We start from the raw sequence: 60948 nt of genomic DNA on the forward strand, positions 1-60948 counted from the left end.
CAACATCACCCTAATACCAAAACCAGACAAAGATACTACAAAAAAAGAAAATTACAGACCAATTTCTTTAATGAATATAGCCACAAAATCCTCAACAAAATACTCGCAAACTGAATCCAGCAGCACATTAAAAGAATTATACACCATGACCAGGTGGGATTTATTCCAGGTATGCAAGGCTGGTTCAACACAAGAAAATCAATTAATGTAATACACCACATCAATAAATCAAAGCAGAAGAACCACATAATCATCTCAATTGATGCAGAAAAGGCATTTGACAAAATTCAACATCCTTTCCTGATGAAAACACTTCAAAGGATAGGAATAGAAGGGAACTTTCTCAATATGATAAAGGCAATATATGAAAAACCCACAGCTAACATCACACTCAATGGGGAGAGACTGAAAGCTTTTCCTCTAAGATCAGGAACAAGACAGGGATGCCCACTATCACCATTGTTATTCAACACTGTGCTGGAAGTTCTAGCCAGAGCAATTAGGCAAGAAAAAGAAATAAAAGGCATCCAAATTGGAGAGGAAGAAGTAAAACTTTCACTATTTGCAGATGACATGATTCTGTATGTAGGAAATCCAGAAAAATCTACAGCAAAGCTACTAGAACTAGTCAGTGAATACAGCAAAGTGGCAGGCTAAAAGATCAACATGCAAAAATCTGTAGTGTTCCTATATACAAGTAATGTGCAACAAGAGGAGGAAATCAAGAAAAAAATCCCATTTACAATAGCAACCAAAAGAATCAAGTATTTAGGAATAAACTTAACCAAGGACACAAAAGACCTTTACATAGAAAACTATAAGAAAGTGCTAAAAGAAACTGAACAAGACTTAAAAAAAATGGAAGAACATACCATGTCCATGGATTGGAAGACTAAATATCGTTAAGATGGCAATTTTACCTAAACTGATTTACAGATTCAATGCAATACCAATTCAAATCCCAAGAACTTACTTTACAGAAATAGAAAAACCAATAACTAAATTTATTTGGAAGGGGAAGGTACCCCAAATAGCCAAAAATATCTTGAGAAAGAGGAATGAAGTGCGAGGTCTCACACTACCTGACTTTGAAGCATATTACAAAGCTACAGTGTTCAAAACAGCATGGTACTGGCATAAGGACAGATATACTGACCAATGGAATCGAATTGAGTGTTCAGAAGTAGACCCTCGCATCTATGGACAACTGATCTTTGATAAGACAGTGAAGCCGAAGCAACTGGGAAAGAGCAGCCTGTTCAATAAATGGTGTTTGGAGAACTGGATATACATTTCCAAAAGAATGAAAGAGGATATCCATCTCACACCTTATAAAAATTAACTCAAAGTGGATCAAAGACCTAAACATTAGCACCAAGACCATAAAACGCTTAGAAGAAAATGTAGGGCAATATCTTAAAGATCTTGTGATAGGAGGTGGTTTCTTAGACCTCACACCCAAGGCGCGAGCAACCAAAGAGCAAATAGACAAATGGGATCTCCTCAAAATTAAGCACTTTTGTACATCAAAGGACTTTGTCAGAAAAGTAAAAAGGCAACCTACACAATGGGAGATGATATTTCGAAACCACATATCAGATAGGAGTTTAATATCCCGAATATATAAAGGAATCCTGCATCTCAATAACAGAAAGACAAACAATCCAATTAAAAAATGGGCAAAAGACATGAACAGACATTTTTCTGAAGAGGAAATACAAATGGCTCAAAAACATATGAAAAAATGCTCAACTTCACTGGCTATTAAGGAAATGCAAATCAAAACCACAATGAGATACCTCACACCTACCAGAATGGCCATTATCCAAAAAACAGAAAATGACAAGTGCTAGAGAGGATGTGGAGAAAGAGGCACACTTATTCATTGTTGGTGGGAATGTTGAATGGTGCAACCACTCTGGAAGACAGTGTGGAGGTTACTCAGGAAGCTAAATATAGATTTTCCATATGACCCAGCTATTCCACTGCTAGGTATATACTCAGAGGAACTGAAACTTAAGACACAAACAGACACTTGTAAACCGATGTTTATTGAACCATTATTCACAATTGCCAAGAGATGGAAACAGCCCAAATGTCCATCAAAGGACGAGTGGATAAACAAACTGTGGTATATACACATGATGGAATATTATGCAGCTGTAAAACAGAACAAAGACATGGATCATGTAATAATGTGGATGAACCTTGAGGACATTATGTTGAGTGAAGTTAGCCAGAAACAAAAGGACAGATTCTGTATGGTCTCACTAATATGAACAGACATTAATGAACAAACTTTGGGAGTTAAAAGCTGACAACACAGGCGACCAGGAGATAGAGAGGGCAGAGACCAGGCATTTGATGCTGAAGGACTACAGAATGTTTAGGATTGATTTCATAGATCCAGAAATAGATAGCATAATGCTGTGTGATGGTAGCACAGTATTGTAAGTACACTGAACAAAGATGTCTGTGAGTAAAGCTGAAAGAGGTGGGATAGGAGAATGTATGACACCAGAGGTAAACATAGATGGTAAAGACTGGGACTGTATAACTTGGCAAAAACTGGAGTGGCCAATGACTGTTACTAAATATACAAATATAAAAATGTTTTTGCATGTGGGAAAGCAAATGAATGTCAACCATGTAGAGAGTTGAAAAGGGGATGGTATTCAGGAAAAAACATAATCAAAGCAAACTGGAGTCTATGGTCAACAGTAACATTGTAAAATACCTCCATTAAATGTAACAAAGGCAATATGCCAATGCTAAATGCATATGAGAGAGGGATACAGGGGAGGAATACGGGATTCTTGGTAGTGGTGTTATTTGCTGTCCTTACTAGTATATCGTATTGTATGACATGTTATTTTTCTTTTTATCATTTTTTTATTGCTAAAAAAAAAACAAAACAATTTTTCTTGTAGTAATCAATATGTTCAAGTGCTGATTGTGGTGATAAATGTACAACTTTATGATGATACCATGAACAACTGATTGTACACTGTGGATAAATGTATGGTATGTGAATATAATGCTATAAAATTGTAGGAAAAAATATATATAGGAGTAAAAGCGTTGGAGAAAACTTGGTGAGAGGGATGATGCCTCACCAATATAGACTAACTACAATGTGTAAACTCAGAATTGAATCTTAGAACATAGCCTAACGTGGGCATAATAATTGTAATAGTCCCTAGATTGTAAGCTCTTACAGCAGTTAACTCTATCCCTGAATTGTAATGCCTATCTCTAAACTTTGAGATGCTGATCCCCTAGCGTATAACCTGATTGGTCTCTGGAACAATGCATATCTCTGAGACACCTGAAACTCAGAGCTAGAGCTCGGCAGATATGAATGTCAGTATTAGTGCATACGGCCACTGTCAAAAAAAAAAAAAAAAGCTGAAGAAGAGCCCAGACTTCAATTAGTGATATGAATGAAGCAGGTCTGGTTAAGATCAGGGCAAGCCAGGCCAAAGGGTAAAGATTGAAACTGATTGTGTTTTAAAACTTCAACTTCCATATCAGACCAAAGGAAGAGATATCTATTTGGTACAGGATCTAAATTTTCTAAATGGTACAACTCTACAGTCGATTTGTTCAAACACCACAATTGCATGAAACTTTGAATAGGAAGTGAGATATGGTAGGTTAGTGTAGGCTGGAGCAAAATAGTGACACATCCCAGAGTAATTTGGGCAGATAATAAAAAATATATTTACAGCCTCCCCCTCCCCAGCCCCGAGGATCTGGGGGAAGGTGCGGATGTGCTGGACATCCTCACCTGGACTGGTGTTGATGTTGTCACAAACATCGGGACTGGCGGTTTGATGTGCTGAGCCCTCGATCATGGGACTTGCCCTTATGAAGCTTGTTACTGCAAAGGAGAGTCTAAACTTGCATGTAATTGTGCCTAAGAGTCTCCCCCTGAGTACCTCTTTGTTGCTCAGATGTGGCCCTCTCTCTCTCTCTCTAACTGAGCCATCTCGACAGGTGAACTCGCTGCCCTCCCCCCTACATGGGACCCGACTCCCAGGGTTGTAAATCTCCCTGGCAATGTAGAATATGACTCCCGGGGATGAATGTGGACCCGGCATTGTGGGACTGAGAGTATCTTCTTGACCAAAAGGGGGATGCAAAATGAGACGAAATAGTTTCAATGACTGAGAAATTTCAAATGGAGTCGAGAGGTCACTCTGGTGGACATTCTTATGCACTATATAGATAACACCTCTTAGTTTTTAATGTATTGGAATAGCTAGAAGTAAATACCTGAAACTACCAAACTCCAACCCAGCAGTCTGGACTCCTGAAGACAATTATATAATAATGTAGATTACAAGGGGTGACAGTGTGATTGTGAAGACCTTGTGGATCACACCCCCTTTATCTAGTGAGTAGAAAAATGGGGATAAAAACTAAAGGACCAACAGGGTGGAGGTCAGCAATAAAAGTGCAGTCAAGACAAATGGGGTGGGATGGGGGGATGATTTGGGTGTTCTTTTTTCACTTTTATTTTTTATTCTTGTTCTGGTTCTTTCTGATGTAAGGAAAATGTTCAGAGATAGATTGTGGTGATGAACGCATAACTATGTTATCATACTGTGGACAGTGGATTGTATACCATGGATGATTGTATGGTGTGTGAATGTATTTCAATAAAACTGAATTTAATTAAAAAAAAAAGATTTAGAACAAAATTTGACAGAACTGAGAAGAGAAACAGATAAATCCACAGAAAGATACTTTAAGCACCTCTCCATAACTAAGAGAAAAAGCAGGAAAAAAAAAACAACACAAACCACATAATAAATACATGACTTACTTTATGTGTCAGTGTTTGTGTGTGTACACAGAGAGAGGGGGTAGGGAGGGAGGTGAGGAGGTAGAGAAGCGTGGAGAAAACACTGTAGGCAACAAGGGTAGAGTTTACATTTTTTATTCTCTTCAAAAGTCCCTGGAACATTGACCACAAGTGACCATGTGGTGGGCCATAAAGCAAGTCTCAATAATTTCAAAGGCCTGAAATCATTAAAGTATGTTCTCTGACCACAGTAAAATTAAGCTAGAAATCCCCAAATACTTGAAAATTAAGCAATGTAGCCATCAAAGAAGAAATCAAGATGGAAATTTAAAAACCTATTAAGAAATATTTAGCAAATCAAACCCAGCATTATATAAAAAGGATAATATATCACAACCAGGCTGGGTTTATTCCAGGTAAGGAATTTGGTTTAACATTCAAAATGCAATAGATGCAGAAATAGCACATGATAAAATTAAGTACCCATTCACAATGGAAAAATATTAGCAACCCAGGAAAGACGGGACCTTCCTTAATCAGATAAAGGGTATATTAAAATTTTTTTTACCTATTGGCAAAATATTTCTTAAAAGCTTTCTCAATGATACCAGGGATACAACAAGGGTGCCCATTATCGTTATATCTGTTTACCATTGCAATGAAGATCCTAGGCAGTACAATAAGACAAGAAAGAAAAAAGTGTAAGGCTAGAAAGGAAGAAACAACACTGTCATAATTAGGAGACAGTATGGTTTGATTGTATATGTAGAAAATCTCTTAAAAAGCCTACAGATAATTACAATCTGTGAATAAAATGAGCAAGGTCATTGGGCAGAAGGTCAGCATACAAATTGAATTCTATTTTTACATACTCACAATTAAATATTAGAAAATAAAACTTTTTACAATGACAGCATTTATAATAGCATCAAAAAGTATCTAAACTTAGGAATAAATCTAATTTTTAAATGTATAGCACATTACAAAACATTACTAAGAGAAGTGATGGACCTAAATAAATGGAGGATATACCATGATCATGTACTTAAAAACTTAACATTGTAAAGGTAAAAATTCCCCCCAAACTGACCTATAGAGTCAATGCAATCTCAATTAAGATCTCTACAAGATCTAGGTGTGTACAGATGTATATGGAAATTTACAAGGTGTGTATGTATTTGTGTGTATATAATCATCAAGTAATACATATCCATTAAGACATGCCCAAATTCACCAAGAAACACATAGTTAGAAGAGTATTCAAAGCATTATTCCTAAGAGCCCAAATTTAGAAACCAACCTATTTCCCATCAATAGTAGAACAGATAAACACATTTTGCTATACTCAAACAATGGTATGTGGTATATCTGAAAATTAACGAACTACTGCTACTCACAAAAACATGGATAAATCTCACAAATATGTTCAGAGATAGAAGCAAGATACAAAGGAATACCTGATGTAGGGTTCAAGTTATATTAAGCTCAAAATGAGACAAAACTAGTTATGGCAGTCAGAATCAGTTACCCTTTAAGTCTAGTAATGATAGAGTAGAGGCAGGAGGAAAGCTTCTGAAGTATAAATAATATTCTACTTCTTCATATGGGTGATATTTTACACGGGTGTTCATTTATCAAATCTACCAGCTTTTGCATTAGGATTTAAATACTTTTCTGTATGTATGCTATACTTCAATTTAATTTATTCAGAAATATTAACATACTCTTACAATTTTACTTCACAAAACACTAGAAAGTAGTCCCCAACATGAAAAATTTCCTCCTGCCCACTCTACCTCCACAGTGTTCCCCACTGCCATTGCCATGGAAATCATCTGGAAAGAAAATTTGGAGATTTTTGAGTCACCGATGAGTTGAGCGCAATAAAGATTAGCGATAAGAGGAAGTCATTAAAATGTTTGCTTCCCATGGTATACCTGTGTGAGTAAAAGGACAAAGTCAAATCCAATCATAAGGAAAATTAAGAGGTTATTAGGTAAAAGAAAAGGACAGGTTCCTTTTTATTAAACTGGACTGTACATGTAACCCAGTTTGACCTTTTGTATGTTGTGACATACTGTAGTATTTATAGACAGGTCACAATTTTCAGACAAGTTGTATTCTAAAGCCTGAAATACATTAAATACAGATTATGTTTTCTGCATCTTGACTATAAATAACTATAATAAATAAAGGAGAAAAGAAAATAGAAAAATTTTTCCCTTTTTTTTTTCTGGCCTCACATTTTACCTAAGCCACATTTAAATTACCTACCTGGCCACCAAAGGCAACTGAATTTGCCATACCTATTGTAAATCACAGGCGAGTAAGTGTGAGAAGAAAAAGAGAAGAGAAAATATAGTCAAATAGAAAACCTCAAAGTTAAAGAAAAAGGTGCACTTTTTTTTTTTTTTAATGAAAAGCCAGGTTGAATATAAAAAACAATACACAATAGCATTAGGTTTCTGGGAAAGCAGGAAGGAACAGAATCCAAAAACAGGTTGAAGGATTGGCTTTGTAGAGAAGGATGGACTATGCAGTGGTTTTTAAAACATGTCCAAAATTTTTTGACACTCTTCCTATTAAAGTGTGGACTCTAATTCATCTTTCTTTGAATATGGACTCATTAAGGGACTCACTTCTAATGAACAGAATGCAGCAGATGCGATACTGATTAACTTCTAAGGCTAGGTCATAAAAGGTAAGACAGCTTCTACCTGGCTCTCTCCCTCTATGGCCGCTTACCCTTGAAACTCTGCCACCATCTTACGAGGAAGCCTAGGCCAAATGGAAAGGCCATGTTCTGGCTGACAGCCCAGCTCCGGTTCCAACCACCTACAGTCAGCATCAAGTCTTTAACAGATTCTAGCACTCAGCTCTTAAGCTGAGCTAGCTGATGCCAGCTAAAGTAGAGGTTAAGATGTCCTTGCTGAGCTCTGCCCCAATTGTATTTTCATGAGCAAAATAAATGTTGTCATTATTTTCAGCCAATAAATGTTGGAGTTGTTTGTGATGTGACAACACATAACTGGAACAGCAACTCCTCTATTACAATAGGAAAAGGATCATTTGAGTTAAAATACAGGAGACGTGGATATATGATAGAACTTGAAGGGGGTCCTGTCTGATAGCTTTTATTTTCTTTGTGAACTATGAGGAAAGATCACCTGCTTAGAATGAGAGAGGTAATGGGGGAAATCATAGGTATAGAGAAGAATGAGATACAAATTGTGAAGACGATGAGACACAGGTAAAACTGTCATGTTACAGCCCATTTGAGGTTGATTGTGAATTTATAGTGCCCTTTGGTGTGACTTTCTCCAACAATGCTTTTCCATCTTGGCTGAAGGAACTGAGAAAGCAGATATTGGGGTTTATCAGAGTTAGAGCATTATCAGGAAGAGGTGATAAAAAAGAAGTGCAAAGGATTTGGGAGCCCATGTAACCTAAACTGATTAAGGAAAATGAAGAACTGAGAGAGCTGATGAATGAATAGATCAGAGGTTCTGATGAAGAATGACCATAGTAAAACTAGTTAAAAAGAAAACCAAAAGGAGAGAACATTGTGATCAGAGAATGGCATGCCTACATTGGTGAGTCTTCAGAAAGTATGAATATGGTAAGGTTCTTGGTGAGACTAGATATCCGAAATGAAGAGAAGAGAAGAGGACAAGGGATAACATGGGCGAGGAACTAAAATATAATGGTGAAGGATGGGTCATACACAGAATTTGAAGCCAAGCTGGATGAAAGATTGTGAGCCAGGTGCCAAAAGTTCTTTTTTTTTTTTAATTTTTTTTTCTCAATTCAGTTTTATTTAGATATATTCACATACTCTACAGTCATCCACAGTGTACAATCAATTGTTCACAGTACCATGATATAGTTGTGCATTCATCACCAAAATCAATGTTTGAACATTTTCATTACTCCAAAAAATAAAAATTAAAATACAAGTAAAGAAGAACCCCCAAAACACCCTATCCCTCCTATTATTCATTTAATTTTTAAATGCCAAAGTTTTTGATGAATGAGGAGAAGTGAGAAGAGATTGATAAATGACAGCAAAAAGGATGGGGAACACAGTGGTACTGCTGAATGGCACAGGCCTCATATGAGTGGGGATTTTTCAAGAGGATGGGCACTTAAGAATTTTTCCTAATCCACTGTGCTCCTGAAGCCTAAATCCAAACTCATCCTACCAATTAACACTGATATTTTTAATACATAAATGTTGAATAACCCATTATGTGATAAGAAGAAAGGGAAAGATGTATCCCTTTATCAAATAAAAAAGCTATTACTGCCAAATAGCCATTACATTACAAAGTACATGCCAACCAGTAAGAGGTACGTCTATAAATGGCTCAAATTTTTGAACCATTTAACTATCCACAATTTTAGTTACCACTATGAGCCAGGAACTGTGCCAAATTCTGGGGATTAAAACAGTAAACAAGACAGATATTGCCCCTGCCCTCACATATCACACTGTGTAGTGGGGAAACAGCTGAGAAGGCACTTTACTATAAGTGCTATAATTACAGATGTAAAAATTCCCAAAATGGACTCAAAGCAGTGTCTATTTCAGTCAGTTCCCTTCTGTTTCCCAAGATGATCTCAGATATTCTGTACTACTCCTAAATAAACTCCTGTGTTGCATTTTCACCCCACTGGCAATCCAGACACCTCTGTATGAATGTACATTTTTTCATAAATACCTGTATGTATTTGTCTCCCCAGTTTAAGAAACAAGTCTTATTTCTATTTGTTCTACAGGGCAAGCACAGTGCTTAATACAAAGTAAACAATCAATAAATTCTGATTGAGAAGGACTGAAGGACTGAATTAATGACAAAAAAATGAATGTTCTGTCTCTGTGTCATTCTATGGGTTGAACTACGGCTTATTTGGTGACCTCAAGACTCCAACCTAAAATGAGACTCATCTGCTGTTCCATTTTAACCTTTCACGGCTCCCACTCAACCAGGAACTGGGCAGGGATTGGAGGAGCAAAATTATCAGCTTCATCAAGGATTAGCTTGTTGATTGGTCCGTACAAAAGAAGCTAAGTAACATGTACAACAGTTTTCTCTCAACTTTGTGGCTCACATACCAAAATAGGTTGCTGATGCCACTTGGTCATCTACTTAAGAAGACTATGGTATAGATGTGGAATACTCCTTTTACTAAGTAGGGCCCTAAAATAATATCTCAAGACAATAACTTCAATTTTTTTAAAATGTTGACCCATTTATTTATTTACTTAGCCACATCATCAACATGGACTATGTGTGAATTGTGTCAGTGAATTGGCTACATCTTCTATCTCCCTCAGAAAAAGAACAAAGCACTATTGAGTGACTATGTCATCCCATGGGGAACTTCAATCTTTGGTCACAGAGTTAAGAGAGCCTGAGAATCTTTAATTTTTGAGGCTAAAGTCCAGATGGAGAAGACAGATTTGCCAAGGACTTAAAGGTTTATAGTCAACAGTTGCCTAAGAAGAAAACAAGTTTCAGAAGTCACTGAAAAGTTCATTAGATGACTATTAGGCACAGGGGACACAACCTTAAATCATGGTCATAAAGCATGGGGTTTCGTACCTTGATACAGCAAACTGATACGGTATTCACATTGGATTTTCTAAAGTACCCCTAATTTTAATTATGCTAGTGATTATTTCAATTAGTGCATTTCTCTCTTTCAAAAAGTCCCAAATTTGATACAGAAAATTATCAGCATACATCAGAGCATTATTAAATCTAATTTACATTATAACCGAAAAGTGAAAAGTCAAATTATTACCACAGAAAACATCTTATATTATACTACCTACAACATTCTCATAATTGTGGTTTTATTTGTCTAAAGTTTCTATTAGTCTTTGAGCTACATAAAGGGAACTGTTTATCCCCAATTCCATTAGTCAAGAAATAAAAAATAAATTAAAAGAATGGATGAATTATGTAACAGATTAAAATATAAAAATAGACTAAAAAGCAATTTAAGCTATATCTCCTCATCAGGGGAAACAATTATTTTCGTAAGAGTAGTAAACCTCATCATTAGCAAGAAACCTATCTTACTCATAATGATCATTCTTTTGAAGGGTATAGGGGATTGGTGGAGTGGCAACACCTATAGAAAGAGCAAACTCACACTGATCATTTCTAGAAATTTTTAAATTGCTAAAAATACTACTTGAATTCATAAGCACAGGTGTTTTCACTTTCAAACATAAATAATTATTAATCAGTTAAATATATGTAATATCTAAGCCCAGTTAAATATATGTAATATCTAAGCCCAGTTTATCAAGGTTTTACTGTATTTCATTTTATTAGCTCTTATAAGTTCCAAAGAATAACATGGGGGTTCTAGTGTTTCCAGTTTAGGTGAACAATTTCAGATTTTCTCTGTCCATACTATTTGGTTTTATATACTTTAATCTACAGCCCTTATTTTTCTAGATTGAAGAGTTCTAATTTTTTAGTTTATCACTAAATAGACCTTGTGTTCTCTTCCTTCTTTTCGCTGCCCTGACCTAAGCTTTCTTTGGTTCTGCTATATACAAAACACCACAACTACAATTAGTATGCTAAGGGTTTTACATAAAAATAGAATGTTTTATGTTTTATTTCCAATACTCTCCCAATCACCAAAATTTAGATGATCTCTTTACTTGTAGTAGTACATAAGAATATATTCAAAGATCAATGTAGCATATGAGAATATATTCAAGGATCAATACAGTGATTCATAAATCTATTTCTGGGGTTCTAATTCAGAGACTAGAATAAAAATTTTTCCCTAAATACATTACCTTATATCTTCTCACACTGAGGCTCATTTGCCACTCCTCTGTCCACACAATTTCGTGAGAGCTTTCTATAATTTATTCCCAACAGTCATGCTACTTTTTAAATTACATTTTTAAAATAAATATACAGAAATCACTGGATTATAAAGCTGGAAAAGACCACAGTATCAACATCTGATCCATCCCTCTCAAACCTGGAGAGATTAAAACACTTGTCCATAGCGAAGTATTAAAATGTATCAGGAAACAGATTTTTCTTATTCTGAGTATACATTCTTACTATTAAATTACATACTAACTTTTTATTTGAAAGGACTTTGGGAAATGAAAACTGATATTTATTTAGAACATGATATTGCCTGGTACTATATTTTATATGTTCTTTCTACTATTCCACATGGCTCTACAAAGTTCAATAGCTTACAAGATGCATACTTTATAAAAGTAATATTTTATTTGACTTCAAATTATTTTGTTTATTTAAAAGTTACATTGCTCTCATCAACATTTGACTTTTGTTCTTTTCAAACCAAAAAGGCTAGCTTTTAGTTGCTCTTGTTCTTATATTACAGAAATAACATCAGATGTGATAGTTTCTATAGTTTCTGAACAGCTGTCCTTGAAAAGGGGAATAAAATGAGTATGAAACGTTGAAAGGGTCCCAAGACCATCCAAGTCTTTTTTTCCATGACTGAGAGAAAAAAGGCAATTCACATATACAACAACCAATCAGATTCTTTTTGTCAATGACAAAGGCATCCCAAGTTTAATATGCCCCCTAAGTCTGCCCCACCCCTTTGTCTTCATTACTGGCATCACAACCCATCCAACAAACACAAACTTTAGTGGGAGTCATTCCCAACTCCACCTTTTCCTTATTCTCCATGTGCAATCAATAAAATACAGTCTGCTTATTTTTTATTTTCCAAATTTCTTTTATTTCAGATCCTTTTCTCCATCTCTATCTCTACCACCTTGGTTCAGACCCTCCAAGTCTCTCACCCAGATTACAATTGTCTTCTAGTTGATCTTGCCTCCACTCCATTTCATCCATGGCAATTCATCATCACACTGCCACCAAAGTGATCTCTTTAAAACCCAAATTGTATCATGTCTCTCCATTATTTCAAAGCCAACATGACTCCCCAACGTCTACAGAATAAAATTCAAACTCCTTAGTGTATCCTATGACTCTGCCTTATGTGGCACTCCAACCATTTCTTTAGTCTCACCTTTCATTATACAATCTCCTTTCTTCCATACCACCAACCCCAGACTCTACTATTTGTGATAATGGACAACATACTTACTTTTCCTGAATATACCATGCTGTTTCACTCCTTTGCATCTTTGCTCATTCTGTCCTCCCACTACTTATAATGCCCTTCTTTCTGTAATCTCTCTGGTAAACATCCTCCATTTTCAATGCTCAACTAAGACACATTTCTGAAGTCTTCCTTGACCTTCACCCCACCTCACACCACTGGAAATGACCTTTCTTTCCCTTGGTTCTCCTACTGAACTTTTATGAAAGCATTTGTAACCATTTTTTGTTTTTTTTTTTCCATTTATTTGTTGACATGTCTGTCTCCCTCTTCTAGAACATAGGCCCCCTGGAACAGGTACCGTGTCTTATTCAATCTTTAATCTCCTACTCTTGCATAGAGATTGTCACATATTAGGGGCTCAATGAATGAATGAATGAATAAAGAAAAGCACTGTATAGCCTACTCTTGAAGAAGCTTTTTTTCAATTAAGATAAAATACTCAAAATAATATGCTGACTTAGGTATATTTATTTCCAGTAAAGTCCACATTTTTCTATTTAACAAAACTTTTTTTATTAAAACTAAGATTTCTTCCTGTGAGGAAATGTGGTATATATACTAACATTTATTATAACCTAGATATAGAGATAATTTCAGAGTACTAATTATTTTATTAATTTAATGGAATATCAAAACAAATTATCATCAACTCTTGATTATCTGACTGGCTCTTAATAGGTATCCCTGGCTTAACCAGGATCTTTTTACATGTTTCTGCCACTCAGTCATGGCTTACATTTCTAAGTTGGCTTTCATGCCTCTAATTATCATGATGCAGGCAATGAAAAGCAACAATCTGTCTATATCCTGAATGGAGGATACTGACCAGGAGAATATAAGAAATGGTTCCTGAATAGAAGATAATTTTATACAGTACATAACCTGCATAAAAAGAATCACTGACTCATGGAACTGGATAAGATAGTATGTATTTATTATCCAAATGTGCAGCTGTTTGTTTTGACTTCAGTCTCTCTTTTTTTTTTAATCCAAAGAATACTACTCCTAAGTACTTCTACCAAATTTCCGAATTGGAATAATATTTGCTACTGATTTTCCTTAAAAAAGAAGTCTGATAATTGAAAGATTTGAAGATACGAGCAAGATATCATGAGATCACTACATTTGTTCCTAATAAACATTTAAATCTAGTAGAATGTTCCAAAAAAAGCATATTATATGACATTCAGTGCTAATTCTCATAGAGACAAATAAGGAAATTAACTTTGTACTTAACTTTATAGATTATGCATAAATTATTAAACCATAATAGTCTGTTCACTAAATTTATAAATGTTTATTTGGAGGAAATAAGATAATTCCAGTGTGAGAAAAGCTAAATCCAGCATTTTGTTCACCTACACACATTCGTGAGGATCCACAAATTACTAAGACGACAGAAAAATGGTTGGCATTTTCATTATATGCAAAGATAGCTATATTCTAAACCTATGCTGTCCAATATAGTAGCTAATAGCCACCTGTGAATAAAAAATTCAGATCCTCAGTTGCACTAGCCACATTTTGAGTGCACAATAGTCCTTGTGACTAGTGACTACCTTATTGGCAACACTGATAGAGATCATTTCCATCATCACAGAAAGTTCAACTAGACAGTGCTATAAACCATGATACAACGCAATTCTCTTCTTTTAAAATGGTAATACAAGTTCAAACAGTTTTTCTTGGTTTAACTATCACACAGAAAAGGAAGGCAACATTTACTAATGAGAAAAAATGTAAATAGTAATGAAGGCTTTAACTCTTTTAAATTATTTTTATATGGTTTGATTTGAAATTATACCATATAGAAACAAACAAGACTTTCATGGCAATTTAATCCTTCATCCACATTTTACAGATGAAGAAACCGAATCTAGAGAATGGCACCAGAAAAAAGAAAAAAAAAAACTCTCATTTAAGATATTTAACATATCCAAATAAAGGCATTATTGAAAATAACAAAAATTTGCTATAATTGATAATAAACTGAAATAAAGCAAAAGTTAAGCTATTCCGGGTGCCTTAGAATCAGCTTTTCCATTGGATACAAAGGCTGTTTGGCAGAGTGGTTAGTATTTCGGGTTCTGAGGTTAGACTGCCTATCTTCAAATGCTGCTCCTTGACTTACTGGCCATGCTACTTGAAGCAAGTCATTTAAACTCTCTGGGCCTCAGTTTCCTCATCTCATTAAATGAACTACTTCATAGGGTTGAAGAGATTAAGTAAAATTATGCTTGCATAGCAACCCTGGCACACAGGTCCTCAAAAATGTTAGTTGTTATAAAACTTGAGTTTTGGCTAAACCTAGTCTACTCATGACTTACTTTGGTTAATGTCTATTTACCTCAAAGCTCCTGACAGAGATAAACTCTGGAAAGCATTCCGAGATCATTAGGTGAACACTAGGCTACATGGTGGCTCTACAACTTGCAGGAAAATCTGCATACAAACCTCTACCAACAGTTATAACCCATGGAGCTCAACACCTTTGCCACAAATGTATAATAAAAAGCTCCAAAGGCAACCTGTAGGTCTGATATTTTTTAAACGGACTAAACCAACCAACCAAGAATAAGAACAACAAAAAAAACCTCCCAGGTTAAAATAAGTGGCATGTGTTTTTTGTGTTAGTCATAGTATATGGTAAAAAATAGGAGACTGGATAAGTAAAACATTCTTTAAAAACATGACATTAAAACTTCACAGATAACTGTATCCTCACTTGGTTCCAAAGGTACCCAAGTTAAGGTTATCTCCAGAAACTCTGGAGATGAGAATGGAAATTCCATAGCTTTCAGGTCTTGCTAACTCAAGAAAATGTTTTATTCTAAGAGTAGAGGGATATATTCCAATACAGTACAACATAGGCACCAAATGGTCAAGGCTAACCAAGACCTTTCTCAATTACCTCTGTGTGCAGCTTCCTTCTTCTGAAACAGTTTTAGAAGTAAGCTCTATAATCATCTCTGTGAGACTTGGTTGTAACCAGGTCTCAAATCTTAAGCAATTTGATATTTTTTAATCAGCTTTTCAAATCAAACATTTTCCTACTGGCAATTTTCAGAGTTCTAACTTCACTTTCCACAATGTTAGCACTTAAATATTTTTGCCTTTCAGTTAACTTTTATATGTACTTTTACTAACAGGGTTTCCAACTGAAACGAATACACTTGGTAGATATTGTGAAAATAAATGAGATATTTGATTATTTAATAATGGAGAATGGGGTCAGTACTCCAGATTCTATTCCATACTCTGATATTAGTAATGGTATGATCTCAACTCCAGCCTTTTCAGGGTCAGGTTCTTCTGTTTGGAAATGGAAAGACTGCACAGGACGATCTCTAAGATCACTTATATTTCTATAAGTTTATGCTTCTATGTGACAGCTGTATTTTAAATAACTACATCCAAATTTTGAAGGGCATATATATTCAAAACCATAATTAAACACACACACACACACACACACACACACACACACATCATACACAGGCCAATTAGGTATGTATGGTGAGAGTTGTTAAGTTTTAAGACATATCAATGCAATTTCCTTGCTCACTACTGTTCCAAACGAAATTACAAGCATAGATCAACACATGACATTTCAAATAATTGCCCCTAACAGACATGACTGGCTTTTCTTTGCCACTTTCGTAACATTTAGTCAACTATAATGACCCTCAGTTTCCATAAATAACTTACATAAATAGCTGGCTAACATACTTACGAACTAGGCTGCCACTAATAGCTAAAGTAAAGCATAGGAAATAATTTGTTCATAGGTATAAATTAACTATGTTTAGATAAATGCTTAAAGTTTCCATTCAGAATTCTGTAAATATTCCAAGACTATCCCATAGCTATGAGCTTTCTGTAAATATTCCAAGACTATCCTATAGCTATGAGCTTTAAACTAATATATAGACAGAATTGGTTAAGTACCTTAACAATGAAAAGATACAGATCACAGAGGTGTATACCATTGTTATGAAAAATATAAACACTGTATAGCCAGCACTTGCTAGTAAAAAATCAGTGATAGCATTCAATTACCAGGTACACTCTTTTGTAACACAATTAGCACATGTTTTATCTTTAAGTTAACAGAGCTTGAAATTAACAGGGAAAACAAGTCAGGCACAAATAATTCTTTACACTTTCTGACTTTCTTTATACTTTCTGTACAGTCGGTTACTACATATAAAAAAAGGAAGTTCTACCTCTACATTGGCTTTTTAAAATCTCTATGTCACATACTAATAGTCTGTTGAAAATTAAGAACACAATCTCATTGGTGAAACATAAACCATATAATCTGGTCTCATTCATGTTAAAATAAATGACTAAATCCTCCAAAATCAATTCTCCATTTTTGACATAGGAAAAAAAGCTATTTTATTCATGCTAAATTACAAAATTAGCCTAATTTTTATGTTACAAACATAGAAAGATTAAAACAATACTACTTACAAACTTGAGTAAATGGCATTCCCTTACATGCTAAGATATCATTTACTCCTGATGATATATAAATACCGTTGCTAAACGATAAAATCAAACCCATTTTTCTTTCACAACCAACCACACAGCCATACAGAATTTCAATTTTAATGATTTTTTTACTCTGTTCAGTGTGAAATGTGGAGTACCTGCACTTTCAGCTCTCAGGAGGGATCAACAGTGTTCTGGAAGCACTTCAACTCCGAGTGACCTTTAAGTTTTACAGACATTGTAGCAGATCCTTGAGTATCCCAAGAAAAGGCAAACCTGCCTCGCTTTTTTTCCTTGAAGGACAATGTCGTCGTTTTGTCTTAATACATTTTCTATTCCTTATCTGAAGAGATCGAGAATCTCTAAGACTTAGCTGTTCACTCGGGATTCACCTCACCTGTGGAGAGCCAGACTAGCAGCCTCTTACCTTGTCAAAAGGTTGGGTTGGACCCAAGTGATGGAAGGAAATACGCTAACTGCCCACTGCACTACCTGTAGCTACCAAACAGGGAGTCAGGAGGAGAATGCCAGGATTGGGATTGCACAAGGGACTTCTTTACCCAGATCATAAACGGGGAAAGTGTTCCAGGATGTGTGCAGTCCCCCTCGCTCTAGTAAGAAAGAGAATCGCGGGGACCATTCTTTGCCTTGCTTCTCCATCAGGCCCTTCGTGCTCAGCCCTCACCCCTGGGCTTGGAGTGGGGACTCGGGGAGAAGCTGGTTTCCAGGGCCCCTCGAGCGGCTCTCGGCCGCGGCTAGGCCTGGACCGTGCCCCGTGGCCTTTGGGGCTTCGACCCCGGGGGGCGCTCCGTGCACCGCGCCGACCCGCCCAGCGGGTACCCAGACTCGGCCCTTGACTCACCGCTCTCCACCTCGCTGCCTTTCTTGGCGGTTGCCGCGTTTCCCATGACCTGGACGACGGAAAGACAGGGTCAGGGAGGGGAAGAGGGGCTGGGACCGTCCCCGCCGCTCTGAGGTCTAAGGCAACTCCCGCTTCTGCACCCGTCGGAGCAGCAAGGGTACCAAGTGCTGACGCCCGGAGTCCAGGGAACACAGCGGCCGGTTCTAAGGAAACGGCTTCAGCGAACTACCTAGCCAGTGTGGCGGCGGCGGCAGCCCGACACTCCCCCTTCCCCCGCCCCGCCCTCCCTGCGCGCCCTCCGGCATACGCGCTCCGCAGTCCTCCCCCCGGCCCGGTTCCCTCTCTGCAGGCGGGCGCGCGCGCCGGAAATGACGTGAGACCCCGGACGCGGGCGGCGGCGCGGTGTGCCCCAGGGGTCCGAAGCTTGGGAGATTTAGTTATCTTCCCTGTTCGCTTGTCGAGGACGTGCACCGTGGAAGCGCTCGGGTGCTGATCCCCGAGAGAGTGGAGGCGGCGTGGGAACCGTTAACTTAGAGGAACCCATCGTCTCTCATTCTGGTGTCCCCGGTACCCTGAAGCGAGGCGGTGCAGAATCTCGGGTTTCTTTGCGCCTTTTTGTGCGCGGCTAGCCACAAAAGGCTGCCTCCTGCTGCAGCCCCAAACGGAGATGAACCTACAACTGGAGATGAACGCTGCTGCTGAAGGCCGTACCATCGGGTAGGGTATCACAGAAAAGGCGAAACCTCTGCTTCTCGCCGCTGGGTCAGCATCAGCCGCTCTAACAACCGCGTTCCTAATCACGATCGTGGTTCGGAGACTCTCTTTGCCTAACAGATTCAGGTATTTGCTTAACCTAGCAGGTTGTACCGCCGGCTCTTGGCGTATCGCAAGCCCTCGATATTTTCAGTGCAGTTTTCACTCGTCATGGTTTTACCGGATCGTTTTCACAGGTTTTGTCAGACACCCAGGCGGAAATAAAAGAAACTAGGATTTCTACAGAATGTCTGTTGATGTGCGGTATTGTATTTATTACTCCCTCTTTGTCTAGATCTCAAAATAAATGCATTCTCAATTGGTAGCTGCGTTTTTATTAACATACATACATCTTGGGGCACTTAAATTTGCTAATAGCTTTTGCTTATGAGATACTTTATGTGGGACTCTAGCATCTTTTGTTGTTGTTGAAGGTTCCTTTGAACTATATTTAGAGTAGAAAAACTTAACTTCCTGGGGAAGCAGGTACCACATAAATTTATTTCGTTCCCCCAAAACATCAGGCACAGTGGTGTTTAACGGATGTCTGTTGGTTTGAAAGTAAGCTGAGGGAGTTTCTCAGGACTTTTATTTTTCAATCATTTATTACTGACGGAAAACAGAGTGGCAGCCACTCAAGTTTGTCAGTAAATTCTTCCTCCCATTTCTTATTGCTACTTCTGTAAATTTAATTATATATTGTATACTATATCCCAAGCGCTATACAAATAGTAACTCATGATTCTTGTAAGATTCCTATGAAATGGGTTACTTATCATTTTACTTGTGAGCCAACTGTGGCACAGAGAAGTTAAGTAATTTACCGAAGTTTACACAGCTATTTTGTGGTTGAAGCAGGATTGAACCTAGGCAGGTGAGCTCTGAAGTCTAACCTTTTGTTCATAATGTTGATCCAGAACCAGTGGGGAGATTGTGGTACATTGCTTTCCCTCCATTTGAAATCCTATTGATTTTAAAAGATACCTACATCATGAGTTTACTTCTTAGGGAAATTCATTATATTGTTTCCTGGGTTTCTTTTGAATCCAAGTAAGATAGAAATAGTAGGGAAAGACGGATTTAGAATAGATGTGAGGTTTTGTGTGAACGTGGAACAATGTCACATCCTTCCAATCACATTTAGTTTTGTGCCATGGATGTAAAATTTTGCCCTACGTACATAAAAGGTCCAATAGACAGCATCAAACCGCATAAATGATTTTATGCATAATTTGTCACTTTCCTTAACAAAATAATTATTCTACGTCTGTAATAAGGACAGCCATGCGTTTTAAAAAAACCATTAATTTGCAAAGGAGATAGCTGATACCTATTACAGAGTTAGACACATCATAAACACTTCCTTGAAAAGTAATAAGTAAAGGAAAAAATTCAGCTTTACAAAATGATCTTTCTCAATTTAACTTTATCATTGGCTGAGGAAATAAATTATTTGTTAATGATAAATATAAAGAAAAAATGATAAATCATTTGAAATTCCTTTTAATTATTTTTCTTTTTTCCTTATACCCTTATTTTTGTTTCTTATATTTGTTAACACAACTGTTCTGGTTCAAGGAAGATTATATTTTAAAGGTATGGCTTGATAAGTAGTTCTCAGTTAACATTCACATTTACTACTAATCAAAAACAAGTTGCTTTTCATTAGAAAAGAGTTCTCTATAAAAATCCATTGTTTAATATAGCATCAAAAGACTACTGAGAATTGTTTTTTTACATTCTAGAAAGGGCAGGTGTTTCATTAACTGTTCAGTCATTCTTGAGTGATTGGAGCTGGCATGGGGCAATTGTTTCCCTAGAAAAGCAAAACATTGAAGAAGGGAGTCATACAATATTATTGCTAATCTGAGAACATGCAGCATTATGTAGCAGGGAAAATTGTACCAGTGGTAGCTGCTTTGGAAATGATTATCCTTACATTTTCTAGTACTTTATGATTTATAAAACCATTTTCATGCCATTATTTTACCTGGTCCCCCAAAAAACCTACATAAGCAAGACAAATTAGGGTAGCCCCATTTAACAAAGAAGTGAAGTAGCTCAGCCAAGATCACTCAGATAATAAGTGGCAAAGCACTAGATTATATGCCATCACTGTGCTAGACAAATGTAATTTCAGTCTTCATTAAAGTTAGATGTTAGCCCTATTTCATGGATGAGAAAACTGAGACTTAGGAATAAAGCCTTGGCCCCCTTTTTCCTAGGGTCCCCTCATTTAGGAAAGAGAAGGAGGGAAAATAATTATTTCACAGTATTGCCAACTTGTTTCCAAGGCCTTTTAAAATAAAGCACCTCAAACAATATATGTCAGAAATACAATCACTGGGACGGATAAACTGATAAGTTTTGGAAAATATGATTAGGTCAATTTGGCTTTATATTGTGTTTTGCACCAAATAAATACAACTGAGAATTTATTTAACCATCTCTCAGATTATGATTATGTTGAGTAATAATCCACATGTTCTAATATTTCTTTGTTGTGTAAGTACTATGTGACCTAAACTAAGTGATAACTTATTAAATATCAGGCAAAGAGCAGTATACTTCTTCCAAAATGAGGAAGTAATTTTATAGCTAATAAATTACAAATATGTTATGATAAGAATTGTTTAAATTCTAGTGCCCTTCAAAGTTTCCTTGTTGGGCATAATTTCAGTCCCTTTGTTCAATAATGAATTTATTATCTGACGTTCAGTAGTCATCTGTTTTGATAGTCCTTTACAGATGAGGAAATTAAAATAATTGGCTGTGATTAAGTTACCTACTTAGTTACTGAACAATAATTAGCTAGTACTAGAGTGGAATTTTAGTTTATCTTTTTTGCAGAGGAACTGGAATACAAACTTTTGGTTTGCTTAAGTCTGCAAAATGCAATCAATCAGAAATGGGTTGACTTTTACAATGGGGATTTATTAACTTACAATTTACAGTTCTTAGGCCATGAAAATGTCCAATGCGAGGCATCGAGAGGATGATACCTGGACTCTGAAGTCAGGCTGCCAACATCTGGGGCTTCTCTGTGACATGGCAAGGCACATGGTGACATCTGTTGGTCCTTTACTCCCCAGGTTTCATTGCTTTTAGCTTCTGGCTTCAGTGGTTCCCTCTCAAGGCTTCTCTGGTGCTCTACCTGTGAGCTTCTTTTAATTTTGTCTCTTAGCTTCTGTATGTGTTTTGTACTCTTATAAGGACTCCAGTCAAAGGATGAAGACCCATCCTGGGGCACTCCTCAACTGAAATAACCTAACCAAAAGGTCCCACCTATAATAGGTCTACACCCACAGGAATGGATTAAAAGAAGCTGGCCTTTTCTGGGGTACATAACAAGCTTCAAAGTACAACAAAAACAAAGTATTAAGAAAAAAGTGAAAAAGGAGGACTGAGAAAGTAAAAGCAACTATTTTTCCTTTCTTAATATGTAATATCCTTGATACCAGACAAAGGTGGTGGATTCTTTCTAATGTCCAGATTTGTTTTAAGTAATTACAAAAACTAGGAGTTTGAATCCAGCTGCCCAGAGAGTTTTTTCTTTACTTCCTCCTCTGGGACTCCCAAGAGTACTAATTTATATGTTTATTTAAAAGTGCTTATTATTTTTAAGCAATTTGGATAGAGCTCTTTAAGAATTTTTTGTTAATTTGCTATTACCATCTGAAGTATAAGAGTAGAGTATACATTGGACAGGCAGACAGGCACAAATGGAAAGTCACTTAAGAAACAGAAACACAAATACTTATGAGAGGGGCAAATAAAGGATTGACTATACATCATCTCATCCCATTTCTGCTCTTTTGCAAACAATTCTAACTTTAATACAGTGTTCTTTTCTAAAGAGCTGTTCTCAGGCCATTCTCTCCTGATTCTAAATCATTGAGGGCAGACTTTCCAATTTTTTGACACAGCACAAAGTTTCCCATTTTAAAGAATTTCCATAATCAGTAACCAATTAGGAACACTTAACCAATACAAATGCAGTAAGACACCAACTAACAAATTTAAAGACACAACACTTACTATATATTTAAGTAATACACCCATTAATAACTAAACCAAACACCAAGTAACAAACAGGCATAAAATACTTAACATACCAATTAACAATTAAATAAGGTAACACACCAGTTAACAGTTAAATAGGCCTACTTAATATCATTGAACACCAATTAATCACTGGCTTACTTATTTTCCAGGAGTACACCCAACAGACAAACTCAGGTCAAGGCCTCAAACCCCGTACAGAATGGTACCCAGAAAACAAAGGTGTAGAGGTCAGATCAAGCGGGATCATTCTGGAAATGAGACCCAGGTCTTCAAGCCTAGGTCTAGGGGACTCAAACCACTGAACAAACTTCCCAATCCTCTTTTAGTTTTTGAAGACCCACTCACCCAGTCAGATGTCCAGACTTGGAACTAGAAACAGTTTCTCTCTTTGAAGCTTTTTAAGGCGCCAAAAGGGTCTAGAGTGCTGACAAAACAGAAAAACCTGATTCCTGAGCCTCCAGACTAAAGAACATCTAGCGGCTGAAAAGGCTGTTACTATGCTTACCTGTCCTACGGGGGCCTCAGAACCTCAGTAGGCCTGCTTGTTTCTTAGGACCTCTTGGTTCTGCCAGTGTTGCCGGTTGATACTAGACAAAGCTATTTTTTAGCAGCCTAAAAAATCCATCTCTTGCTTCATGCCTAGCAATAAACTCTTTCTCTTTGAAACCGCTTTGTCTCAGGAATTGGTTATTTGAGCATGTCAGGCAAAGAATGTACTGCCTTTGTCCAGTATCACCCTCAGAAAAGTTATAAATTTGTTTTGGATAAAATTAAAATGGAAAATAATACTTGCCAAGGTGTTTTCTCAAAACCATGGTTAAATCTCTGCTATTTCATAGTTCTGCTATGCATTTTTTACCAAAATAACATCCAACTTTACAAACACATTGGCTTCTTTATGAAATTGGAAAACAAATGGGACTGGAGCTTTCATGGGATCTCAGCTCTTACAATCAAAGCCTCTCTTTAACAAAGGTGAAAAGGGAAGAATATGGCCCAGTAAATTAAAATTGTATTCATTATGACAAACCGGAGTGCTGTATAATGAAGTAGAAAGGGCTTGAGCTTTGTAATCAGGAAAATCTGGGTTCCTTTTCTGCTTTGGTCATTATCTGTGACCTCTGCAAAAATTACCTAATTTCCCTTGGACTTGATTTCCCAAGGGGTGAAGTTTTATGGACTAAATTAAATAATCTATGAAAAACATGTAAGATAACTTTAGACATACAATAGGCACTCAAATGTAACTCTTCCCCTGAGCCCCAGTAACGTTCTATGCTTTGCATTTATGTTTCAACAACAATCATTCAACAAATTTGAAACAAATTTAATGACTTCTCAACATATGCAAAGTATTATGGGGGGTACCAAGACAAAGAAAATGTGTTTCCTGCCCTCAAGAAGTTTCTTGTAAGGCAAGATGTACATGTAAATAATCATGTATAATAGGATAAATACATACTCTAATATAAATATAAACAAAGCACTGAGAAAACATAAAGGAAACTGCTGTTTAATCATAGACTACATGCATTGAAATTGAATGTTAAACAGGTGGGGAAAAGATTATTTGCATGGCAGTTATCCCTAGATCATAACAGATCGGGTATTATGGAAAGATGTAGTAAGAGAGGCACCCTTTCTCTTGGAATGTTAAGCTCTACATGGAGGAAGTTTTGATTTTGTCATTGCTGTATCTACTCTAACCAGAATGATGCCTGCCACTTAGTAGGTGCTCAAACAATATTGTTGAATAAGTGAATGAATGGTAGGTTCAAACTAAATCATGTTCATTTTGGAAAACTTTAAATGTCATTTAAGAATTGTAGGCTTGATGACTGTGGGAAGATGGCAGAGTAGGAATCAGTCCCTCCACCAAAACAACTATTGAACTGGCAGGAACTGTCTGAATCAACTCCTTTGAAACTCCAGAGTCCAGGGGAACACTGTGCAGTATCCTGGGAGGGAGGAAGAGGCTTGTAAATTTCAATAAGACCAGTCAGTTTCATCCTCCCTGCAGTGACTGATTCCCTTCCCATAGCCTCCTGGCATGTAGCTGTTGCGAACTGAAGCTCCAGTTCCTGACTCAGCTTGCTGGTGCCAGGGTGGGACATAAAGAACTAGTCCTCCAAACTCCTTGGATGTGTGGTCTGATCCCAGATGTCTACCTTTGATCAGCTACTTCAGATCACTGGTGCCCAACTCTGAGGGCAGTCATTGTTCCCATCCCCCTGGGGCAAAGGTGACAGAAGAATCTTAAAGACAGTAACCTTCCTCTTAACTGCAGAAAACAGTTAAAGGGCTGCATTAACCAGGCAAGTGCCAAATGAATAAAACACAGTTTCAAAAGCCATAGAAGAAGCTCCTAGTGCCCTTGCTGCACCACCTCTATCCCATCCCCCAAATGTTATGGAGTCAGCCTGCACTCCCATTGCAGGTCCCTGGCCCTGCTCCCCCGGGAGCAGAGTGGTCCCTATATGCACACTGGGGTGCATGTATGTCAGTGTCAATCTACTAGATAGAAGACTGAGAGACTGAGCCAAGGAACTTTTCTCACATTTCCCCTCCCAGAGTTTGCCCTGAGGACAAAAACTTCTTGCAGATAGCTAGGACAGTGTGAAAAACAATAAGTTGAAATGGCCTGGGGCAAAGAACTATCTGCATTAAGTCACTCAAGAGAGTACCCAGGAGGCGGAGGAGGTCTATTTCAAAGGTTGTAGAGGGCACATTCACTCAAATTCCTATAAACTATAAACAGGGACATCCTAAAGCCTCTAGCAAGCACAAGCTCCAGCTCCACTCAGACTCAGATGACACTTCCCGTTTACATTTGGGTGATATTCTTGATAGGCAGGCTAAGCTCTGAAGAGACCACCAGCCAAAGCAGAGCCAATTTGCAAAGAAAATGAAAGGTGCTTCTTGTCTTGATTTGTTTGTTTTGATGAGTTCCTTGCATTCAAGAAAATATCTGTACTATCAGTAACTGGATACAACTTCAGAAACAGCCCAGGGACTAAATCCCAGAGTTAACACATCAAAATATTAAAAAGTACAGTGTGCACCAAAAGATAACATAATAAATAAATAAACAGGAATTGATGGCCCAGCCAGAGGAACAAGATAAAAATCCAGAAACCATCAACAAAGAGGCACAGATTTCAGATTACCTGGCAGAGACTTTAAAATAATTATCCTAAATATGATCAAGGAGATAAAGGAAAGAACTAAAGGATATGAGCAAAACAATGAAGGAACAATATGGGAATCTCTCCAGAGAAACACTGGAGTTGAAGAATACAGTGACTGGAATGAAGAATTCCCTATATGGTTTCAATAGCACATTGGAGTTGGCAGAAGAAAGAATAAGTAAACTCAAAGACAAGGCAACTGAAACAATTCAGGCTAAGGAGCAGAAAGATAAAAGAATAAAAAAAACAACAAATGGAGCCTAAGAGACCAATATATACATTATGGGAGTCCCAGAAGGAGAAGAAAGAGAGAAAGGGGCAGAAGGAATATTCAAAGAAATAAGGGCAGAAAACTTCCCAAATTTAACAAAAGACATGAATATGCACATGCAAGAAGCCCAGGGAACTCAATCTCAAACAGAATAAAGTCAAAGAGAACCACACCCAGACACGTAGTAATCAAATTGTCCAATATCAAGGACAAGAAGAGAGTTCTGAAAGCTGCAAGAGAAAAACAGCATGTTACATATGCAGGCGTCCCAATTAGATTGAATACTAATTTCTCATCAGAAACCATGGAGGCAAGAAGGCAGTGGGTTGAAATACTTAAAGTGCTGAAAGAAAACAATTGCCAACCAACAATTTTACAACCAGTGAGATGTTCTTTCAAAAATAAGGGAAAGATTCAGACATTCTCAGATAAACAAAAGCTCAGGGAATTCATCACTACTTGATCTGCCCTACAAATAATGCCAAAGGAGTTCTCAGACTTCAAGGGAAGGATACTAGACAGTGATTCAAATTGGAATAAAAAAATAAAGACCTGCAGTAAAGGTAACCATTTGGGTAGAGTTGTTTGGTACACAACTCTACTTCCTTACTTCCTACAGGTGTGAAAATGCAAATGCATAAAAAAGTATGATAAATTGATAGTTTTTAGCATAAAAAGTAAAAAGATATAAAAGCAAGTACAAAAAATGGTGGGGAGTTAGACAGGTATAGGAACAGTATATGTGTATATTATTGAAGATAAGTTGGTACCAAATAAAATACAATTGTTATAGATTTATAAATTTAACTCCATAGTAACCATAAAGAAAATACATGAAAGATATATTCAGAAAGAAATGAGAACCGTCTCAAAATGGCACAATACAAAAAGCCAAATAAAATGGAAGAAAACATTAACATTAAAAGATATAAGACTTAAAAACACAAAATAGCAAAATGCAGAAGAAAGTTCTAATTATCAGTAGTGACTTTAAGTGTAAATGGATTAAACTCTTTGGTCAAAAAGCAGAGATTGACAAAATGGATAAAAAGCATGACCTATCTACATGAGGTTTACAAGAGACTCACCTTAAATTCAAAGACATAAGTAGGTTGAAAATGAAAGGATGGGAAAAATATATACCATGCAAGTAGCAACCAAAAGAGAGCAGGGGTAGCTATACTGATATCTGATAAAATAGATGTTAAGTCAAAAACTATTATGAGGACAAAGAGGATCAAAGAGGTGACAGTTTGGGTTTGTTAAAGCTGCCAAAATGCAGTCTACCAGAAATGGGTTAGCTTTTACAATGGGAATTGATTAGCCTACAATTCACAGTTCTTAGGCCATGAAAATATCCAAATTAAGGTATCAAGAGGATACCTGAACTCTGAAGAAAGGCAGCCAGCTCTGGGACACCTCTGTCAAATGAAGGCTGGTGTCTTCTGTTTCTTTACTCCCAGGTTTCATTGCTTTCAGCTTCTGGTTCCAGTGGCTTCCTCTCTGTGTCCTGTGGATCTCTCTTAATTTCTCTGGGACTTTTCTTTCTGAGCTCTCTGAGCTTTTTCTTTTATCCTCTCACAAAATGACTCCAGTAAAAGAATCAAGACCCACCTTGAATGGGGTGATCATATCTCAATTAAAATAACCTAACCAAAAGTTCCCATCTACAACATGTCTACACCCATGGGAATGTATTAAAAGAACATGGCCTTGGGAGAGGTGGCAAGGTGGTGGCATAGAGAGAAGTGGAAGTTAGTTAATCCCCTGGAACAACTAATAAGTGACCAGAAACAACCAGTAAATTATCTGGAGTAACTACTGGGGGACGACAGTGACTGTCCACACATCATACACCAACCTGGGTTAGGAGGAATGCCTGAGATCGCAACATAAAATCTGTAAGTAAAAGCTGCGGACATGCACCAGGAGCCCCCTCCCTCCACGGCAGGACAAATGACAAAACCTCACTGTGGTAGAGAGCAGCACTCTCTGAACAAGCGAATATACCTCAGTCCAGCTCCATCTGGGTTTTAATTGACAAATCTGGACTGCTCACTACAAGCTACAAAACCTCAACAAGCAGACAGAGGCTTTTAGTGATGACTTATCTTAAAGAACCAGAAGACTCCACTGTCATAGAAGGGAGAGCCCAGAAGACCAGGTGTTACCTCTAGCCAATGAGTGAAATTGGGGGTCCATCATTTGGCTCTGAAATGGGGCCTTCTGTCCCTTTTTCTCTCTCTCTCAACCTGAGTGGTTCAATGGCAAAAACCTCACATTTTCAGTTCACAGCACTCTGACCCACACAAGGATGGAGATAGCAGAGTCAGAGAGACAAAGAACCTATTTAAATGCAGATGATAACTCCCTAGGGGGCGTATCTTCCCTAAGAGGAGGGAAGTGGTGCCAATCTCTACTATCGGCCTTCCATTCAGAGCCAAACCCCAGAGCCTGGGGGAAAACAGCCAAAACGGAAACTAAGGGGGCCATACCTCCTTATACCAGTCAGTAGTGACAGGCTGACAGGCACCACCTGCTGGGCAGGTTAGGAAAAGCACAGTGGCTAGAGGCCTCAGAGGGTGTGTCAATCTTCGAAGACACACCCTCAGGGAAACCTGATACTGAATATTGCCCCCTTCTGGGTTTTTGCAGAGCCTGTTCTGGTCTGCAAAAACCCAATTGGGGTAACCAAGGAAACTGGATGCCTAGACAACAGAAAACTACAACTTACACTAAGAAAAACAAAGATATGGCCCAGTCAGAGGAATAAACTTACACTTCAACTAACTACAGGAATTGAAACAACTAATGCTAAATCAATTCAACAAATTTAGGGAAGATATGGCAAAAGAGATCAAGGGTATAATGAAAACACTGGGCAAACAGAAGGTAGAAATTGAAAGTTCAAAAAAACAACTGGCAGAGTCTATGGAAATGAAAAGCACAACACAAGTGATGAAAGACACAATAGAGACATACAACAGCAGATCTCAAGAGGCAGAAGAAAACACTCAGGAACTGGAGAACAAGACACCTGAAATCCTACACACGAAAGAACAGACAGGGAAAAGAATGGAAAAATATGAGCAATGTATCAGGGAATTGAATGACAACATGAAGTGCATGAATGTACATATCATGAGTGTCCCAGAAGGAGAAGAGAAGGGAAAAGGGACTTAAGAAATAACAGAGGAGGAGAGGCGGGGCAAGATGGCAGACTGGTGAGCTGTATATTTTAGTTACTCCTCCAGGAAAGTAGGTAGAAAGCCAGGAACTGCATGGACTGGACACCACAGAGCAATCTGTCTTTGGGCATACTTCATACAACACTCATGAAAATGTCGAACTGCTGAGATCAGCGAAATCTGTAAGTTTTTGCGGCCAGGGGACCCGTGCCCCTCCCTGCCAGGCTCAGTACCGTGGGAGGAGGGGCTGTCAGCTCCGGGAAGGAGAAGGGAGAACTGCAGTGGCAGCCCTTATCGGAAACTCATTCTACTGATCCAAACTCCAACCATAGATAGACTGAGACCAGACACCAGAGAATCTGAGAGCAGCCAGCCCAGCAGAGAGGAGACAGGCATAGAAAAAAAAAAAAACAACACGAAAAACTCCAAAATAAAAGCAGAGGATTTTTGGAGTTCTGGTGAACACAGAAAGGGGAAGGGCGGAGCTCAGGCCTTGAGGCGCATATGCAAATCCTGAAGAAAAGCTGATCTCTCTGCCCTGTGGACCTTTCCTTAATGGCCCTGGTTGCTTTGTCTATTAGCATTTCAATAACCCATTAGATCTCTGAGGAGGGCCCTTTTTTTTTTAATCCTTTTTTCTTTTTCTAAAACAATTACTCTAAGAAGCCCAATACAGAAAGCTTCAAAGACTTTCAATTTGGGCACGTCAAGTCAAGAGCAGAACTAAGAGAGCTCTGAGACAAAAGGCAATAATCCAGTGGCTGAGAAAATTCACTAAACACCACAACTTCCCAAGAAAAGGGGGGTGTCCGCTCACAGCCACCATCCTGGTGGACAGGAAACACTCCTGCCCATCGCCAGCCCCATAGCCCAGAGCTGCCCCAGACAACCCAGTGTGACGGAAGTGCTTCAAATAACAGGCACACACCACAAAACTGGGCGTGGACATTAGCCTTCCCTGCAACCTCAGCTGATTGTCCCAGAGTTGGGAAGGTGGAGCAGTGTGAATTAACAAAGCCCCATTCAGCCATCATTTCAGCAGACTGGGAGCCTCCCTACACAGACCAGCAGCCCAGAACTGCCCTGGGGGGACGGCACTCACCTGTGACATAGCACAGTCATCCCTCAACAGAGGACCCGGGGTGCACAGCCTGGAAGAGGGGCCCACTTGCAAGTCTCAGGAGCCATACGCCAATACCAAGGACTTGTGGGTCAGTGGCAGAGACAAACTGTGGTAGGACTGAACTGAAGGATTAGACTATTGCAGCAGCTTTAAAACTCTAGGATCACCAGGGAGATTTGATTGTTAGGGCCACCCCCCCTCCCCGACTGCCCAGAAACACGCCCCACATACAGGGCAGGCAACACCAACTACACACGCAAGCTTGGTACACCAATTGGGCCCCACAAGACTCACTCCCCCACTCACCAAAAAGGCTAAGCAGGGGAGAACTGGCTTGTGGAGAACAGGTGGCTCGTGGACGCCACCTGCTGGTTAGTTAGAGAAAGTGTACTCCACGAAGCTGTAGATCTGATAAATTAGAGATAAGGACTTCAATAGGTCTACAAACCCTAAAAGAACCCTATCAAGTTCAGCAAATGCCACGAGGCCAAAAACAACAGAAAATTATAAAGCATATGAAAAAACCAGACGATATGGATAACCCAAGCCCAAGCACCCAAATCAAAAGACCAGAAGAGACACAGCACCTAGAGCAGCTACTCAAAGAACTAAAGATGAACAATGAGACCATAGTACAGGAGACAAAGGAAATCAAGAAGACCCTAGAAGAGCATAAAGAAGACATTGCAAGACTAAATAAAAAAATGGATGATCTTATGGAAATTAAAGAAACTGTTGACCAAATTAAAAAGATTCTGGACACTCATAGTACAAGACTAGAGGAAGGTGAACAACGAATCAGTGACCTGGAAGATGACAGAATGGAAAATGAAAGCATAAAAGAAAGAATGGGGAAAAAAATTGAAAAAATCGAAATGGACCTCAGGGATATGATAGATAATATGAAACGTCCAAATATAAGACTCATTGGTGTCCCAGAAGGGGAAGAAAAGGGTAAAGGTCTAGGAAGAGTATTCAAAGAAATTGTTGGGGAAAACTCCCCAAATCTTCTAAACAACATAAATACACAAATCATAAATGCTCAGCAAACTCCAAATAGAATAAATCCAAATAAACCCACTCCAAGACATATACTGATCACAGTGTCAAACACAGAAGAGAAGGAGCAAGTTCTGAAAGCAGCAAGAGAAAAGCAATTCACCACATAGAAAGGAAACAACATAAAACTAAGTAGTGACCACTCAGCAGCCACCATGGAGGCGAGAAGGCAGTGGCACGATATATTTAAAATTCTGAGTGAGAAAAATTTCCAGCCAAGAATACTTTATCCAGCAAAGCTCTCCTTCAAATTTGAGGGAGAGCTTAAATTTTTCACAGACAAACAAATGCTGAGAGAATTTGCTAACAAGAGACCTGCCCTACTGGAGATACTAAAGGGAGCCCTACAGACAGAGAAACAAAGACAGGACAGAGAGACTTGGAGAAAGGTTCAGTACTAAAGAGATTCGGTATGGGTACAACAAAGGATATTAATAGAGAGAGGGAAAAATATGGCAAACATAAACCAAAGGATAAGATGGCCAATTCAAGAAATGCCTTCACAGTTATAACGTTGAATGTAAATGGATTAAACTCCCCAATTAAAAGATATAGATTCGCAGAATGGATCAAAAAAAATGAACCATCAATATGTTGCATACAAGAGACTCATCTTAGACACAGGGACACAAAGAAACTGAAAGTGAAAGGATGGAAAAAAATATTTCATGCAAACTACAGCCAAAAGAAAGCAGGTGTAGCAATATTAATCTCAGATAAAGTAGACTTCAAATGCAGGGATGTTTTGAGAGACAAAGAAGGCCACTACATACTAATAAAAGGGACAATTCAGCAAGAAGAAATAACAATCATAAATGTCTATGCACCCAATCAAGGTGCCACAAAATACATGAGAGAAACACTGGCAAAACTAAAGGAAGCAATTGATGTTTCCACAATAATTGTGGGAGACTTCAACACATCACTCTCTCCTATAGATAGATCAACCAGACAGAAGACCAATAAGGAAATTGAAAACCTAAACAATCTGATAAATGAATTAGATTTAACAGACATATACAGGACATTACATCCCAAATCACCAGGATACAAATTCTTTTCTATTGCTCACGGAACTTTCTCCAGAATAGATCATATGCTGGGACATAAAACAAGCCTCAATAAATTTAAAAAGATTGAAATTATTCAAAGCACATTCTCTGACCACAATGGAATACAATTAGAAGTCAATAACCATCAGAGACTTAGAAAATTCACAAATACCTGGAGGTTAAACAACACACTCCTAAACAATCAGTGGGTTAAAGAAGAAATAGCAAGAGAAATTGCTAAATATATAGAGACGAATGAAAATGAGAACACAACATACCAAAACCTATGGGATGCAGCAAAAGCAGTGCTAAGGGGGAAATTTATAGCACTAAACGCATATATTAAAAAGGAAGAAAGAGCCAAAATCAAAGAACTAATGGATCAACTGAAGAAGCTAGAAAATGAACAGCAAACCAATCCTAAACCAAGTACAAGAAAAGAAATAACAAGGATTAAAGCAGAAATAAATGACATAGAGAACAAAAAAACAAGAGAGGATAAATATCACCAAAAGTTGGTTCTTTGAGAAGATCAACAAGATTGACAAGCCCCTAGCTAGACTGACAAAATCAAAAAGAGAGAAGACCCATATAAACAAAATAATGAATGAAAAAGGTGACATAACTGCAGATCCTGAAGAAATTAAAAAATTATAAGAGGATATTATGAACAACTGTATGGCAACAAACTGGACAATGTAGAAGAAATGGACAATTTCCTGGAAACATATGAACAACCTAGACTGACCAGAGAAGAAATAGAAGACCTCAACCAACCCATCACAAGCAAAGAGATCCAATCAGTCATCAAAAATCTTCCCACAAATAAATGCCCAGGGCCAGATGGCTTCACAGGGGAATTCTACCAAACTTTCCAGAAAGAACTGACACCAATCTTACTCAAACTCTTTCAAAACATTGAAGAAAATGGAACACTACCTAACTCATTCTATGAAGCTAACATCAATCTAATACCAAAACCACGCAAAGATGCTACAAAAAAGGAAAAATACCAGCCAATCTCCCTAATGAATATAGATGCAAAAATCCTCAACAAAATACTTGCAAATTGAATCCAAAGACACATTAAAAAAATCATACACCATGACCAAGTGGGGTTCATTCCAGGCATGCAAGGATGGTTCAACATAAGAAAAGCAATCAATGTATTACAACACATTAAAAACTCGAAAGGGAAAAATCAATTGATCATCTCAATAGATGCTGAAAAAGCATTTGACAAAATCCAACATCCCTTTTTGATAAAAACACTTCAAAAGGTAGGAATATGAAGGAAACTTCCTCAACATGATAAAGAGCATATACGAAAAACCCACAGCCACCATAGTACTCAATGGTGAGAGACTGAAAGCCTTCCCTCTAAGATCAGGAACAAGACACGGATGCCCACTGTCACCACTGTTATTCAACATTGTGCTGGAAGTGCTAGCCAGGGCAATCCGGCAAGACAAACAAATAAAAGGCATCCAAATTGGAAAAGAAGAAGTAAAACTGTCATTGTTTGCAGATGATATGATCTTATATCTAGAAAACCCTGAGAAATCGACGATACAGCTACTAGAGCTAATAAACAAATTTAGCAAAGTAGCGGGATACAAGATTAATGCACGTAAGTCAGTAATGTTTCTATATGCTAGAAATGAACAAACTGAAGAGACACTCAAGAAAAAGATACCATTTTCAATAGCAACTAAAAAAATCAAGTACCTAGGAATAAACTTAACCAAAGATGTAAAAGACCTATACAAAGAAAACTACATAACTCTACTAAAAGAAATAGAAGGGGACCTTAAAAGATGGAAAAATATTCCATGTTCATGGATAGGAAGGCTAAATGTCATTAAGATGTCAATTCTACCCAAACTCATCTACAGATTCAATGCAATCCCAATCAAAATTCCAACAACCTACTTTGCAGACTTGGAAAAGCTGGTTATCAAATTTATTTGGAAAGGGAAGATGCCTCGAATTGCTAAAGACACTCTAAAAAAGAAAAACCAAGTGGGAGGACTTACACTCCCTGACTTTGAAGCTTATTATAAAGCCACAGTTGCCAAAACAGCATGGTACTGGCACAAAGACAGACATATAGATCAATGGAATCGAATTGAGAATTCAGAGATAGACCCTCAGATATATGGCTGACTGATCTTTGATAAGGCCCCCAAAGTCACTGAACTGAGCCATAATGGTCTTTTCAACAAATGGGGCTGGGAGAGTTGGATATCCATATCCAAAAGAATGAAAGAGGACCCCTACCTCACCCCCTACACAAAAATTAACTCAAAATGGACCAAAGATCTCAATATAAAAGAAAGTACCATAAAACTCCTAGAAGATAATGTAGGAAAACATCTTCAAGACCTTGTATTAGGCGGCCACTTCCTAGACTTTACACCCAAAGCACAAGCAACAAAAGAGAAAATAGATAAATGGGAACTCCTCAAGCTTAGAAGTTTCTGCACCTCAAAGGAATTTCTCAAAAAGGTAAAGAGGCAGCCAACTCAATGGGAAAAAATTTTTGGAAACCATGTATCTGACAAAAGACTGATATCTTGCATATACAAAGAAATCCTACAACTCAATGACAATAGTACAGACAGCCCATTTATAAAATGGGCAAAAGATATGAAAAGACAGTTCTCTGAAGAGGAAATACAAATGGCCAAGAAACACATGAAAAAATGTTCAGCTTCACTAGCTATTAGAGAGATGCAAATTAAGACCGCAATGAGATACCATCTAACACCGGTTAGAATGGCTGCCATGAAACAAACAGGAAACTACAAATGCTGGAGGGGATGTGGAGAAATTGGAACTCTTATTCATTGTTGGTGGGACTGTATAATGGTTCAGCCACTCTGGAAGTCAGTCTGGCAGTTCCTTAGAAAACTAGATATAGAGCTACCATTCGATCCAGCGATTGCACTTCTCGGTATATACCCAGAAGATCGGAAAGCAGTGACACGAACAGATATCTGCACGCCAATGTTCATAGCAGCATTATTCACAATTGCCAAGAGATGGAAACAACCCAAATGTCCTTCAACAGATGAGTGGATAAATAAAATGTGGTATATACACACGATGGAATACTACACAGCAGTAAGAAGGAACGATCTTGTGAAACATATGACAACATGGATGAACCTTGAAGACATAATGCTGAGCGAAATAAGCCAGGCACAAAAAGAGAAATATTATATGCTACCACTAATGTGAACTTTGAAAAATGTAAAACAAATGGTTTATAATGTAAAATGTAGGGTAACTAGCAGTAGAGAGCAATTAAGGAAGGGGGAACAATAATCCAAGAAGAACAGATAAGCTATTTAATGTTCTGGGGATGCCCAGAAATGACTATGGTCTGTTAATTTCTGATGGATATAGTAGGAACAAGTTCACAGAAATGTTGCTATATTATGTAACTTTCTTGGGGTAAAGTAGGAACATGTTGGAAGTTAAGCAGTTATCTTAGGTTAGTTGTCTTTTTCTTACTCCCTTGTTATGGTCTCTTTGAAATGTTCTTTTATTGTATGTTTGTTTTCTTTTTACCTTTTTTTTTCATACAGTTGATTTAAAAAAGAAGGGAAAGTTAAAAAAAAAAAAAAAGAAAGAAAAACAAGGAAAAAAAAATGATGTAGTGCCCCCTTGAGGAGCCTGTGGAGAATGCAGGGGTATTCGCCTACCCCACCTCCATGGTTGCTAACATGACCACAGACATAGGGGACTGGTGGTTTGATGGGTTGAGCCCTCTACCATAAGTTTTACCCTTGGGAAGACGGTTGCTGCAAAGGAGAGGCTAGGCCTCCCTATATTTGTGCCTAAGAGTCTCCTCCTGAATGCCTCTTTGTTGCTCAGATGTGGCCCTCTCTCTCTGGCAAAGCCAACTTGAAAGGTGAAATCACTGCCCTCGCCCCTACGTGGGATCAGACACCCAGGGGAGTGAATCTCCCTGGCAACGTGGAATATGACTCCCCGGGAGGAATGTAGACCCGGCATCGTGGGACGGAGAACATCTTCTTGACCAAAAGGGGGATGTGAAAGGAAATGAAATAAGCTTCAGTGGCAGAGAGATTCCAAAACAAGCCGAGAGGTCACTCTGGTGGGCACTCTTACGCACACTTTAGACAACCCTTTTTAGGTTCTAAAGAATTGGGGTAGCTGGTGGTGGATACCTGAAACTATCAAACTACAACCCAGAACCCATGAATCTCGAAGACAGTTGTATAAAAATGTAGCTTATGAGGGCTGACAATGGGATTGGGAAAGCCATAAGGACCACACTCCACTTTGTCTAGTTTATGGATGGATGAGTAGAAAAATAGGGGAAGGAAACAAACAGACAAAGGTACCCAGTGTTCTTTTTTACTTCAATTGCTCTTTTTCACTCTAATTATTATTCTTGTTATTTTTGTGTGTGTGCTAATGAAGGTGTCAGGGATTGATTTAGGTGATGAATGTACAACTATGTAATGGTACTGTAAACAATCGAAAGTACGATTTGTTTTGTATGACTGCTTGGTATGTGAATATATCTCAATAAAATGATGATTAAAAAAAAAAAAGAAATAACAGAGGAAATAATGAAAAATTCCCATCTCTTATGAAAGACATAAAATTACAGATCCAAGAAGTGCAGTGTACCCCAAACAGAATAGATCTGAATAGGCCTATGCCAAGACACTTAATAATCAGATTATCAGACATCAGAGATAAAGACAGAATCCTGAAATCAGCAAGAGAAAAGTGATCCATCACATACAAAGGAAGCTTTATAAGACTATGTGCGGATTTCTCAGTAGAAATCATGGAGATAAGAAGGAAGTGGTGTGATATGTTTAAGATACTGAAAGAGAAAAACCGCCAACCAAGAAACCTATATCTGGAAAAACTGTCCTTTAAATATGAGGGAGAGTTTAAAGTATTCTCTGACAAACAGACAGTGAGAGAGTTTGTGAACAAGATATGTGCTCTACGGGAAATACTAGAGGGAGCACTACAGACAGATAGGAAAAGACAGGAGTGAGAGGTTTGTAACACAGTTTTTGGTGATGGTAGCACAGCAATGTAAGTAAACTGAACAAAGATTACTGTGAGTATGGTTGAAAAAGGAAGTTTAGGAGCATGTGGGACACCAGAAGGAAAGAGGAAAGATAAAAACTGGGACTCTATAACTCAGTAAAACCTAGAGTGCTCAACAATTGTGATAAAATGTACAAATATGTGTTTACATGAGGGAAAACGAATGTCAACCCTGCATGGTGTTAAAAATAGGGTGGTATTGGGGGAGAAATACAATCAATGCAAACTAGGAAAAAAAAAAAAAGAACATGGCCTTTTCTAGGGCACATGAAAAGACACTCAGCTTCACTAGCTATTAGGGAAATGCAAATCAAAACCAAAATGTTATATCATTTCATACCTGCTAGAATGGCTGCTACTGAACAAACATGAAACTACAAGTATTGGAGAAGATGTGGAGAAATAAGAACACTAACTCATTGCTGGTGGGAATGTAAAATAGTTTAGCTGCTGTGGAGGACAGTTTGACAGTTCCTTAGAAAGTTAAGTATAGAATTATCATATGAGGTGACAATCTCACTTCTAGGTATATATGCAAAAGATTTGAAAGCAGCAACTTGAACAGATAATTGCACAACAAAGTTCATAGCAGCATTATTCACAATTGCCAAAAGAGGGAAGCAGCCCAAGTGTCCATCAACAGATGAATGGATAAATGAAATGTGGTATATGCATGGAATATTATTCAGCCATAAAAAGGAATGAAGTTCTGATACATGTGACAGCATGGATGAACCTTGAAGAGATCATGTTGAGTGAAATAAGCCAGACAAAAATGACAAATACAGTATGACTTTGTTGATATGAAATAATTAGAATAAGCAAATGTATAGAGTCAGAATCTAAAATATAAGTTATCAGGGACAGAATGAGTGTAGGGAATAGGGTGTTTCTATTTAGGTTGATCACAAAGTGTTGGTAATGGATGGTGGTGATGGTAGCACAACATTGTGAATGTAATTAAGAGCACTGGATTATTATTTGAATGCAATTAAAAGGGGAAATGTTAGGTTGTGTACATGTTACTAGAATAAATTTTTTAAAAAGGACTTTACAACACAGTGAACCCTATTGTAAACAATGGACTACAGTTAATTATACAATTATAAAAATTTTCTTTCATGAATTCTAACAAATGTACCGCACTAATGCAAGGTGTTAATAATAGGATAGTATATGGGAACTCTGTATTTTATGCGTGACTTTTCTGTAAACCTACAACTTCTCTAATTAAAAAAAGTCAGATGATAGGCTCCATTCTGTACAAAGTGACAAAAATACTTTGATTACTGCAGTCAGTTCTGAGTACACACTTAAGAAGGACTATGCAAACTGGAGGGCTTTTAGATGAGAGCTTCCACTGTTGTGATGAGGAATTCAAACGATGTCCTATGAGAAACATTTGAAGGGTCCAGAAACAATTAGCCTTGAGAACATACAAAGGGAGAAGGGAGAGAACCGTCAGGTCACCGAAAATAGAATTAGAACCACTGGATATAAGAAGTTAAGGGCAAACCAAATTTCACTCTTTGTAAGGAAGAAGTTTTTAACAAGTAAAGCTGCCTCAAATGATATGTGCTGCCTTGGGAAGGAATGGGTTTCTTACCACCAGTTTTTTAAGCAGAAGTTTGTCAAGGATGTCATACAGAGTATTCAAGAATATAGGAAATTGGGTCAAATAATATTTAAGTTGCCTTCTAAACCTGAGACATGAGAGTCAATGTCTCTCCTTTGAACTTTGAACATATGTGCAAAGGCTCTGCTATGGAGCATGTGGAAGCCAACCACAGATTATTACGGGTGAGAATGTATGATTAGTCCACATGGTAGAATATGGAACTGAAGTAGATGAAAGCCCCAATTGTAAATGTATGTCTTTGCTAGATAGCCGGAGTTATAAATAATCACAAAATCTTGATGGCTTTCTACAACAAAGGTTTCTTTCTTACTCTTACTGCATGTTACCTGCAGGTTAGCTAAAATTCTGGACATCATTCTTTTCTCTTGGGGTGCAGATTGAAAAAGAAGCCTATATCTACACATTTCTGGAATTGTGAAATTATGGAATGTTCTTACATAAGTGCTCTTAAAACTTTTGCTTAGAGTTGACATCACTACTTCCATTCACGTTTTATTGGTCTCAGCAAGACCTATGGCTAAGCCTGCCATTAAAGGGGCAGGAAGGATAGCAATGAAAGGGAGGGCAACAGCAAATATTTTGACTATACTGTATTTAAAACTACTTCATCAAGTCTAATAGTCATGGACTACACACTGAAATAAATGGCTTCAAAGGAACAAGGAAAACCTTTTCATTTAGCACTTATTTTGAAAGTGCTTCTTTTCCTACCAAAAGACGAGGTAATCTAAAAAAAAAAAAACAAAAAACAAAAAACAAATATCAGCTTCACTTTGGAAAGAGAAAAGGGAACTCCAGGCATTCATAGCAGGTATGTTTCCAGAAGTAAAGGGAAAAAAGCCATCTCCACCTGTGTGGAAACTTACAGGGACAAGAATGTCCATGGCTACCTAAATATGGTTAATATAGACTTTTTGGTTTAAAAGTAAATATTTAATATTATTCACAGCAATTGAGACTTCTTTATAAGTCCATAGTCAGAGCTCCTTGGATGATAGGAGATATGACCCCGTGTCATATGAGGGTTATGGAAATGGGTAGAGGAACTGGCAGTGGGATTGAACCAGAATTAAAGAGATATGCCAAGGGAAGATTTTCAAGGGTCTTTTATACCAAACTAAAAAGCTGTACTTTATTTTGGAGGTTTTGTAGAGCCAGTGAAGACTTTTAAGTAGGGGAGAGGCAGGATCAGAGTTGCATTATTAAAACAAAACCATTCAGACAATAATATGGAGGATGGATCTGAACTGGGACAAAACTCAAGTCGAGAACACCTACTTAGGTAACTATTAGAATTAGATTAACCTGAGCAAGAAGTGAAACGCATCTGAACTATGCCAGGAGTGGTAGGAATAGGGAAGTGGAAATAAGTGGAAAACTATTCAAAATGAAAGGATATGACTTGGTGACTGATTGGATGAGAAGGCTGAAGGAGAACTCTGAGACGATTTCCAAATTTTGGGCTTGGTGCAACTGGGCAAGTATAATGAAATGGTTTAAAAATACAGACCTAAGTTTCAGTCCTGGTTGTGCCAACCTGAGCAAGTTATTTAAACTCTTCAGGTCTACATCCCTCATCTATAAAATTGAGCTGATATTAATACCTGCATCACAGAACTGTTGTGAGAAGTCACACATTAACTGTTACCTGTGTCATCTTTTAGAGATCCTTTAAGGCACTTTAGAGACTTGGGGGCACATTACAATAGACCAGTCTGCCTTCTAGACTGCCATTTTATTGATTTTGTGTTGTTTGGATGGATAGGCCACATAGGAACAGGACATGGACGTCTCCAGACTTGCTCCAAAATTAATATTCTGAATAATGCTTCCACGAGAAAGTTAAAAACCTTTTCTCTCATCTTGCCAGTGTGGCATTTATGGTTTTCCTCACATGTTTGTTTAGAGAGGCCTTTCTTCTCTCTTTTATTACCTCTAGATGCCTTGGAACTGGAGCCTTCACTCAACTCCAGGTTCAATAGACCAAGTACTCAGAATTAGTATAGATCCCATACATTCATCAAGAAGAAAAGTTAACACAATTTGAGATTAAGGATCTACAAGGGGTTTGTTTAATAGAAAAAAGAACTGTTTAGAGAGTGGGCAGTAAAATTTTTTAATTTTGGGTCAACTATGACTATAAATAAACCCCTTATACTTTAGTGGGGAATCACAGAATACTTAAGAAATTCCATTAACACCACCCTAAAACTGATTGCCCACCACACTGTAAGCACTGAATAGGTGGTAGCTATTATTTTTGTTATGAACCATTGTTATTATGGATAGATCATCAATTAAAGTGTTGCTAAAGACTATTAAGATTTCTTGAGGTACATAAGAATTCAAAAGGCAAAAATCCAGCAGAAAAATATGTCTGTATCCATTTACTCTGAAAGCATAAAATGAGAGATGACTGTGATTGCTATTTGTCCCTCAATACTCATCTCACCTTTCTTGTAGTAATAGAACTCCCTGAATTTAAGCCCAGTCAAACACTTCATATCTTCAATCTACTTTGCAGCTAGGTTTGGCCATGTGACCACTTTGGTCAATGAGATGTCAGCATCATTGGAAAGTGCTACCTGCAGTTCACATCCTTGAGAGAAAACTGCTTGCCCTTTACTTTCTTGTTCTTTCCTATGGTCTTATGGGTAGTGAGTGAGCAGCAGTTTTGTGAACAGGGACGACAAAGATGGAAGAAACCCAAGTAACTGGATGACCTTATAGAACAAAGCCGTTTACATCCCACCTACTATAGGACTGTTACTCGGGAGGGCAAGAATTTCTATTTTGTGTCAGCCACTGCATTTTGAGTCTATTCTTTATAACAATTTAGCCTAATACATACAATAGAATGTCTGGTAGAATGCAATCAACTGTAAAGGAAAAAAAAACAAATTTTAAAAATATTTTTTAGAAATTTTAAAAAGATAAACTAATGATAAAAATATATCATTAAAATGGTGTCTAAAAATATGACTATAACTAAGTTTGAGTTTTCTGGGTGCAGAAACCATCATCCTTCCATTACATGCTTGGTTTGAATTTCACACAAATTTATTTCACTTTTTGAGACATACATTGTGAGTAGAGGTAGGGGATTACCTGAATTCTCAAGTATGTTTTTAAAGATGCACATGAGAGTGTTGTGGCTTTCTCTGTCCTCAGAAAGAAGACTATGGAATATTTTCTTGGTTTTAGTACCAATAGGATTCCTTTTTAGTTGCCAGACAGCAGGGAGTCTACTGTCACAACACGTATCTTGGATGTGTATGGTGCATGAATGGTTTCAAGATGCTTAAAGTAATAGAAAGATTTTCAAAATGCTAAGGAAGCAGCAACGGCAAATGCAAAATTAAAAAGAGAAAAACAACCTTTCTGTCACCAAGAAAGCCATGTTTCTTTTGTTGACTTATTAATACTCCTGCGCAAGTACCTGGTCTTTTCTATGCAATACTTTGATGTTGAATGTATTGAATATATCTAAGGATTCAGCCAATATTATATTGGTATTTTTTCATCTCCTAAGTTCTTTAAATATACAGATGATATTATGTTCTGTGAACCTCTACTGCCTAGATTCTTTTTCCTACAACCACAGAATCCCTGAATTTATATTTTCAAACTTCTGGTTCCAGCTCTGCTGTGTCTAACTATAGTAATTTGGTCTAGTCACATAATCAATTTGGGTCTTGATCTATAAAATGAAAGAATTAGGTTCAATTGTTTCCTAATGTCTATATTCTCTGACTCTATAAATATTTGTGTTATAAGATTTTTACCCATAGGGAGTTGTTCTAGTTTGCTAATGCTCACAGAATGCAAAACACCAGAAATGGATTGGCTTTTATAAAAGGGGGTTTATTTGGTTACACAGTTATAGTCTTAAGGCCACAAAGTGTCCAAGGTAACACATCAACAATTGGGTACCTTCCCTGGAAGATGGCCAGTGGTGTCTGGAAAACCTCTGTTAGCTGGGAAGGCACATGGCTGGCACCTGCTCCAAGTTCTGGTTTCAAAATGGCTTTCACCCAGGATGTTCCTCTCTCGGCTTCAGCTCCTCAAAAATGTCATTCTTAGTTGCTCTTGGGACATTTGTCCTCTCTTAGCTTCTCCAGAGCAAGAGTCTGCTTTTAACAGCCGTCTTCAAACTGTCTCTCATCTGCAGCTACTCTCTCAGCTTCTGTGCATTCTTCAAAGTGTCTCTCTTGGCTGTAGCAAGCTTGCTCCTTCTGACTGAGCTTATATGGTGCTCCAGTAATTTAATTCAGACCCACCCTGAATGGGTGGGGCAACAACTCCATGGAAATTATCCAATTAGAGTCATCACCCACAGTTGGGTGGGACGCATCTCCATGAAAACACTCAAAGAATCACAATGTAATCAAAACTGATACATCTGCCCACACAAGATTACATCAAAGATAACGATGTTTTGGGGGACACAATACATCAAACTGGCACAGGAATCCAGTTCTTTTTTTTAGCATATTCAACTTAAAAGGAGCATTCATTTTGAAAGTCAGAATTTGTTCCAGAAAGTATATGCCTCATATCTCTTAATGTTTTAAAGTGAAAATTATGAAGTTATGAGACTTCAAAAATATTCAACAAATTTTTTTGAGTTACTAAGTTCTATGCCCTGGAGAGAGAATGCGGAGCAAGGCAGACATGGTTCTATCCCCTAGGGAGTTCATTGAAGACAGATATAAAAAAGTAATTACATGCATGATGAGCATTGTGAGGGAGAAGTGCAGAAGAGTTTGGCAGTGTACAATTCAGGAACTTAGAATATTCTGTGTAGGCTACAGTGCATGCCTGAGGAAGAAGAGGTAAATTTTGAAGGTGACTTTTGGGAATAAATGACCATTTCCCTCGAGCAGAGGTAGAGTTTAAAGGCCATATAAATCTGAGTTTGAATCCCAGCTCTGCCACATACTATGCCATCTTGGGTAACCTCTCTAAATTTGCTTACTCATATGTAAAATGGAAATGATAAGAGTACTTACCTCATAAGGTTAGTAGGAGGATTGAATGAGGTAATGCTGTGCCTAGCACAATAATTATATGGGCTATCACTATGATTATCACTGATAAATAGATTTGTGTGTCTTTGGATCTAGTCAAGCATTGATGCCATCCTCCAGCTGTCCCCTTGAATGCTGTGCCATGCTGTAGCCATGCATTGCACCAGAAAATTTAAAATTTGCAGACTAGTGAGCAATATGAAGTTTATCCAAGAGGAGACTTTGTAAAGCTTTCCTGGGTTCTTGTCAGCCTGCAGTTCCCCCAGATGGGAGATGAAGTGGGGAAGCAGGGAAGGAACAAGGCCTCTCTTTGGAAGCTCCAGCACGATGGACTTGGACCTGTGGCCACCTGTATTGCTTGTTGCTGTCCAAGTAAGACCTGGGCTTGCCTGATCCTTAGTAGGCAAGAGATAAACCTTGCAATAAATCATTACATGTTTAATAACATCGGAACACTTGAAAAGGTAACACAAGAGCAACCCCATGAGGAGCAAGAGAAAGATTTTTTGCTCAGCTAGATGAAGAGAAGGGTGTTTTCCTCCCAATCTAATCAGCACAGCACACTCTGCTGGCTGCTCCCATGCCTCTGCAGGCAGAGACATTCCTGTTTGTAAGACAATGAGCTCTCTGCAGCTCTTTCCAGCTCTTCTTCATGACATTCCCAGCCTCCCTTATAGCCCAGTCTTCATGACTTCTAATCAGATTCAGTTGCCTGAAATTTCTGTCTTTCTGATCACCTTTGCTGATTTAGGTATCATTACAGCAGAATATGAATAAGTTTGGGAGGAGCTAAAATCCACTCCATAATTTCAGTCTTAATATTCAAAATGACAGACTGGTCGAGACCACCACATTTCCAAATCCAGAATCAAAACTGAATGGAAATGGACAACAATTAGCATTTCTAAACTTCATTCCCCTTGTTGGGAAAAGTAGATAACTATAATCCAAATTTCCTCATTGCTTTGAGGATTCCTTGATAGCATCCTCCCCAAAGAAGACCCTGATGACTTTAAATTAAATTTAGTTTAAATCTTTAAATTAAAATGCCACAATAAAAACTGATTTGTTGATGAATTTTATTCTGCTTTCATAGCAGGGCCTAGTATAGACAATGGCATGTCCTCCTTGGCTAGTCTCAGCCATTCTCTTTTTGAACTTCTAAATTATATTGGCATTGGTATTGTCAATAATATTGATATTTTTGATCTATTGCTTCAAAAAACTTTCAACCAAAATCACCCTGAAAACAGCACAACATAATGATTCTGAGTCCTGGCATTTCATTGAACACAAGTCACAGCAAGGCATCCCACGAACATTCAGTGAAATCCTTAATCTATGGAGATGCACACCATGGCTTCAATGATTCTGAAATGGAAGAGACAAAGGTCCTGGAAGGCAGACAGAGTGGTCCTCAAAGACAGCATAAAAATCTTCTGAGGACTTAGGACTTGTCAGCTCACAATCTGGGGGACAAAGTGCTCCAGTGGGTGATGCCCAGGATGTAAGCACATGAAGGAATTACCTGTAAGTCCTTTCATCATCATCATCATAAATTGAGAAAAAAAAGCTCTTTGTTTCAGTTTTCTTGAGCAGCCGGAATGTAGTATACCAGAAATGGGTTGGCTTGTACAATGGAAATTTATTAGCTTACAAATTTACAGTTCTAAGACCATGAAAATTTCCAAATTAAGGCATCAACAGGAGGATACCATCTCTGAAGAAAGGCTGCCGGCATCTGGGACACCTCTGTCACATGGAGAGGCACATGGCTGGTGTCTGCTGGTCCTTCTCTCCGGGGTTTCATTGCTTTCAGCTTCTGACTTCAGTGGCTCCCTCTCTCAGCATCTCCACGGGCTTTTTCTCTATAAGCTTCTGGCCTTTTTCTGTCTTTAATCCTCTCATAATTCCCAGAAAAAGATTAAGACCCACCACAAATGAGGTGGGTCACATCTCAATTGAAATAATCTAACCAAAAGATCCCACCCACACAGTAGGTCTGTGTGGCCTTGTCTGGGGTATATAACAGTTCCAACCTACCACACTCTTCATATCCCTTTCCCTGTAAAAAATTACATATATCATTAACTTCTCCCATTAATGACTTCAATGAAATGATGTCAAAGGAGCAATTCAATAAAACTCAACATTTATTAATTTGAGATACACATAGGATGATAAAAATAAAGGTGTGGCTCAGAATTATCAGAAAACTGGGAAATAAAGTAGAACTGGAGAAATATTTGAATCATTTAAAAGATGAATAAGAAAAATTGCTCAAAGAAAAATGGAAATGACAGAAGCCTCTAGCTACTGAAACCTTGTGTCTTGAGGTGTTAAACACCTCAACACCTAAACACCTCCAAGGGGGATGGAAAGCTTTATTCTTCTGGTTAATACTTACTACAGCCAACCAGAAATGGTTGTTTCTCAAAGTAAGAAACCAGACAGACATTAAGAAAATCTAGGTCTTTTTTTTTCTATTATGATATTAAAAGTTCTTGCTGTGAGATGAAATGCAGAAGTATGTCATACTTTATATGTGACTCCATGAAAAAATATAGCCAAAATTAGTACAGAAGCTATATAAAACTTTTAAAAAACATTAAAAAAAGTTCTCATCAGTATTCAGAATCAATGATTTCACTTTAAAAGAAATTACTTTCTTTAGCACCATTTGAACTAGTTCCTGTAAAAATGGAAATGCTACAAAACTTATTATACTGTTCTTAGCTCATTTGTTACATTCACAGATTTATATGATTGTATGACATCTGTTTATATGCAGATTGCTTTGCAACTAATCACTGTATACTTTAAAAAATACTACATGAATGTAAAATGATTTTTTTCATATTAATTTGTTTAGCTTTGGCAAAATATTTAGCTTTAAAACCTGCTACAAGAAAAAGAATCTTATTCAGTCATTTTTTAAAAATCATATTTCCAGTTCTTTAAGATGACCAGTGACTGCTGTTCAGTTTGTCAGGATAGCACAATCACTCATACAATCAGGTGTATCTAGGGGTAGTGGTCAGTCTCCTTTTTTTGGGTCTTCCTCTTCTTCCTGACATCTTAAGTTTGCAATGCCCGAGGACTCAGTCCTTGGCCTTTATCTTCTCTATCTACATCAACTTTCTTAGCGCTATCATCTAGGCTTGTGGTTTTAAATACCATTCATATGATTTTTCTTAAACTTAAAAAAAATTTTCAAACTTACAGGTAGTTGCAGATCCATCAATTTTAACATTTTGCCACATTTGCTATATCTATCTATCCATCTATCCATCTATCAATCCATCCATCATCCATGTATTTATCTATATATTTATAGGTCTACATATTACCTGTCTAATTTATCTATATTTATCTGTCTGAATATGTCTACATATATATTTATTTATCTATTATCTAAATATTTGAGAGTAGATTGTATACATTATGCTCCTTGAACACATAATACTTCTCTGTACATTTCTGGAGAACAAGGCCATTCACTTATTTAACCACTGTAAGTACAGTTACCAAGTTCAAGAAATTTAACACAGATACAAAACTTACAGGCTGTATTCCAATATTTTCATATATTCCCCAAATACCCTTTTGATCCTTTTCTCCTCAAATATTATATCTGGTCCAGGATCATGTATTGAATTTAGCTGTCATTGTCTCTTTAAGTGTTACTTTTAAAAAATTGTCAAAACATATACAATATAAACTTTCACATCTCAACCAGTCAGTGGGATTAATCACATTCACAAAGTTGTGCTACCTTCACACCAACTTTCCCATCACCCCAAATAGAAACTCTACACCAATTATGCTTAACATCCCAAATCTATCACAATCTCATTTGTCTGATACCAACATAACTTTGATTGCATACACAGACTATTTTTGTATAGTCCTCATCCCATCTTTACATAGTTCTTGTTACAAATTATGTATTTATACATTATGAGTCTCAAACCACTGATTTATCATTACTTTTTTTTTTAAGGGTTTTCCAGCTAAAGCCAGAAAACCTGCTAGACAAATTCTAAAAGAGCTGTAACACTATCATTGCATTTTATGCATTTGCATTCCTACATCCTGTAGGAAGTGAAAAGTGGAGTTATAAAACAAAAATACAATAGTTCTGGCATCTATATTTACCCATGTCATTATCTTTACCCATGTCATTATCTTTATTTCTTCATGTGGCTTACATCTATTGTCTAGTGTCCTTTCCTTTCAACATGAAAAATTCCTGTTAGCATTTCTTATAGTGCTGGTCTAGTGGTGATGAGCTCCCTCAGCTTTTGTTTATCTAGGACTATCTTAATCTCTCCCTTATTTGTGAAAGACAGTTTTGTTGGATACAGAATTCTTGGTTGTCAATATTTTCCTTTAAGTACTTTAAGTACTGCTGCCTCTTCCCTCCATGGTTTCTGATGAGAAATTTCCACTTAATCTTACTGAGTATGTGACACATTGCTTATCTCTTGTGGCTTTCAGGATTCTCTCTTTATCTTTGACGTTTGACAATTTAATTATAATATGTCAAAGTGTAGGTTTATTTACATTTATGCTATTTGGAGTTTGTTGACCTTCTTGGATGTGTATATTCATGTCTTTCATTGTATTTGTGGAGTTTTCAGCCATTATTTTTTTGAATATTCTCTCTGGACCATTCTCTCTTTCTTCTCCTTTTGGGGCTTTCACAGTACCTATATTGGTGTACTTCATGATGTCCTGTAGGTTCTTCAGGATCTGTTCACTTTTCTCCATTCTTTTTTCTTTAGTTCCTCAGACTGCACAATTTCAATTATCTCATCCTCAATTCACATTTCTTTCTTCTGCTAGCTCTAATCTATGTTGAACCCTTTTAGGGAATTTTTAATTCCTGTTATTGTGTCTTTAGCTCTGTTTGGTTCCTTTTCATGATTTCCATCTCTGTATTGATATTCTCTTTGTATTTAACCATCACTTTCTTGATGTCCTTTAGTTCTTTTTCCATGTTTTCCTTTAGCTTTTTGATCATGTTTAGGACCATTTTATCAGTCTTTGTCTGGTGTGTCCAGGCCTGATTCTCCTCACTGATGGTTTCTAATGCTTTAATCTCTTTGCCTGGGCCATCACTCTGTTTCTTTATAAGTTTTGTTATCCCTTGTTGCAACCTAGACATATTGATATTTTATTGTGTTATCACTGGAATTTAGACCCTGTGGCATATATTCCCTAAGCTTGTACGCAGCCACTGTTATGACAAAGATTGTATTGAATGCCAAGAGCTAACAAAAAAGAAAGAAAGAAAGAAAGAAAGAAAGAAAGAAAAAGAAAGAAAGAAAGAAAGAAAGAAAGAAAGAAAGAAAGAAAGAAAGAAAGAAAGAAAAAGAAAGAAAGGAAGGAAGGAAGGAAAAATATGTTTTCCCATCTTTGAAGATTGTCCTGTGTTTGGGCCCAACTGAGATTGTGAAGTGCATGAGTTGGTGCCACCATGAGACTGAAAAATATGCCAGGCACTGAAGTAGACATAGATTTATTAGGACTTATGAACAGGAGAGAGTTTCTAGTGTACTGGTCTGGAGGGATAGTGCTCTGTAGAGGGGCAGGGGTATGAAGGGCAATATGTTTATGATTTTAGAACAAAGACATTCCATATAGTATGAGGACATCGGGCCTCTAGTATAATCATTAAAGGATCTGAAGACCTGATGTTCTGCTAAGATTAATCTTTAAGATTAAGATAAAATTAATGCCATTCCACTCCCATCCCTTTACATCAATGATTACATTCTTTTCCCTCTGGGGAGGTTGTTTTCTTTTTTGACCTTTGTCCTGGTCATGCAGGCTGCTATGTGCTTGGGGCTTCATTCTGTTCAAGAGGGGACCCAGGCCCTGGGCTGCCACATTCCACCCCATGTAATAGATTGCGTTGACCATAGGACAGGCATTGCATCTATATACCACAACAACAATATAAAAGACAACAGAATAGTAATAATCCACCACACAATCCTGTGAAGAAATGCTGCCAAGGCAGAATAAAAGAATTAGCCAAGTAGAAAGGGGGATGGTAAATAATAGATTAATACTGTGTATGTGCTCTTGCATATGATTTAAAGTTTGTGAAATATTATGTGAATGATCAAGAATATATACACAACATTGTATATGTTTATAAGAGCATGGGAGGTTTCACCTTGTGCCACAGTCAAAATGTCTAAAGCCATTCAGTTTTGTAAGACTATTTTCCGTAATTGGGTGATCTTGTCATTTAATGATAGTATTGTCAACTTCAATTTATTAAGCACATGAGCTGTGTGAGTAGCTAAATGTGTTATATGCTTTTCCATGACCATCACAGCACCCCCTGGGGCAAAAATAAATAGCTAAAGGATAAAACTACCATGAGGTATGCTTCATTCAATATTTAGGTTTAACCATTTCCTAATTGCTAGGTAAAGTATCACATAATGTGGTAGGGTTATATGGCTGCCCCCATGTACAATGTCCTGTTCAATTGTAAGGTAAATAGGGCCATCCATATTGCCCACAGGTCCATAGCCACCCTATGGGAGAGGCATCTGCTCCATGTCTGTGGGAGGAATTTTGCCATTGGAAAAGGCTATCACCTTGTAGCTTAATGGTAAAATTATATACTTCTTAGAGTAACCACTCCATATCTTAGTTCCCATTAAGATATTTTATGTAGACAGTTTATGTATGGTTTAAGGTTACTGCTTCTGCTGTCAGTCATCCTATCTGTTCTAGTTTGCTAAAGCTACTGGAATGCAAAACACCAGAAATGGATTGCTTTTTATAAAAGGGAGTTTATTTGGTTACACAGTTACAGTCTTAAGGCTGTAAAGTGTCCAACGTAACGCATCAACAGTTGGGTACCTTCACTGGAGGATGGCCAGTGGTGTTCCAAAAACCTCTGTTAGCTGGGAATACACATGACTGGTGTCTGCTCCAGAGTTCTGGTTTCAAAATGGCTTTCCCCCTGGACATTCCTCTCTAGGCTTCAGCTTCTCTTCAAAATGTCACTGTCGGTTGCTCTTGGGACATTTGTCCTCTCTTAGCTTCTCTGGAGCAAAAGTCTGCTTTCAATGGCCATCTTCAAACTGTCTCTCATCTGTAGCTCTGCTCTCAGCTTGTGTACATTTTTCAAGGTGTCCCTCTTGGCTGTAGCAAGGTCACTCCATCTGTTTGAGCTTATATAGTGCTCTAGTGAACTAATAAAGGCCCATGCTGAATTATAGCAGGGCCACGCCTCCTTGGAATTTATCCAATGAAAGATCTTGCCCCCAGTTGAGTGATCACATCTCCACAGAAGAATCCAATCAAAAGTTTCCGACCCAGTCAACACAAATACATTTCCTGCCCACACAAGACTGCTTCAAAGGTCACAGCATTTTGGGGGACGTAATACATTCAAACCAGCACACTATCCTATCTTGTATAGCATACCATAATATAGGTTGACTTATTTACTTGTTCCTTCACAAGGGAAAAAACACAAGCTCAAGTCTCATTATAAGATGGTAACTGGATTTCAGTCTTAAAAGAGAAAGTCTTATTCCAGATTTGTTAGTGTGGTGAGATGTGCCACATCAACAGGGTGTTCTACATAGTGCAGTTAGCAGGAGCTATGGCCCCGGGAAGGCCAGTAGCTTGTGAAGATGGTAAGTCTGTGCAAACCCAACATTGGGTTCAACTGTGGGTATGAGTTACCGCTGAATCCCACTGTAGAAAAATGCTCACTTAGGGCACTATGGGCATAAAGAAAGATGTTTATGGGAAACAATAAGGGGTAAATCCTGTTGATCTAATAATATACATGCAAGAGTTCCATTGATAGATAGTAAAGCACTAGGCAGAGGGACATTGTGGGGAGCTTTTAAATACCAGATATTCTCCCCCTGCAAGTCTTAAGGGTCCTTCACTGTGACATCAGTTGTTAGTCAAGGCATAAGAAGGGTCCACATAGTTATACATAAAGTTACCATGGGAATAAAAGGCCCTGGATTGGTGATAAAAATTTTAACAGGCATTTTTTTTAATATATAAATTATGGCTATATTACAATGTTTTGGGTGACTCCTATTCCCCATGGGCTTAATATCCCTAATCAGTGTGGCTCCATAGGCCAGCACCAAGGCCAAAGGATCTCCTTTTCCCTGATTTGTATGGTCTGAGACATAGGAAAAAATAAATTATCAATCCCCCTTTTATGGGAATCCCCCCTTTATTTGTATTCTTAGCACTTGCATCAGCCCTGCCATTAGCATTCCAGCTGGAGCTGGAGCTGCAGCCTTTGGTGTAGAGTTTAGACAGGTTAAGCCTATAAAACCTTTTAGTCCATTGTTGTCTCTGGTGGTGGTGGTCTGGAGGCTTAGTGCTTCACAGAGGGGCAGTAGTACCAAAGGCAATATGTACATGATTTTTAGAACAAAGATATTCCATATAGTATGAGGACATTGGGCCTCTCGTATAATCATTAAAGGAGCTTAAGACCTTGGTGTTCTACTAAGATTAATGTTTAACACTATGTAAGATACAAGCAGTGCCATTCCACTCCCATCCCTTTACATCCATGATTACATTCTTTTCCCTCTGGGGAGATTGTTTTCTTTTTTGACCTTTGTCCTGGTCACACAGGCTGCTATGTGCTTGGGGTTTCATTCCTGTTTAGGACGGGGCCCAGGCCTGGGCCACCACAGCTTGTGTGAGTGCTGTCCTTTGGAGTTTATAGAATAGACTGAGGCCAAAGCATAGGGTCCTCCCTGGTCTTTTTTGCGCATATGGCTTGTCCTGGGCCTTGGTTCCTGGCCCTAAGAAATCCCCTATTTACATGGATATGAATGTCCTCATTTTCTCAGGAAACAGTGTTTCCTCATGATCCCAAATGCTTCATTTTATTCTCACAGGTGGCACTACTTTGCCCTAGGTAGCTGCAATCTGTTCTCCTATAATATCCAGTAGGAGCATTCTTTGAGCCACCTCTAAGGACAATGAAAGCTGTGGCACAGCGATCCTGCAATGCACGTTCTGGTTCAGTACTTCAGGCTGCTCCTAAACAGATTGGCACAGACGTACATGCATCCTAGTACAGGTACAAATGTTACTCTGCTCCCTCCAGTACCGAGAACAAGGACCCATAATGGGAGCCAATTCTTGCTTTTTGTGGGGAATGGAGCCCTGGAAAATCAAATACTGCCATCTTGGTCAAGGTGGATCATCCATATGTTTTTAACTCCCATGTTTATTTCTTCACCCAGGTATCTCTCCAAATTCTAGACTTATACATTCAACTTTATATTTGAGAGCTCCTCTTGACTGTCTAATAAACATCGTAAGTTTAACATATCTAAAGAGTAACTTATTTTTCCCCCAAAACCTGCTTTTCCAACAGGCTTCTACAGCCCCCTTGCAATTCCATAATTTTAATTAGACCCAATGAATAGGGCCTCCTTGACTTCTCACTTTCTTTCATTCATACCTCATATCCAGTCCATCAACAAATCTTTGTGGAGGAGCCCTGACTAGAATTTGTAGCCCTTTTCTTTCTGGTGCAAGTTTGGGGCTCTGAAAGTTGTTTTAAGTCTTGAATAATTAAATAATGTTTTAGTCAGGATTCATAGTTTCTTTGGCAATATAATTTTCTCAAATATTTAGAAGGCTGTTGATCTATTTCTCTGCTAAAATTCCTCATTTGTTCTTTCATGTTTTCTGCCTTTTACATTTGCTTCTTTAACATATCTGGTTTAAATACATAATTATTTTAAATATTCTTTCTGATAGTTCCAACATTTGCTCATCTTTGAGTCTGGTTGTGTTGATTTTTTTTTAATCTACTTATAGAAGTTTGTTTTTGATTCCCTGTTGGTGCCTTGTCATTTTTTAATTGAATGCTGAACCTCATATGTGGAACGGTAGAGACTAAGGCAGATAATATTTAGGCAGGGAAATGGGCATGCCTTTTTTTCTGTCAGACTGTTAGATCTGGAATTAGGTCAGTCTAGGCAGGAATTGAGCTGGGTTTGGGTATTGCTTTTGCTTTTATTGCCTTCAGTGTCCCACAAGCTTCAAATTCTTTTAGCATTGGGCTACTGCTGCCTTGTGCTTGGGATGGGAGATAGGGTACTAGAGGGTGTTTTCTCATTGTTTCTGCTCCTCCCTCTGCTTTCATCACCACTGCATACCTATGCTACAGAGAGGCTCTCTCTCTCTGTGTTTTTGCCTCTCCCTAATTATAGAATGCTGTTTCAGGGGAGATTCTTTGTTGTTCTTTTCCAACCTCAGTCTTAGGCAAGCCCTGAACAACTGGGCCTTGGGGGTAGAGCTTTCTCCATATTCTTGTGCATCCTCCTTGTGGTAACAATTTTTTTTTTTTATTTTGGGGTTTGTCTTGTGTAGGAGTTTTCTGTCTCTTTCCCAGTGATAGTAGATCTCTGCTTGGTAGAGATGTAAGATACTGGGCCCATGATGTCTTCTTGCTTGTCTCCTAGATACAGATGGGTTTTGTTTCTACTCCTTCCTCAAATGCAATGGGTCTTTGCCTAAACCCTGCAGGCAAGAAGATTTTTCTGCCCCTCCCCCACAGAGGCTTAGGCTTTTGAGTCATAGTAGAAAAGAAAAGAGGGAAGCAAGTAAGGCCTTGTGCCCATCCCATAACAGCCACGAGTCACCTTCACACCTGCACAACTGAGGTGTCTCTCTCTGGTCTTTTTTTTTTTTGGTGAGCATCTTGTGGAGGCCTGTGAGATAAAAGTTTCAGAGTAAGCACCAACTTCCCCTGTTTCTGGATGCCTAGCTATCTCAAACTGACATGTTAGTTCAACTTACCTTTAATCTTTTTAAGATTTAATTTTGGCTGATTTCTTCTTACTCACTGGTATGATGGCACTAGTTTTTCCCATAATCTGCCACAGATAAAAAGATTAATGTGTTCTGTCTCTCCTTGAAGGGGCTTGACCCTCTTTGGAATGGAGGTTACTCAGTTGCCTTGTGATTGCAGGGCTCTTAAATGCTGAAGGAAATTTATGCATTTTTAGATTGGCCAGATTTTTGCTTATATTTAGTGTGATAATCTTTACAGCTTTGTATATCCTAAACAGAAGCTGAAGTATTTTGTTCTTCAGTTTCAATCAATAAAAATCAATTCTGGCTAAATTAAGCAGAAAAGACATTTAATCATATTGATATTAATGAGTTAAAATTCATAGGAAAGCTCAAAACTAGACAGGAACCAAAGTAATTTCAAGGGTCCAGGCAATAAGGACTACTTTAATATCATGTCAGTTTACCTCTTTTGAAAGGGATGAACTCCAATTGTCCTAGGTTCTTAAGAATCAAAGTCTTGCAAGAATTTCTGATTGGCCTAACTTAGTTCTCATGCCCATAACTTGCTTTTAGGAAGACACCATGATTGTACACAATGGAAGATAAGTAATGCACCAAAATAGTTGTTATATCACTTGTGCAGGATGAATGGATTTGGGGCAGGTAAGAAAAAATAATTTTCCACTAGGCCCATAGATGTTGGTGATTTACTGATTTCAGTATGTTATGATCAAGATTCTGTTAATTCATTTATTTATTCATTCATAAAATTGTTCATTTATTCATTCAACCAATATTTACTGAGTATTTGTTATGTGCAAGATAATGTTCTTGTTAGAATTATGGACAAATGAACACAAAATAAGGAATATTTTATCAAAGATAATGTTCTTGTTAGAATTATGGACAAATGAACAAAAACAAGGAATATTTTATCAAATAAAAGTTTACCTATTGTGATACACTTTTTTCCTTGCAATTTTATTGAGATATAGTCACATACCATACAATCATCTGAAGTGTACATCAGCTGTTCACAGTATTATCATATGGTTGTGCATTCATCCCCCCATTCAATTTTTTTAATATATATTTTTTATTGAGATTGTTCCCATACCATACAACTATCCAAATATCCAAAGTGTACAATTGATTGCCCATGATACCATCATACACAATTAATTTTTTTTCAATTTTTAGAACATTTTCCTTACTCCAGAAAAGAAAGACAAAAAAAAAAAAAAATGGAAACTCAAATTCTCCCATACCCCTAGCCACCCCCCCTCCAGTATTGATTTGTAGTTTTGACATAGTACATTTATTGCTGCTGATGAAAGAATGTTAAAATACTACTAACTGTAGTATATAGTTTGCAATAGGTATGTATTATTTCCTATATGCCTCTCTATTACTAACTTCTAGTTATAGTGTCATACGTTTGTTCTATTTCATGAGACGTTTCTAATATTTGTATAGTTAATCACGGACATTGTCCATCACAAGGTTAACTGTTTTATACATTCCCATCTTTTAAGCTCCAACTTTCCTTCTGGTGAATATGTGACTCTGAGCTTACCCTTTCTTCCGCCTTCACACACCATTCAGCACTGTTAGTTATTCTTACAACATGCTACCATCACCCCTGTCCATTTCCAAATGTTTAAGTTCACCCTAGTTGAACATTGTGCTTATAATAAGCAACTGCTCCCCATTCTTTAGCCTCATTCTATATCATGGTAACTTATATTTCATGTCATGAGTTTACATATTATAATTAGTTCATATCAGTGAGACCCTGCAACATTTGCCTTTGTGTGTCTGTCTTATTTCACTCAATATAGTGCCCTCAAGATTTCTTCATCAACCCCTTTCTTTTAAGATGGTTTTGTTCATACACCATACATTCCATCCTAAGTAAACAGTCATTGGTTCCCTGTATAGTCATGTATTTATGTATTCAGCATCATTGCCACTATCTATATAAGGACATCTCCATTTCTTCTACAAAGAAGGAGGAAGAGTCAAAGAAGGCAGAAAGACAAAGGAAAAGGAAAAGAGAAAGAGAGAAAAACAACAACAACAACAAAGAAAACATGACAGCTAGAAAGCAACAAAAGGAAAGATAGCATTAACCTAAAGTAGAATAAAGTCAGACAACATCACCAATGCCAGGAATCCCATACTCTTCCCCTATTCCCCACCCCCATATGTATTTAGCTTTGGCATATTGCCTTTGTTATATTAAAAGAAGCATAATTCAATGTTTCTGTTAATTACGATCTCTAGTTTGCATTGATTCTGTTTTCTCCCCAATCCTACCCTATTTTTAACACCTTGCAATGTTGACATTCATTTGTTCTACCTCATGTAAAAACATATTTGTACCTTTTATTACAATTGTTGCGCACTCTAGGTTTCCCTGAATTACATAGTCCCATTCTTTATCCTTCATCTTTTGTTCTGGTGTCCCACATGGTCCCAACCTTCCTCTTTCAACCATACTCACAGGAATCTTTGTTCAGTGTACTTACATTGCTGTGCTACTATCTCCCAAAATTGTTTTCCAAACCTCTTACTCCTGTCTCTTCCTTTCTGTCTGTAGTGCTTCCTTTAGTGTTTCCTGTAGAGCAGGTATCTTGTTCACAAACTCTGTCATTGTCTGTTTGTGTGAGAATATTTTAAGCTCTCCCTCATATTTGATGGACAGTTTTGCCAGGTATAGGATTCTTGGTTGGTGGTTTTTCTCTTTCAGTATCTTACATATATCACCCCACTTCCTTCTTGCCTCTATGGTTTCTATTGAGAAATCCGCACATAGTCTTATCAAGCTTCCTTTGTATGTGATGGATCACTTTTCTCTTGCTGCTTTCAGGATTGTATCTTTATCTTTGACATTTGATAATCTGATTATTAAGTGTCTTGACATAGGCCTATTCAGATCTATTCTGTTTGGGGTATGCTGCACTTCTTGGATCCATAATTTTATTTCTTTTGTAAGAGATGGGAAATTTTCATTGATTATTTCCTCTATTATTGCTTCTGCCCCCTTTCCATTATCTTTTCTTTCTGGAACACCGATGACATGTACATTCCTGATTTTCATTTTATCCTTAAGTTCCTGGAGATGTTGCTCATATTCTTCCATTCTTTTCCCTATCTGTTCTTTTGTGTGTAGGCTTTCAGGTGCCTTGTTCTCCAGTTCCTGAGTGTTTTCTTCTGCCTCTTGAGATCTGCTGTTGTATGTTTCCATTGTGTCTTTCGTCACTTGTGTTGTGCCTTTCATTTTTCATAGATTCTGCCAGTTGGTTTTTTGAACTTTCAATTTCTACCTTATGTATGCCCAGTGTTTTCATTATATGTTTCATCTCTTTTGCTATATCTTCCCTAAACTTTTTGAATTGACTTAGTATTAGTTGTTTAAGTTCCTGTATCTCAGTTGAAGTGTAAGTTTGTTCCTTTGACTGGGCCATAACTTCATTTTTCTTAGTGTAGGTTGTAGTTTTCTGTTGTCTAGGCATGGTTTCCTTGGTTACCCCAATCAGGTTTTCCCAGACCAAAACGGGCTCCGGTCCCAGAAGAAAGAGCTATTAAGTATCCTGTTTCCCTGAGGGTGTGTCTTAGAAAATTGGCACAAGCTGTGAGGCCTCAGGTCACTGTGCTTTTCTGTCCAGCAGGTGGCACCTGTCAGCCTGTCACTCCAGACTGGTGTAAGGAGGTGTAGCCCCTGGCTGTTTTCCCCCAGACTCTGGGGTCTGGTTCTGAATGGAAGATAAGTAGTAGATCTGGGCCCCACCCCTTTCCTCTTAGGGAAGATAGAGCCCCTAGAGAGAGAGCATTAGCATTTCAATGGTCTCTCTCTGCCTGTGCTATCTCCACCCTTATCTGGGTCAGAACATTGGGTCAGAACTGAAAATGGCTGAGGCTTTCTCCACTGAGCTGAAACAGGGACAGAAGGCCCCCTTCAGGGCCAGTCCATGGCCACCCTCCAGCTCTCCAAGGTCAGTCTTCACCCAAAGCCTCTGTCTGCTTGTTGCAGATTCATAGCTTGTATTGAGCAGTCCATGCTTGTTAATTAAAACTCCAGCTGGAGCTCAGCTGAGCTAATTTGCTTGCTCAGAGAGTGCTGCTTTCTAGCTCCATGAGGCTTTGCAGTTCAGGCCATGGGGGGACAGGGCTCCCAGCTTGGATCCACAGTTTTTATTTACAGATTTTATGCCGTGATCTCAGGCATTCCTCCCAATTCAGCTTGGTGTATGATGAGTGGATGGTCATGTTTGTCTCCCCACAATTATTCTGGATTATTTACTAGTTGTTCCCAGTTACTAGTTGTTCCAGGGAGACTAACTAACTTTCACTCCTTTCTATGCCACCATCTTAGATCTCTCTCTACCACATTCAATTTTTGAACATTTTCATTACTCCAAAAAATAAAAATTAAAATAATAAAAATAAAAGTAAAAAAGAACACCCAAAATAACCTATCTCTCCCACCCACCCCCCATTAGTCATTTGCTTTTTTGTCCCCATTTTTCTACTCATCGGTCGATACACTCTGTACCATTTGGATATATTATGTCCCCCCAAAAGAGCCATGACCTTTTAATACAATTTGTGGGATATTTGGATTAGGTTGTTTCCATGGAGATATGACTCACCCAACTATAGATAATACCTCTGATTAGATTATTTTCATGGAGGTGTTGCCCCACTCATTCAGTGTGGGTCTTACTTAAATCATTGGAGTCCTATAAGAGCTCACAGACAGAAGGAGCTCAGTGCTGCAGCTGAGAGAGACTTTGGGAGAGATGTTTGGGAGCTTACTGCTTTGGAGATGCTAGCCCAGAGTTTGCTCTGGAGAAGCTAAGAGGGACAAGCCCAGAGACATTTTGGAAAAAGCCATTTTGAAACCAGAACCCCAGAGCAGACACCAGCCACATGCCTTCCCAGCTAACAAATGTTTTCTGGATGCCATCACTCATTCTTCAGTGAAGGTATCTTCTTGTTGATGCCTTAGTTGGACACTTTTATGGCTGTAGAACTGTAAATTTGCAGCCAAATAAGACTCCTTTATAAAGGCCAATCCATTCTCATGTTTTGCATAACAACATCATTAGCAAAGCAGAACATACTGGATAAAGGGAGTGTGAGCCACAAGGTTTTCTATGATCACACAGTCACACTGTATAAACTATATAGTTATACACTTGTTTTCAAGAAACAAGGCTACTGGGTTGCAGTTCAACAGTTTCAGGTATTTCCTTCTAACTATTCTAATACACTAAAAAGTAAAAAGGGATATCTATAAAATGCATAAGAGTAAC

General features: G+C 37.9%; 1 non-coding gene and 1 pseudogene across 1 annotated transcript; one reads left to right on the plus strand and one right to left on the minus strand.

Moving 5' to 3' along the window:
* The first annotated feature begins 45060 nt into the window (after positions 1–45060).
* Positions 45061–46245, plus strand: LOC119513711 (annotated as a pseudogene).
* Positions 46246–48794: 2549 nt separating this feature from the next.
* On the minus strand, positions 48795–48856 carry LOC119528326. The gene has a single exon (XR_005215634.1). It is a non-coding gene; the product is annotated as a U7 small nuclear RNA (small nuclear RNA).
* Positions 48857–60948: the final 12092 nt, after the last annotated feature.

This window comes from Choloepus didactylus, chromosome 2 (assembly GCF_015220235.1).
Source record: "Choloepus didactylus isolate mChoDid1 chromosome 2, mChoDid1.pri, whole genome shotgun sequence".
NCBI classification, from domain to species: Eukaryota; Metazoa; Chordata; class Mammalia; order Pilosa; family Megalonychidae; genus Choloepus; species Choloepus didactylus.